The sequence below is a fragment of the Melozone crissalis genome, unplaced genomic scaffold, assembly GCF_028551555.1.
Source record: "Melozone crissalis strain CALT ecotype California unplaced genomic scaffold, PUWL_Pcris_2 ptg000056l_1, whole genome shotgun sequence".
NCBI lineage: Eukaryota > Metazoa > Chordata > Aves > Passeriformes > Passerellidae > Melozone > Melozone crissalis.
The window spans coordinates 5,983,953-6,056,041 of NW_026535834.1; positions in this window are offsets into that span (position 1 = coordinate 5,983,953).

The window sequence follows — 72,089 nt, forward strand, 5'->3', positions numbered from 1 at the left end:
TTAGTGTCTTCCAAAAATTGGCTGTGGGGAAATGAGCTGCATTGCAAAGGACCAACACATGCCAAAAGTAAGCTCTCAGACGTTGCAAAAGCAGGGGGAAATGTCAACGAGGAGTACACACCATAGGGAGATAGATATGAGGGACATGGCATGGGGACTTAAAAAAAAACAAAAAATTCCTTGCCAAACTGAAAAACATGGAAATGCAGGCAGGCCATATGCCATCAAGTGCAGGCACATGTAGCACAGCTTGCCCAAATTGGTCCCCACTGAAGGCCAAAAGAGAAAAGAAGGACTTACAAACACGCTGGAATGGAGATGGCATCAAAGGAATTGCAATTGGAGGAGAAAAATGCAAATTTGGGAAATTCCCCGATGACAAGAAAATGGACCGGGATTCTATCAGGTGCAGTGTAAAACACAAAAACATGCCAAAATTCAGCTCACAGATGTTGCAAAAGCAGAGGAAAACGTCAAGGAGGAAGACACAACTGGGAGGGGAAGATATGAGGGACATGGCGGTGTAACCTGAAAAAAGAAAAAAAAAACGAAAAAAATCGGTCCCTAAGTCAAAGCCATCAAAAGGCATGGAATGCCTACAAGGGCAGGGAGAAGCACCAACGATTCCTCTAGTGGTCCCCATTGAAATCGCAAGATTCCCTTTCCCTTCCCGAAAGGAAATTTCATTTCCTTTCAAGAAGGGATAGGGAATCTTGCGACCCTGAAAAGAAAGGCTTACAAACACTCTGGAAAGGAGATAGGATCAAATGAAATGCAACTGAAAAAAACCAGAAAATCGGCAATTTTAGTGTCTTCAAAAAATTGGCTGTGGGGAAATGAGCTGCATTGCAAAGGACCAACACATGCCAAAAGTAAGCTCTCAGACGTTGCAAAAGCAGGGGGAAATGTCAACGAGGAGTACACACCATAGGGAGAAAGATATGAGGGACATGGCATGGGGACTTAAATAAAAAACAAAAATTCCTTGCCAAACTGAAAAACATGGAAATGCAGGCAGGCCATATGCCATCAAGTGCAGGCACATGCAGCACAGCTTGCCCAAATTGGTCCCCACTGAAGGCCAAAAGAGAAAAGAAGGACTTACAAACACGCTGGAATGGAGATGGCATCAAAGGAATTGCAATTGGAGGAGAAAAAAATGCAAATTTGGGAAATTCCCCGATGACAAGAAAATGGACCAGGATTCTATCAGGTGCAGTGCAAAACACAAAAACATGCCAAAACTAAGCTCACAGATGTTGCAAAAGCAGAGGAAAACGTCAAGGAGGAAGACACAACTGGGAGGGGAAGATATGAGGGACATGGCGGTGATACCTGAAAAAAGAAAAAAAACAAGGAAAAAATCTGTCCCAAAGTCAAAGCCATCAAAAGGCATGGAATGCCTACAAGGGCAGGGACAAGCACCAAAGATTCCTCTAGTGGTCCCCATTGAAATCGCAAGATTCCCTTTCCCTTCCCGAAAGGAAATTTCATTTCCTTTCGGGAAGGGAAAGGGAATCTTGCGACCCTGAAAAGAAAGGCTTACAAACACTCTGGAAAGGAGATAGGATCAAATGAAATGCAACCGAAAAAACCAGAAAATCGGCAATTTTAGTGTCTTCCAAAAATTGGCTGTGGGGAAATGAGCTGCATTGCAAAGGACCAACACATGCCAAAAGTAAGCTCTCAGACGTTGCAAAAGCAGGGGGAAATGTCAACGAGGAGTACACACCATAGGGAGATAGATATGAGGGACATGGCATGGGGACTTAAAAAAAAACAAAAAATTCCTTGCCAAACTGAAAAACATGGAAATGCAGGCAGGCCATATGCCATCAAGTGCAGGCACATGTAGCACAGCTTGCCCAAATTGGTCCCCACTGAAGGCCAAAAGAGAAAAGAAGGACTTACAAACACGCTGGAATGGAGATGGCATCAAAGGAATTGCAATTGGAGGAGAAAAAATGCAAATTTGGGAAATTCCCCGATGACAAGAAAATGGACCGGGATTCTATCAGGTGCAGTGCAAAACACAAAAACATGCCAAAACTGAGCTCACAGATGTTGCAAAAGCAGAGGAAAACGTCAAGGAGGAAGACACAACTGGGAGGGGAAGATATGAGGGACATGGCGGTGATACCTGAAAAAAGAAAAAAAAAAAGAAAAAAATCTGTCCCTAAGTCAAAGCCATCAAAAGGCATGGAATGCCTACAAGGGCAGGGACAAGCACCAAAGATTCCTCTAGTGGTCCCCATTGAAATCGCAAGATTCCCTTTCCCTTCCCGAAAGGAAATGAAATTTCCTTTCAAGAAGGGATAGGGAATCTTGCGACCCTGAAAAGAAAGGCTTACAAACACTCTGGAAAGGAGATAGGATCAAATGAAATGCAACTGAAAAAAACCAGAAAATCGGCACTTTTAGTGTCTTCAAAAAATTGGCTGTGGGGAAATGAGCTGCATTGCAAAGGAGCAACACATGCCAAAAGTAAGCTCTCAGACGTTGCAAAAGCAGGGGGAAATGTCAACGAGGAGTACACGCCATAGGGAGAAAGATATGAGGGACATGGCATGGGGACTTAAAAAAAAAAGAAATTCCTTGCCAAACTGAAAAACATGGAAATGCAGGCAGGCCATATGCCATCAAGTGCAGGCACATGCAGCACAGCTTGCCCAAATTGGTCCCCACTGAAGGCCAAAAGAGAAAAGAAGGACTTACAAACACGCTGGAATGGAGATGGCATCAAAGGAATTGCAATTGGAGGAGAAAAATGCAAATTTGGGAAATTCCCCGATGACAAGAAAATGGACCGGGATTCTATCAGGTGCAGTGCAAAACACAAAAACATGCCAAAACTAAGCTCACAGATGTTGCAAAAGCAGAGGAAAACGTCAAGGAGGAAGACACAACTTGGAGGGGAAGGTATGAGGGACATGGCGGTGATACCTGAAAAAAGAAAAAAAAAAAGAAAAATATCTGTCCCTAAGTCAAAGCCATCAAAAGGCATGGAATGCCTACAAGGGCAGGGACAAGCACCAAAGATTCCTCTAGTGGTCCCCATTGAAATCGCAAGATTCCCTTTCCCTTCCCGAAAGGAAATGAAATTTCCTTTCGGGAAGGGAAAGGGAATCTTGCGACCCAGAAAAGAAAGGCTTACAAACACTCTGGAAAGGAGATAGGATCAAATGAAATGCAACTGAAAAAAACCAGAAAATCGGCAATTTTAGTGTCTTCAAAAAATTGGCTGTGGGGAAATGAGCTGCATTGCAAAGGACCAACACATGCCAAAAGTAAGCTCTCAGACGTTGCAAAAGCAGGGGGAAATGTCAACGAGGAGTACACACCATAGGGAGAAAGATATGAGGGACATGGCATGGGGACTTAAAAAAAACCAAAAAATTCCTTGCCAAACTGAAAAACATGGAAATGCAGGCAGGCCATATGCCATCAAGTGCAGGCACATGCAGCACAGCTTGCCCAAATTGGTCCCCACTGAAGGCCAAAAGAGAAAAGAAGGACTTACAAACACGCTGGAATGGAGATGGCATCAAAGGATTTGCAATTGGAGGAGAAAAAATGCAAATTTGGGAAATTCCCCGATGACAAGAAAATGGACCGGGATTCTATCAGGTGCAGTGCAAAACACAAAAACATGCCAAAACTAAGCTCACAGATGTTGCAAAAGCAGAGGAAAACGTCAAGGAGGAAGACACAACTGGGAGGGGAAGATATGAGGGACATGGCGGTGATACCTGAAAAAAGAAAAAAAACAAGGAAAAAATCTGTCCCAAAGTCAAAGCCATCAAAAGGCATGGAATGCCTACAAGGGCAGGGACAAGCACCAAAGATTCCTCAAGTGGTCCCCATTGAAATCGCAAGATTCCCTTTCCCTTCCCGAAAGGAAATGAAATTTCCTTTCAAGAAGGGATAGGGAATCTTGCGACTCTGAAAAGAAAGGCTTACAAACACTCTGGAAAGGAGATAGGATCAAATGAAATGCAACTGAAAAAAACCAGAAAATCGGCACTTTTAGTGTCTTCAAAAAATTGGCTGTGGGGAAATGAGCTGCATTGCAAAGGAGCAACACATGCCAAAAGTAAGCTCTCAGACGTTGCAAAAGCAGGGGGAAATGTCAACGAGGAGTACACACCATAGGGAGAAAGATATGAGGGACATGGCATGGGGACTTGAAAAAAAAAAAAAAATTCCTTGCCAAACTGAAAAACATGGAAATGCAGGCAGGCCATATGCCATCAAGTGCAGGCACATGCAGCACAGCTTGCCCAAATTGGTCCCGACTGAAGGCCAAAAGAGAAAAGAAGGACTTACAAACACGCTGGAATGGAGATGGCATCAAAGGAATTGCAATTGGAGGAGAAAAAATGCAAATTTGGGAAATTCCCCGATGACAAGAAAATGGACCGGGATTCTATCAGGTGCAGTGCAAAACACAAAAACATGCCAAAACTAAGCTCACAGATGTTGCAAAAGCAGAGGAAAACGTCAAGGAGGAAGACACAACTGGGAGGGGAAGATATGAGGGACATGGCGCTGATACCTGAAAAAAGAAAAAAAAATGAAAAAAATCTGACCCTAAGTCAAAGCCATCGAAAGGCATGGAATGCCTACAAGGGCAGGGACAAGCACCAAAGATTCCTCTAGTGGTCCCCATTGAAATCGCAAGATTCCCTTTCCCTTCCCGAAAGGAAATTTCATTTCCTTTCGGGAAGGGAAAGGGAATCTTGCGACCCTGAAAAGAAAGGCTTACAAACACTCTGGAAAGGAGATAGGATCAAATGAAATGCAACTGAAAAAAACCAGAAAATCGGCAATTTTAGTGTCTTCAAAAAATTGGCTGTGGGGAAATGAGCTGCATTGCAAAGGACCAACACATGCCAAAAGTAAGCTCTCAGACGTTGCAAAAGCAGGGGGAAATGTCAACGAGGAGTACACACCATAGGGAGAAAGATATGAGGGACATGGCATGGGTACTTAACAAAAAAACAAAAATTCCTTGCCAAACTGAAAAACATGGAAATGCAGGCAGGCCATATGCCATCAAGTGCAGGCACATGCAGCACAGCTTGCCCAAATTGGTCCCCACTGAAGGCCAAAAGAGAAAAGAAGGACTTACAAACACGCTGGAATGGAGATGGCGTCAAAGGAATTGCAATTGGAGGAGAAAAATGCAAATTTGGGAAATTCCCCGATGACAAGAAAATGGACCGGGATTCTATCAGGTGCAGTGCAAAACACAAAAACATGCCAAAACTGAGCTCACAGATGTTGCAAAAGCAGAGGAAAACGTCAAGGAGGAAGACACAACTGGGAGGGGAAGATATGAGGGACATGGCGGTGATACCTGAAAAAAGAAAAAAAAAAAGGAAAAAATCTGTCCCTAAGTCAAAGCCATCGAAAGGCATGGAATGCCTACAAGGGCAGGGACAAGCACCAAAGATTCCTCTAGTGGTCCCCATTGAAATCGCAAGAGTCCCTTTCCCTTCCCGAAAATAAATTTCATTTCCTTTCGGGAAGGGAAAGGGACTCTTGCGACCCTGAAAAGAAAGGCTTACAAACACTCTGGAAAGGAGATAGGATCAAATGAAATGCAACAGAAAAAAACCAGAAAATCGGAAATTTTAGTGTCTTCAAAAAATTGGCTGTGGGGAAATGAGCTGCATTGCAAAGGATCAACACATGCCAAAAGTAAGCTCTCAGACGTTGCAAAAGCAGGGGGAAATGTCAACGCGGAGTACACGCCATAGGGAGAAAGATATGAGCGACATGGCATGGGGACTTAAAAAAATAAGAAAATTCCTTGCCAAACTGAAAAACATGGAAATGCAGGCAGGCCATATGCCATCAAGTGCAGGCACATGCAGCACGGCTTGCCCAAATTGGTCCCCACTGAAGGCCAAAAGAGAAAAGAAGGACTTAAAAACACGCTGGAATGGAGATGGCATCAAAGGATTTGCAATTGGAGGAGAAAAATGCAAATTTGGGAAATTCCCCGATGACAAGAGAATGGACCGGGATTCTATCAGGTGCAGTGCAAAACACAAAAACATGCCAAAACTGAGCTCACAGATGTTGCAAAAGCAGAGGAAAACGTCAAGGAGGAAGACACAACTGGGAGGGGAAGATATGAGGGACATGGCGGTGATACCTGAAAAAAGAATATAAAAAAGGAAAAAATCTGTCCCAAAGTCAAAGCCATCAAAAGGCATGGAATGCCTACAAGGGCAGGGACAAGCACCAAAGATTCCTCTAGTGGCCCCCATTAAAATCGCAAGATTCCCTTTCCCTTCCCGAAAGGCAATGAAATTTCCTTTCGGGAAGGGAAAGGGAATCTTGCGACCCTGAAAAGAAAGGCTTAAAAACACTCTGGAAAGGAGATAGGATCAAATGAAATGCAACTGAAAAAAACCAGAAAATCGGCAATTTTAGTGTCTTCAAAAAATTGGCTGTGGGGAAATGAGCTGCATTGCAAAGGACCAACACATGGCAAAAGTAAGCTCTCAGACGTTGCAAAAGCAGGGGGAAATGTCAACGAGGAGTACACACCATAGGGAGAAAGATATGAGGGACATGGCATGGTGAATAAAAAAAAAAAAAAAAATTCCTTGCCAAACTGAAAAACATGGAAATGCAGGCAGGCCATATGCCATCAAGTGCAGGCACATGCAGCACAGCTTGCCCAAATTGGTCCCCACTGAAGGCCAAAAGAGAAAAGAAGGACTTACAAACACGCTGGAATGGAGATGGCATCAAAGGAATTGCAATTGGAGGAGAAATATGCAAATTTGGGAAACTCCCCGATGACAATCAAGTGGACCGGGATTCTATCAGGTGCAGTGCAAAACACAAAAACATGCCAAAACTAAGCTCACAGATGTTGCAAAAGCAGAGGAAAACGTCAAGGAGGAAGACACAACTGGGAGGGGAAGATATGAGGGACATGGCGGTGATACCTGAAAAAAGAAAAAAAAAAAGAAAAAAATCTGTCCCTAAGTCAAAGCCATCAAAAGGCATGGAATGCCTACAAGGGCAGGGACAAGCACCAAAGATTCCTCTAGTGGTCCCCATTGAAATAGCAAGAGTCCCTTTCCCTTCCCGAAAGTAAATTTCATTTCCTTTCGGGAAGGGAAAGGGAATCTTGCGACCCTGAAAAGAAAGGCTTACAAACACTCTGGAAAGGAGATAGGATCAAATGAAATGCAACAGAAAAAAACCAGAAAATCGGCAATTTTAGTGTCTTCAAAAAATTGGCTGTGGGGAAATGAGCTGCATTGCAAAGGACCAACACATGCCAAAAGTAAGCTCTCAGACGTTGCAAAAGCAGGGGGAAATGTCAACGAGGAGTACACACCATAGGGAGAAAGATATGAGGGACATGGCATGGGGACTTAAAAAAAAAAAAATTCCTTGCCAAACTGAAAAACATGGAAATGCAGGGAGGCCATATGCCATCAAGTGCAGGCACATGCAGCACAGCTTGCCCAAATTGGTCCCCACTGAAGGCCAAAAGAGAAAAGAAGGACTTACAAACACGCTGGAATGGAGATGGCATCAAAGGAATTGCAATTGGAGGAGAAATATGCAAATTTGGGAAACTCCCCGATGACAATCAAGTGGACCGGTTTTCTATCAGGTGCAGTGCAAAACACAAAAACATGCCAAAACTAAGCTCACAGATGTTGCAAAAGCAGAGGAAAACGTCAAGGAGGAAGACACAACTGGGAGGGGAAGATATGAGGGACATGGCGGAGATACCTGAAAAAAGAAAAAAAAAAAGAAAAAAATCTGTCCCTAAGTCAAAGCCATCAAAAGGCATGGAATGCCTACAAGGGCAGGGACAAGCACCAAAGATTCCTCTAGTGGTCCCCATTGAAATCGCAAGAGTCCCTTTCCCTTCCCGAAAGTAAATTTCATTTCCTTTCGGGAAGGGAAAGGGAATCTTGCGACCCTGAAAAGAAAGGCTTACAAACACTCTGGAAAGGAGATAGGATCAAATGAAATGCAACAGAAAAAAACCAGAAAATCGGCACTTTTAGTGTCTTCAAAAAATTGGCTGTGGGGAAATGAGCTGCATTGCAAAGGACCAACACATGCCAAAAGTAAGCTCTCAGACGTTGCAAAAGCAGGGGGAAATGTCAACGAGGAGTACACACCATAGGGAGAAAGATATGAGGGACATGGCATGGGGACTTAAAAAAAAAAAAAATTCCTTGCCAAACTGAAAAACATGGAAATGCAGGCAGGCCATATGCCATCAAGTGCAGGCACATGCAGCACAGCTTGCCCAAATTGGTCCCCACTGAAGGCCAAAAGAGAAAAGAAGGACTTACAAACATGCTGGAATGGAGATGGCATCAAAGGAATTACAATTGGAGGAGAAAAATGCAAATTTGGGAAATTCCCCGATGACAAGAAAATGGACCGGGATTCTATCAGGTGCAGTGCAAAACACAAAAACATGCCAAAACTGAGCTCACAGATGTTGCAAAAGCAGAGGAAAACGTCAAGGAGGAAGACACAACTGGGAGGGGAAGATATGAGGGACATGGCGGTGATACCTGAAAAAAGAAAAAAAAAATGAAAAATTCTGTCCCTAAGTCAAAGCCATCAAAAGGCTTGGAATGCCTACAAGGGCAGGGACAAGCACCAAAGATTCCTCTAGTGGTCCCCATTGAAATCGCAAGATTCCCTTTCCCTTCCCAAAAGGAATGAAATTTCCTTTCGGGAAGGGAAAGGGAATCTTGCGACCCTGAAAAGAAAGGCTTACAAACACTCTGGAAAGGAGATAGGATCAAATGAAATGCAACTGAAAAAAACCAGAAAATCGGCAATTTTAGTGTCTTCAAAAAATTGGCTGTGGGGAAATGAGCTGCATTGCAAAGGAGCAACACATGCCAAAAGTAAGCTCTCAGACGTTGCAAAAGCAGGGGGAAATGTCAACGAGGAGTACACACCATAGGGAGAAAGATATGAGGGACATGGCATGGGGACTAAAAAAATAAAAAAATTCCTTGCCAAACTGAAAAACATGGAAATGCAGGCAGGCCATATGCCATCAAGTGCAGGCACATGCAGCACAGCTTGCCCAAATTGGTCCCCACTGAAGGCCAAAAGAGAAAAGAAGGACTTACAAACACGCTGGAATGGAGATGGCATCAAAGGAATTGCAATTGGAGGAGAAAAATGCAAATTTGGGAAATTCCCCGATGACAATCAAATGGACCGGGATTCTATCAGGTGCAGTGCAAAACACAAAAACATGCCAGAACTAAGCTCACAGATGTTGCAAAAGCAGAGGAAAACGTCAAGGAGGAAGACACAACTGGGAGGGGAAGATATGAGGGACATGGCGGTGATACCTGAAAAAAGAAAAAAAAAAAGAAAAAAATCTGTCCCTAAGTCAAAGCCATCGAAAGGCATGGAATGCCTACAAGGGCAGGGACAAGCACCAAAGATTCCTCTAGTGGTCCCCATTGAAATCGCAAGATTCCCTTTCCCTTCCCGAAAGGAAATTTCATTTCTTTTCGGGAAGGGAAAGGGAATCTTGCGACCCTGAAAAGAAAGGCTTACAAACACTCTGGAAAGGAGATAGGATCAAATGAACTGCAACTGAAAAAAACCAGAAAATCGGCAATTTTAGTGTCTTCAAAAAATTGGCTGTGGGGAAATGAGCTGCATTGCAAAGGAGCAACACATGGCAAAAGTAAGCTCTCAGACGTTGCAAAAGCAGGGGGAAATGTCAACGAGGAGTACACACCATAGGGAGAAAGATATGAGGGATATGGCATGGTGAATATAAAAAAAAAAAAAATTCCTTGCCAAACTGAAAAACATGGAAATGCAGGCAGGCCATATGCCATCAAGTGCAGGCACATGCAGCACAGCTTGCCCAAATTGGTCCCCACTGAAGGCCAAAAGAGGAAAGAAGGACTTAAAAACACGCTGGAATGGAGATGGCATCAAAGGATTTGCAATTGGAGGAGAAAAATGCAAATTTGGGAAATTCCCCGATGACAAGAAAATGGACCGGGATTCTATCAGGTGCAGTGCAAAACACAAAAACATGCCAAAACTAAGCTCACAGATGTTGCAAAAGCAGAGGAAAACGTCAAGGAGGAAGACACAACTGGGAGGGGAAGATATGAGGGACATGGCGCTGATACCTTAAAAAAGAAAAAAAAAAGAAAAAAATCTGTCCCTAAGTCAATGCCATCAAAAGGCTTGGAATGCCTACAAGGGCAGGGACAAGCACCAAAGATTCCTCTAGTGGTCCCCATTGAAATCGCAAGATTCCCTTTCCCTTCCCGAAAGGAAATGAAATTTCCTTTCGGGAAGGGAAAGGGAATCTTGCGACCCTGAAAAGAAAGGCTTACAAACACTCTGGAAAGGAGATAGGATCAAATGAAATGCAACTGAAAAAAACCAGAAAATCGGCAATTTTAGTGTCTTCCAAAAATTGGCTGTGGGGAAATGAGCTGCATTGCAAAGGACCAACACATGGCAAAAGTAAGCTCTCAGACGTTGCAAAAGCAGGGGGAAATGTCAACGAGGAGTACACACCATAGGGAGAAAGATATGAGGGATATGGCATGGGGACTAAAAAAATAAAAAAATTCCTTGCCAAACTGAAAAACATGGAAATGCAGGCAGGCCATATGCCATCAAGCGCAGGCACATGCAGCACAGCTTGCCCAAATTGGTCCCCACTGAAGGCCAAAAGAGAAAAGAAGGACTTACAAACACGCTGGAATGGAGATGGCATCAAAGGAATTGCAATTGGAGGAGAAAAATGCAAATTTGGGAAATTCCCCGATGACAAGAAAATGGACCGGGATTCTATCAGGTGCAGTGCAAAAGACAAAAACATGCCAAAACTGAGCTCACAGATGTTGCAAAAGCAGAGGAAAACGTCAAGGAGGAAGACACAACTGGGAGGGGAAGATATGAGGGACATGGCGGTGATACTGAAGCCCTAAAGCAGATAGCCTTCCAGAAGTAATGGGTTAAAACATAGAATGAGAAGCATGAAAAGAAGGGCCTGGCACTAGAACACACGGAGAAAGCACAGCACCAGGAAAACAGAGCAATAAATTAGATAAAAAGTAGAGCATCATGACAGGGGAAGAGATAAGTATAGGAGAAACTAATAAGCTAAGCAAGTTTAGAGCCAACAATGTCAAAACGACCCTATGGGTTTTGCCAAGCCACGAGATCCAAGCCAAATACACCGGGAATTGACCAAATTAGGAAAAGAGTTCAAAAGTTTAAAGAGGAAGACTCATCAGAAGGACCCCGTCTATGATGAAGGCAACAGGAACGACCACCTGAAAATTCCCCAAAAGAGATGTCTCCATCTACGCTCCGCCCACGCTCCGCCTACACCACGCCCCATATGAATATGCATGATTATGTATCTTATCTGATGTAATCCTATACCCAAAATTGTATATAAGACTTGTTTTGCTATGAGAACTCAGAAATCCATTTTGTGATTTCTCCGACGCGTCGCTAATAAAAATACCTCCTGCTTAATTGACTTAAGCTGAGTCTGATTAGGCAGTCACCCTGCCTGTTTGGGGCAAAATTTGGCATCATTTTCTGGCGACCACGAAGGGACGTATGGCACCAGACAGGAGATCCAAGCCTTAAGGGTCCTCTCCCGGGCCCAGGTCTGGGGTCGGGGTCTTCTGGGCGCCTCTGACGGCTTTTCGTCGGGAGAAGCTCCTTCCCTGGACCGGTGCTCTCGGATGGACGCTGGCTGCATCTCCTGCTCAATTAAGAGGTATTTGAATTGCCTATTGGCTTTAAGAGGTATTTGAATTGTTTGTTGGTTTTGGGATAAAGCGCTTTGTTTGGAAAACGAGGGTCAGACGTGACCGCTCGCAGGGTAAGCCGGAGGGACGCCTCGGTAAAAATCCCTGATTTTACGGGTTAAAGTCCCGTAAATACGGGTTAAAGTCCCGTAAATAGACTACAAAAGGAAACGACTAGGTTATGGTAGAGAAGAGTTGAACTTGGTATCCTTGGTTTGTTTTGCTGTATGGGAGATTGCCTATTGTTCTTTGAGAGCGGGAGAAAGATGTGTTAATTGGTGGTTTTATGTGTTTGTCTTATGTGTCCGCTGTAAAATTTTATAGGGGATGCTTTTATTACTTTCTATGTAAACAGATTGGAAATGTATGTGCATGAACTTGGCAAACTGGTATCTCACGGTCTGCAGGCGACCTCTCGTGGCCCTACCTGGTAAACAGTCCGTTCTGATATAGACCATAAGGCAGGAACTGTTTCATAAAGATGTGTGGGTGAGAGTGAATGAGACGCAGCATCGCTGCGAAGCGAGAGGGAGTCCCGCTCCGCATTTCCTGTTCTTCGCGAGAAGCCAGGTCGGAAACGGACAAAGCGATTGGAAATTGTGTGTATGAAGAGTTAAAATCAATTGACATACAGTATTTGCAAAAAGAGACTGTTCCGGTTAAACAGAAAACGCAGACACAGGGAATAGCCATGGGAAGCCAACAGAGTAAAGATATAAATATGAAAACCCCTTTAGGATGTATCTTAAAACACTGGAAGGACCTGGGAGGGATTCCAGGGGGAAACATAAGTAAAAAAACACTTCTTAAGTATTGCACACAATGGTGGCCTCTGTACCGTCTTGATGACGGAGAAAAGTGGCCACCAGAGGGGACAACTAACTATAATACCATTTTACAACTTATGCTCTTCCTCCGACGGCTCAATAAATGGGATGAGGTAATATACGCAGACATGTTTTTCACCCTAAGGAATAAACCTGAGTGGCAAAAGGGATGTGGAATTAATGTAGCCCCTCAGGACCCCCTAGTATTGGCTTTGGAAAGAGATAAGAAAGGTCCGAAGTCAAAGGACCGTTGCTGTGATGCATGCAGTATTGGACAGCAGTGTCTCAAGTTAACAAGGAGGGATAGTGGAAAGGAGAGCGAAATAAGCTTGTGGGAATACCATCCATTCGCTCCAGGGCGGGAAGGACCCCTTCCCGGACCAAAAGAGGAACAAGGGGATCCTAGCCCATTAAAGGAATTGGAGCAGTGGTGGAAATCTAAGTTTGGATGCAGTCCTCAGAAACTAGACAACGGCTGGGAGGAGGGTAGCCCATCAAAATCGGGGATTAGCGAGGGAAAGGGCAGCCCTCAGGAACTAGGTAGCCCACAGGGGTCGGGGAGCTATGTTGACAGCCCACCCAGACTGGAGCTCGAAAGGGAAGAAGGCAGTCCATTGGGAGAAGAGAGCCGGGGGGAGACACGCAGCCCGCCCAAGCTTAGTCCATACGGGGATAGTAACACATCCAGAAATGGGGGTGACTGTAGAATGGAAACTAACACACCAAGGACTGGTGTTTGCAGAATGGAAACCAGCACACCAAAGGCTGGGGACAAGAGCGACTCATGGGGGGGCGACGTCCCTGAATTAAAATATAAGGGGAGTGGTAATGTGACATGCGAAAAGGAGACAGAGAACAACTCGCAGAGATTGAGTATAATAATACAGATAAAGGATAAAAGAGATGGGAAAGCAGCAGAGGATGAGAGGGGTAGTAGCCCGGGGCAGGATAAGGGTCGACAGATATTAGGGGGACGACAGACCCAGGACGGGAGTCGGACGGACTGTGTAATAGAGATAGGAGGTGAAAATGAGGAACTGGACATAGAGGCACAGGAAGAGAACCCCGGGGCAAGGACCAGTCACTCGCATTATACCAGATCTGTGGCACGGGGGGAAACAAAGCAAAGAGAGGAGGAGAACCATACGATAGCTCCTCTCCGACAAATTATGCCAATGGTAGGGGAAAAGACTAGAGTAAAGGTGCCGTTCTCGACAAGTGATTTGAACAATTGGAGGGATGAAGCAAAAAATTTTAGGAGAAATCCGGAGGGAGTAGCAAAGAGATTTGAATTAATGGCGAAGAATTTAGATATTGATTGGGAGGATATAGAAGTGATGCTGTCGGAGCTGACAGATACAGAAAGGGGGCTTGTGTTGGAAACAGGGAGACAACATGCTCAAGTGTTACCGGGGAGAATAGAAGATAATTTTCCCAGCAGTAAACCAGAATGGGACCCAGGTAACGCGGATCATTATCAACGGTTGGTGCAGTATAGGAAACTGATAGCGATGGGCTTGCGTAATGCAATCCCTAAGGCTATCAACTGGTCAGTGCTATATAACATCAGGCAGGGAAAGGATGAGACCCCATCGGAGTTCTTGGACAGACTCAGGGCGGCAATGAGACAATACACACCCCTAGACCCGGCAACAGAAGAAGGGAAACAGCACCTGCTAGGGTTAATGATGGGACAGAGTAACCCAGACATCAGGAAGAAGTTACAAAAGCTTGAGCACCCAGCAAACAAAAACCTAGAGACACTGCTAAATGAGGCATGGAAGGTATATAATAATAGAGAAGCAGAAGAGAAGAAAAAGGAAGACAGGAGGATAGCCCGAGTGGTGGCTGTAGCAGTGGCAGCTCAAAAGACAGGTTACCCGGAACCTGGAACTTGAGGAAGGGGTAGAGGCAACCCAATGGGAAGGGGAGGGAGACTCCAGCCCCACCCCACTAGGGTAGGGCCAAATCAATGTGCGCACTGCCTACAGATGGGGCACTGGAGGCGAGAATGTCCCCAACTGAGGGAAAGATTTATGGCCACTACCACCACCACACATCAAGATAGTGAATGACGGGGACCGGTGGGCCGTACCCTAGCAGACCCACTGGTTAAAATGGAGCTAGGGGAAGGTAAAAAAGAATTGCGATTTTTAATTGATACGGGAGCAACTTTTTCGGTTTTAAATCAGGAATTGGTACCTAAAAGTGATGAATTTGTACAAGTTGTGGGAGCAACAAGCCAACCAGAAAAAGCTTACTTTTTGAAACCCATTAAATACAAAATTGAGAAACAAATGGGAATACATCAGTTCCTGTATTTACCAAATTCGCCAAAGCCCTTATTGGGAAGAGACCTATTGGAAAACCTGGGAGCCATAATAAAGTTCAACAAGGACAAATTGGAATTTCAAGTAAACGATGAACAACTGATTACAGCCCTAAGCCTAACAATCAGTTGTGTGGAACCCAAACCTGAGAACCACAATTTCGAGCAAATCCTGAGCAAGACTTATCCATTGGTATGGGCTACAGATATACCTGGAAAATCAAAACGAGCGACACCGATTGTTGTCGAACTTAAGGTCGGGGCAAGACCGGTGGTAAAAAAACAATACCCTCTGAAGATAGAAGACAGAAAGGGAATTGAGCCCATAATCAAAAGGTTTTTAGAACTAGAGTTATTAGTAGAATGTGAATCGGACTTTAATACACCGATCTTGCCAGTAAAGAAACCTAATGGAACGTATAGGCTCGTTCAGGATCTGAGGGCAGTAAACGAAATAACCAAGACATTACACCCGGTGGTTGCTAATCCATATACGCTTTTAACTAGGCTAAAGGATAGCCTGGCCTGGTTCACCGTATTAGATTTGAAAGACGCATTCTTCTGCCTTCCCTTAGCCCCCGAGAGTCAAAAGATTTTTGCCTTTGAGTGGGAATCAGTAGATAGGGGGAGAAAGACCCAACTTACCTGGACACGGTTGCCCCAAGGCTGGTCTAACTCGCCCACGATCTTTGGGAATCAGTTAGCCAAAGAATTAGAACAATGGGAAGGGCCGCCGGGAGATGGCGCTCTCCTGCAGTACGTAGACGACCTCCTAATAGCGACAGTGACGGAGGAAGAATGCATTGAATAGACTATTTCCTTGTTGAATTTCCTGGGTTTAAGTGGATATCGAGTCTCTCAACAGAAAGCACAACTGGTGCAAAAGGAAGTGGTGTACTTGGGATACGAAATCTCCAGAGGACAGCGATCCCTGAGAGCAGCCAGGAAAGAGGCCATCTGCCAGATGCCCAAACCAGAGACGGTGAGAGACCTGCGCGCCTTTCTGGGGATGACAGGTTGGTGTCGGCTATGGATCTACCAGTATGGGATACTCGCTAAACCATTGTATGATTTGCTAAAAGAAACCAAGAATGTCCTAGTTTAGACTCCCGAGGCGGAAGGGGCCTTTAAGAGGCTGAAGCGGGAGCTGATGAGAGCACCAGCCTTAGGTCTCCCAGATGTGTCAAAACCATTCTGGCTATTTTCCCATGAGCGGCAAGGGATGGCCCTAGGAGTACTGGCACAGCAGTTGGGACCACACAAGAGAGCTGTGGCCTACTTCTCCAAGCGATTGGATGAAGTAAGTAAAAGATGGCCAGGCTGTCTGAGGGCAGTGGCCGCAGTAATAATTAACATAGAAGAGGCCAGGAAGTTTACGCTGGGCCAAAAGGTGACTGTGTTAGTATCCCACACTGTGTCAGCTGTGCTGGAACAGAAAGGCAACCATTGGTTGTCGCCTTCCAGATTTTTAAAGTACCAGGCCATCCTGGCTGAATCAGATGATGTAACCATTCAGGTAACTAATATTGTGAACCCAGCTTCATTCTTAGAAGGAAGAGCTCCAGCAGAACCCATCGAACATGACTGCCTGGAAACAATTGAAGCCGTCTACTCCAGTCGCCCAGATCTCAAAGAAGAGCCGTTCGAGGGCGCGGACAACTGGTTTTCGGATGGCAGCAGCTTCGTGAGGCAAGGAGTAAGAATGGCTGGCTATGCAGTCACCACTACAGAGAGGGTAATTGAGTCAAACCCCCTGCCTGCAAGGACTTCATCTCAAAAAGCAGAGCTGATAGCCCTGACCCGAGCCCTGGAATTAGCAGAGAACATGCAAATTAATATATGGACAGACTCTAAATATGCCTTTTCTGTCGTACATGCTCATGGAGCCATCTGGAAAGAAAGAGGACTGTTGACTACACAAGGAAAAACAGTCAAACATGCAGGAGAGGTTCTGCGACTGCTGGAGGCGGTCCAACTCCCAACACAGGTGGCCATAATGCATTGCAAGGGGCATTTGAAAGGCAATACTATTCCAGAAATAGGGAACAGGAAGGCAGATACAGAAGCTAAATTGGTGGCCATAAGAAATAAGGAAGCAGAAATAGCGGCCCTAATACCAGGGGAGCTGGATATCAATATCCAGCCAGATTACCAAGAATCAGATCATAAGTGGATTCAAAGGAATAAGGGCAAAATACTAGAAAATGGTTGGGGTCGATTAGAAACAGGACAGTTAGTGATACCAGGAAACGTGATGTGGCAGTTTGTGAAGGCAGAACATGAGAAGGCCCATTGGGGCCTAGATTCGCTTTACCAATATTTGCAGACCAGAATAGCAAGACCAAAATTATTTACTACTATAAAACACGTTACGTCCCAGTGTGAACGGTGTCTGAAGAACAACCCAAACACAGGAACCAAAGTACACCTAAGAGCTATAAACCGAGGTAAATTCCCAGGTGAGATATGGCAAATTGATTTTTCTGAACTCCCAAGAAAAGGGGGGTTTCGGTACCTGTTGGTATTAACTGACACATTTTCTGGGTGGCCTGAAGCATTCCCCTGTAGGACAAATAAGGAAAGAGAGGTAACTAGAGTACTATTGAATGAAATTATTCCACAGTTTGGGGTACCGAAGAGCATTTCTTCAGATAGAGGTACACATTTCTGTGCAAAAGTAGTGAAAGCAATAAGCAAAGCATTACAAATCAATTGGCAATTGCACACGCCCTACCGTCCACAGGCCAGTGGGCAAGTGGAAAAGATGAATCATCTTATCAAACAGCAAATTGCTAAAATATGCCAAGAGACTAATTTGCAGTGGTATCAAGCTTTGCCTATTGCTCTGCTGAGACTGAGAGTCAAGCCAAGATCGAAAGAAAAGTTAAGTCCTTTTGAAATTCTATATGGTAGACCTTATGCTATGCAAGCTGTAAATGGAGATGTCATAGACCAGATTGGTAATCAATACATTTACGATTATGTAATTGCGGTGGAGAAACAGTTTGATAAGAATGCTGCTGTGATGATAGAGCACCAACCTAAGCAACCGGATTACAAATTGCATCCGTTTAACCCCGGAGATTGGGTGTATGTTAAGAATCTTTCAGGAAAACCCCTACAAGAAAAGTGGGAGGGACCTTTCCAAGTGCTGCTGACTACCTTCACCGCGGTTCGGATCAAAGAACGACCTACGTGGATCCACTATTCACGGGTCAAGAGAGCTCCGGAAAACCAACAAGAGGAGATTAAACCTGCCCTAGATGTACAGACTTCTGAGTCAGCTGTCTCCGCAAGATCACGTGAGAATCCAACATAAACTAACATTGACTTTGCCAAAACCTTTATCTCTCATAGCAGAATTTAATGCCGAAGCTAGAGCTGCATTGCGTAGCACGCCAATACAGTGGATAGGGTGGGTCGAAACGTACAGTCAACAAGGACCTGACCCACAGGACCCTATTCACGATCGGCCGTGCTTTGGATGTGGGGAAAGAAATTGTGTGAGACTAATTGGATTTCTTTGTGGAGGTTGCGATAGAAAATTTTGGAACGTACAAAGTTGTTTACTAGACCTCCAATGTTATGAGTGTAGCTGCAAAGAAGCAAGGGAAAATGACGACTATTTGGCCTTAGAGAAATTCGCCAACAGACCCATTTTAGAGGCTAAGGAATTGTTTGAAGCTCCCGAACAAATTGTATTAGGGTGGTGCCATTGGAAAGTACACCGCTGGTTACAATATTGTTTGAAACTTAGTCGTTCTAAGGTTTTATCGACCCGTTGCTATTCTTCTGTCCCACGACATCCACTAACAAGTGACCAAATTGGACCCTTTAAAAAACAAAGAGATTTAGACACTGAACTAGAAAAGGCTATTTTACGAGTAGAACAAATTCACATCAAGCAACGAGAACGCCAAAAGAAACAAAATTGACAGCCAGACATTATGACCCCGACTCCACCCCAAACCTTTACAACTCTGATCATTGGACTCTCAATAAGTATAGCTCTTCCCCAAGACTCTTCCCCAATAGACCCATGGTCTCATGCACATCAGTGTATCCACCCGGAATTAGGAATGAGCGGACCCTACTTCGAAGTTTATGCCTTACGTAATAATCAGCCATATGCAAGTAAAGTATGGCATCAGCCCTCCATGATAGCATACAAGGGAGACCAAATCCAAATTGGGTGTCGAGAGCTTGACCCAACAGGAGAAAGAGGAGGAAAAACAAGGCAGCTGGTATTAACAATTCAACCCTCGATGCCAGCCTCTAAACAAAACCTAATTACCTTTAGTCTAGTGAAAATGGGCAAACCCATTGCCTGGACTCAACAAAAGGGCCCAATTTCATGTCAGTAGAGCGACTTCAGGGAAGATCCACCTAGATCACAACCCCGAAACTCGGTGATTTATAGAGCATCTAGTGGTCCTGAGGGAGGAGAAGCACTGTGTGAGATAGTATTTAGATTGGATCAGTCAATGACGTTCACATGTGAAAGGGAGTTAAAAACACTGGGACAGAGTTTTAGCTCCCTCGAGCGTGTTTTCGGGCGTGCTGCCGAATATAGGATACAATTACCAGAAGATGTGATCCCATTGTATCCAGATCTAGACTTGCCTCAAGAAACCACCCTACCAGTAGAGTGTAAAGCAGTACACAACCTAACCTTTATAGGGCCTCAGGTAATAAGAAAATCTAACGAACTAAAATTATTGTTGGACCCCACTTATTCCCTGAAAAAGGTGCAAATGAACATTCACACCGATATTACTTATTTGCAAAAAGATTGTCGACCATTTATACAGCAAAGCCTTAAGGGATGGAATGCATGGCTAGCGACAAGGTCTCATCACAGAAAAACAAAAAGAGATCTAAGTGGGTAGATTGGCACCGGATTTGGCATAGTAAACACAATAGATCAAGAAGTATTAGTAAACAAATTAAGTACCGTCACATCGAGCTTAGGAAAGCTTAAGGTGCCTCTCAGTACATCCATGCTTACATTAGCCGAAACACAATAGCTAGTGGTGAAATTACTAGCCATGGTAGCAAACCATACTGCAGAAGATTTTGTAAAGCTCACTGACTACACAGGGGAACTCAGCAGAGACGTTGCACTCGCTATCCAATGCTCTCAGATGCAACAATGGGTACAATCAGTAGCGGCAAGAATAATGAGAGAAAGAACGTCAGGTATATTACCTCAAGAAATAAGGGAAACAATATTAAAAGACAATCACACTACACAATTTGAGAAGGACCATCAGGCTTGGTGGCAACTAGTGAACTTCACCTATGAGCCTCAACAAGAACACATTGAAGCTTATGTCCTCACCATTAGTGCGGCAGAAGAAAGAGCTATCTTTCCCATCCTCACTCTAGAGACAACACACCAAAAAGTCGTTGTTAAGCCAATAAACCATAACGTCTGGGCCAGTTATGATTACACCAAAAATAGGTGGCAATCGGTTAGCACAGAAGCATGTATCCCTAGAGGACAATTAGGCTATGTTTGCGAAAATGCTGTAGTAGAAGCCGAAGATTTATGCTTAGATGCTGAAAACAGTGTATGTACCTTAGAAATGCTTCCGCATGATAAAACACAATCACAAGTTTACTATATAGGAAATGGGTGTGCTTGCGTAAAGACAGCTTGTGACAACGTCACTATAGATAATTGCCTAGAAGAGACTAACAATACTAACTTTTGTGTATGCAACTTTACCAAGATCATAGGTTGTGATTTTCATTATACTGTCCCAATAACTACCCAACAGCTAATTAACACAAATTTCAACCTATATCAAGAGATACCGAAATTACAAATAGGGATGGACGTCAAAATCCTCAAAGCAATGCTTGCACACCCTGAAGTAAAGAAATTGGTGCAAAAGGTGAATCAAACAACTAAACGAATGGTATGGCAGATAGAACACAATTCAGAAAAGATAAAGAATGTCCTGACCGAAGTAGAACAAGTAGGCCAGCATCACTGGTGGGACATCCTTACAAGATACTCCCCAACAGCTACACAAGTCTTCCATTACCTGGTGCACCCAATGCTAGTAGTAATTGTAGCTTTGTTATTACTAACTCTTACAAACATCTGTTTGTGGTAGAAATTAAGGGGCATAATGAAGAGGACCCAAATGATTTGGGCAATGGTACGAGCCTATCAGCGTCCTGTGGGACCAGAACTTGACGAAAGAATTCGTAAGTTACTAGAAAAAGGAGGGAAATGAAGCCCTAAAGCAGATAGCCTTCCAGAAGTAATGGGTTAAAACATAGAATGAGAAGCATGAAAAGAAGGGCCTGGCACTAGAACACACGGAGAAAGCACAGCACCAGGAAAACAGAGCAATAAATTAGATAAAAAGTAGAGCATCATGACAGGGGAAGAGATAAGTATAGGAGAAACTAATAAGCAAAGCAAGTTAAGAGCCAGCAATGTCAAAACGACCCTATGGGTTTTGCCAAGCCACGAGATCCAAGCCAAATACACCGGGAAATGACCAAATTAGGAAAAGAGTTCAAAAGTTTAAAGAGGAAGACTCATCAGAAAGACCCCGTCTATGATGAAGGCAACAGGAACGACCACCTGAAAATTCCCCAAAAGAGATGTCTCCACCTACGCTCCGCCCACGCTCCGCCTACACCACGCCCCATATGAATATGCATGATTATGTATCTGATCTGATGTAATCCTATACCCAAAATTGTATATAAGACTTGTTTTGCTATGAGAACTCAGAAATCCATTTTGTGATTTCTCCGACGCGTGGCTAATAAAAATACCTCCTGCTTAATTGACTTAAGCTGAGTCTGATTAGGCAGTCACCCTGCCTGTTTGGGGTAAAATTTGGCATCATTTTCCTGAAAAAAGAAAAAAAAAAGGAAACAATCTGTCCCTAAGCCAAAGCCATCAAAAGGCATGGAATGCCTACAAGGGCAGGGACAAGCACCAAAGATTCCTCTAGTGGTCCCCATTGAAATCGCAAGAGTCCCTTTCCCTTCCCGAAAGGAAATGAAATTTCCTTTCGGGAAGGGAAAGGGAATCTTGCGACCCTGAAAAGAAAGGCTTACAAACACTCTGGAAAGGAGATAGGATCAAATGAAATGCAACTGAAAAAAACCCGAAAATCGGCAATTTTAGTGTCTTCACAAAATTGGCTGTGGGGAAATGAGCTGCATTGCAAAGAACCAACACATGCCAAAAGTAAGCTCTCAGACGTTGCAAAAGCAGGGGGAAATGTCAACGAGGAGTACACGCCATAGGGAGAAAGATATGAGGGACATGGCATGGGGACTTAAAAAAAAAAAAAAATTCCTTGCCAAACTGAAAAACATGGAAATGCAGGGAGGCCATATGCCATCAAGTGCAGGCACATGCAGCACAGCTTGCCCAAATTGGTCCCCACTGAAGGCCAAAAGAGAAAAGAAGGACTTAAAAACACGCTGGAATGGAGATGGCATCAAAGGTATTGCAATTGGAGGAGAAAAATGCAAATTTGGGAAATTCCCCGATGACAAGAAAATGGACCGTGATTCTATCAGGTGCAGTGCAAAATACAAAAACATGCCAAAACTAAGCTCACAGATGTTGCAAAAGCAGAGGAAAACGTCAAGGAGGAAGACACAACTGGGAGGGGAAGATATGAGGGACATGGCGGTGATACCTGAAAAAAGAAAAAAAAAAGAAAAAAATCTGTCCCTAAGTCAAAGCCATCAAAAGGCATGGAATGCCTACAAGGGCAGGGACAAGCACCAAAGATTCCTCTAGTGGTCCCCATTGAAATCGCAAGATTCCCTTTCCCTTCCCGAAAGGAAATTTCATTTCCTTTCGGGAAGGGAAAGGGAATCTTGCGACCCTGAAAAGAAAGGCTTACAAACACTCTGGAAAGGAGATAGGATCAAATGAACTGCAACTGAAAAAAACCAGAAAATCGGCAATTTTAGTGTCTTCAAAAAATTGGCTGTGGGGAAATGAGCTGCATTGCAAAGAACCAACACATGCCAAAAGTAAGCTCTCAGACGTTGCAAAAGCAGGGGGAAATGTCAACGAGGAGTACACGCCATAGGGAGAAAGATATGAGGGACATGGCATGGGGACTTAAAAAAAAAAAAAAATTCCTTGCCAAACTGAAAAACATGGAAATGCAGGGAGGCCATATGCCATCAAGTGCAGGCACATGCAGCACAGCTTGCCCAAATTGGTCCCCACTGAAGGCCAAAAGAGAAAAGAAGGACTTAAAAACACGCTGGAATGGAGATGGCATCAAAGGTATTGCAATTGGAGGAGAAAAATGCAAATTTGGGAAATTCCCCGATGACAAGAAAATGGACCGTGATTCTATCAGGTGCAGTGCAAAATACAAAAACATGCCAAAACTAAGCTCACAGATGTTGCAAAAGCAGAGGAAAACGTCAAGGAGGAAGACACAACTGGGAGGGGAAGATATGACGGACATGGCAGTGATACCTGAAAAAAGAAAAAAAAAAGAAAAAAATCTGTCCCTAAGTCAAAGCCATCAAAAGGCATGGAATGCCTACAAGGGCAGGGACAAGCACCAAAGATTCCTCTAGTGGTCCCCATTGAAATCGCAAGATTCCCTTTCCCTTCCCGAAAGGAAATTTCATTTCCTTTCGGGAAGGGAAAGGGAATCTTGCGACCCTGAAAAGAAAGGCTTACAAACACTCTGGAAAGGAGATAGGATCAAATGAACTGCAACTGAAAAAAACCAGAAAATCGGCAATTTTAGTGTCTTCAAAAAATTGGCTGTGGGGAAATGAGCTGCATTGCAAAGGAGCAACACATGCCAAAAGTAAGCTCTCAGACGTTGCAAAAGCAGGGGGAAATGTCAACGAGGAGTACACACCATCGGGAGAAAGATATGAGGGACATGGCATGGGGACTTAAAAAAAAAAAAAATTCCTTGCCAAACTGAAAAACATGGAAATGCAGGCAGGCCATATGCCATCAAGTGCAGGCACATGCAGCACAGCTTGCCCAAATTGGTCCCCACTGAAGGCCAAAAGAGAAAAGAAGGACTTAAAAACACGCTGGAATGGAGATGGCATCAAAGGTATTGCAATTGGAGGAGAAAAATGCAAATTTGGGAAATTCCCCGATGACAAGAAAATGGACCGTGATTCTATCAGGTGCAGTGCAAAATACAAAAACATGCCAAAACTAAGCTCACAGATGTTGCAAAAGCAGAGGAAAACGTCAAGGAGGAAGACACAACTGGGAGGGGAAGATATGAGGGACATGGCAGTGATACCTGAAAAAAGAAAAAAAAAAGAAAAAAATCTGTCCCTAAGTCAAAGCCATCAAAAGGCATGGAATGCCTACAAGGGCAGGGACAAGCACCAAAGATTCCTCTAGTGGTCCCCATTGAAATCGCAAGATTCCCTTTCCCTTCCCGAAAGGAAATTTCATTTCCTTTCGGGAAGGGAAAGGGAATCTTGCGACCCTGAAAAGAAAGGCTTACAAACACTCTGGAAAGGAGATAGGATCAAATGAACTGCAACTGAAAAAAACCAGAAAATCGGCAATTTTAGTGTCTTCAAAAAATTGGCTGTGGGGAAATGAGCTGCATTGCAAAGGAGCAACACATGGCAAAAGTAAGCTCTCAGACGTTGCAAAAGCAGGGGGAAATGTCAACGAGGAGTACACACCATCGGGAGAAAGATATGAGGGACATGGCATGGGGACTTAAAAAAAAAAAAAATTCCTTGCCAAACTGAAAAACATGGAAATGCAGGCAGGCCATATGCCATCAAGTGCAGGCACATGCAGCACAGCTTGCCCAAATTGGTCCCCACTGAAGGCCAAAAGAGAAAAGAAGGACTTACAAACACGCTGGAATGGAGATGGCGTCAAAGGAATTGCAATTGGAGGAGAAAAAAATGCAAATTTGGGAAATTCCCCGATGACAAGAAAATGGGCCGGGATTCTATCAGGTGCAGTGCAAAACACAAAAACATGCCAAAACTGAGCTCACAGATGTTGCAAAAGCAGAGGAAAACGTCAAGGAGGAAGACACAACTGGGAGGGGAAGATATGAGGGACATGGCGGTGATACCTGAAAAAAGAAAAAAAAAAGAAAAAAATCTGTCCCTAAGTCAAAGCCATCAAAAGGCATGGAATGCCTACAAGGGCAGGGACAAGCACCAAAGATTCCTCTAGTGGTCCCCATTGAAATCGCAAGATTCCCTTTCCCTTCCCGAAAGGAAATTTCATTTCCTTTCGGGAAGGGAAAGGGAATCTTGCGACCCTGAAAAGAAAGGCTTACAAACACTCTGGAAAGGAGATAGGATCAAATGAAATGCAACTGAAAAAAACCAGAAAATCGGCAATTTTAGTGTCTTCCAAAAATTGGCTGTGGGGAAATGAGCTGCATTGCAAAGGACCAACACATGCAAAAACTAAGCTCTCAGACGTTGCAAAAGCAGGGGGAAATGTCAACGAGGAGTACACACCATAGGGAGAAAGATATGAGGGACATGGCATGGTGAATAAAAAAAAAAAAAAAAATTCCTTGCCAAACTGAAAAACATGGAAATGCAGGCAGGCCATATGCCATCAAGTGCAGGCACATGCAGCACAGCTTGCCCAAATTGGTCCCTACTGAAGGCCAAAAGAGAAAAGAAGGACTTACAAACACGCTGGAATGGAGATGGCATCAAAGGAATTGCAATTGGAGGAGAAAAAAATGCAAATTTGGGAAATTCCCCGATGACAAGAAAATGGACCGGGATTCTATCAGGTGCAGTGCAAAACACAAAAACATGCCAAAACTGAGCTCACAGATGTTGCAAAAGCAGAGGAAAACGTCAAGGAGGAAGACACAACTGGGAGGGGAAGATATGAGGGACATGGCGGTGATACCTTAAAAAAGAAAAAAAAAAAGAAAAAAATCTGTCCCTAAGTCAAAGCCATCAAAAGGCATGGAATGCCTACAAGGGCAGGGACAAGCACCAAAGATTCCTCTAGTGGTCCCCATTGAAATCGCAAGATTCCCTTTCCCTTCCCGAAAGGAAATGAAATTTCCTTTCGGGAAGGGAAAGGGAATCTTGCGACCCTGAAAAGAAAGGCTTACAAACACTCTGAAAAGGAGATAGGATCAAATGAACTGCAACTGAAAAAAACCAGAAAATCGGCAATTTTAGTGTCTTCAAAAAATTGGCTGTGGGGAACTGAGCTGCATTGCAAAGGACCAACACATGCCAAAAGTAAGCTCTCAGACGTTGCAAAAGCAGGGGGAAATGTCAACGAGGAGTACACGCCATAGGGAGAAAGATATGAAGGACATGGCATGGGGACTTAAAAAAAACAAAATTCCTTGCCAAACTGAAAAACATGGAAATGCAGGCAGGCCATATGCCATCAAGTGCAGGCACATGCAGCACAGCTTGCCCAAATTGGTCCCCACTGAAGGCCAAAAGAGAAAAGAAGGACTTAAAAACACGCTGGAATGGAGATGGCATCAAAGGAATTGCAATTGGAGGAGAAAAAATGCAAATTTGGGAAATTCCCCGATGACAAGAAAATGGACCGGGATTCTATCAGGTGCAGTGCAAAACACAAAAACATGCCAAAACTGAGCTCACAGATGTTGCAAAAGCAGAGGAAAACGTCAAGGAGGAAGACACAACTGGGAGGGGAAGATATGAGGGACATGGCGGTGATACCTGAAAAAAGAAAAAAAGGCATGGAATGCCTACAAGGGCAGGGACAAGCACCAAAGATTCCTCTAGTGGTCCCCATTGAAATCGCAAGATTCCCTTTCCCTTCCCAAAAGGAAATGAAATTTCCTTTCGGGAAGGGAAAGGGAATCTTGCGACCCTGAAAAGAAAGGCTTACAAACACTCTGGAAAGGAGATAGGATCAAATGAAATGCAACTGAAAAAAACCAGAAAATCGGCACTTTTAGTGTCTTCAAAAAATTGGCTGTGGGGAAATGAGCTGCATTGCAAAGGAGCAACACATGCCAAAAGTAAGCTCTCAGACGTTGCAAAAGCAGGGGGAAATGTCAACGAGGAGTACACACCATAGGGAGAAAGATATGAGGGACATGGCATGGGGACTTAAAAAAAAAAAAAATTCCTTGCCAAACTGAAAAACATGGAAATGCAGGGAGGCCATATGCCATCAAGTGCAGGCACATGCAGCACAGCTTGCCCAAATTGGTCCCCACTGAAGGCCAAAAGAGAAAAGAAGGACTTACAAACACGCTGGTATGGAGATGGCATCAAAGGAATTGAAATTGGAGGAGAAAAAAATGCAAATTTGGGAAATTCCCCGATGACAAGAAAATGGACCGGGATTCTATCAGGTGCAGTGCAAAAGACAAAAACATGCCAAAACTGAGCTCACAGATGTTGCAAAAGCAGAGGAAAACGTCAAGGAGGAAGACACAACTGGGGGGGGAAGATATGAGGGACATGGCGGTGATACCTGAAAAAAGAAAAAAAAAAAGAAAAAAATCTGTCCCAAAGTCAAAGCCATCGAAAGGCATGGAATGCCTACAAGGGCAGGGACAAGCACCAAAGATTCCTCTAGTGGTCCCCATTGAAATCGCAAGATTCCCTTTCCCTTCCCGAAAGGAAATATTTCCTTTCGGGAAGGGAAAGGGAATCTTGCGACCCTGAAAAGAAAGGCTTAGAAACACTCTGGAAAGGAGATAGGATCAAATGAAATGCAACTGAAAAAAACCAGAAAATCGGCAATTTTAGTGTCTTCAAAAAATTGGCTGTTGACAAATGAGCTGCATTGCAAAGGACCAACACATGGCAAAAGTAAGCTCTCAGACGTTGCAAAAGCAGGGGGAAATGTCAACGAGGAGTACACACCATAGGGAGAAAGATATGAGGGACATGGCATGGGGACTTAAAAAAAAAAAAAATTCCTTGCCAAACTGAAAAACATAAAAATGCAGGCAGGCCATATGCCATCAAGTGCAGGCACATGCAGCACAGCTTGCCCAAATTGGTCCCCACTGAAGGCCACAAGAGAAAAGAAGGACTTACAAACACGCTGGAATGGAGATGGCGTCAAAGGAATTGCAATTGGAGGAGAAAAAAATGCAAATTTGGGAAATTCCCCGATGACAAGAAAATGGGCCGGGATTCTATCAGGTGCAGTGCAAAACACAAAAACATGCCAAAACTGAGCTCACAGATGTTGCAAAAGCAGAGGAAAACGTCAAGGAGGAAGACACAACTGGGGGGGGAAGATATGAGGGACATGTCGGTGATACCTGAAAAAAGAAAAAAAAAAAGAAAAAAATCTGTCCCAAAGTCAAAGCCATCGAAAGGCATGGAATGCCTACAAGGGCAGGGACAAGCACCAAAGATTCCTCTAGTGGTCCCCATTGAAATCGCAAGATTCCCTTTCCCTTCCCGAAAGGAAATTTCATTTCCTTTCGGGAAGGGAAAGGGAATCTTGCGACCCTGAAAAGAAAGGCTTTGAAACACTCTGAAAAGGAGATAGGATCAAATGAAATGCAATTGAAAAAAACCAGAAAATCGGCAATTTTAGTGTCTTCAAAAAATTGGCTGTGGGGAAATGAGATGCATTGCAAAGGACCAACACATGGCAAAAGTAAGCTCTCAGACGTTGCAAAAGCAGGGGGAAATGTCAACGAGGAGTACACACCATAGGGAGAAAGATATGAGGGACATGGCATGGGGACTTAAAAAAAAAAAAAAATTCCTTGCCAAACTGAAAAACATGGAAATGCAGGCAGGCCATATGCCATCAAGCGCAGGCACATGCAGCACAGCTTGCCCAAATTGGTCCCTACTGAAGGCCAAAAGAGAAAAGAAGGACTTACAAACACGCTGGAATGGAGATGGCATCAAAGGAATTGCAATTGGAGGAGAAAAAAATGCAAATTTGGGAAATTCCCCGATGACAAGAAAATGGACCGGGATTCTATCAGGTGCAGTGCAAAACACAAAAACATGCCAAAACTGAGCTCACAGATGTTGCAAAAGCAGAGGAAAACGTCAAGGAGGAAGACACAACTGGGAGGGGAAGATATGAGGGACATGGCGGTGATACCTGAAAAAAGAAAAAAAAAAAGAAAAAAATCTGTCCCTAAGTCAAAGCCATCAAAAGGCATGGAATGCCTACAAGGGCAGGGACAAGCACCAAAGATTCCTCTAGTGGTCCCCATTGAAATCGCAAGAGTCCCTTTCCCTTCCCGAAAGGAAATGAAATTTCCTTTCGGGAAGGGAAAGGGAATCTTGCGACCCTGAAAAGAAAGGCTTACAAACACTCTGAAAAGGAGATAGGATCAAATGAAATGCAACTGAAAAAAACCAGAAAATCGGCAATTTTAGTGTCTTCCAAAAATTGGCTGTGGGGAAATGAGCTGCATTGCAAAGGACCAACACATGACAAAACTAAGCTCTCAGACGTTGCAAAAGCAGGGGGAAATGTCAACGAGGAGTACACACCATAGGGAGAAAGATATGAGGGACATGGCATGGGGACTTAAAAAATACCAAATTCCTTGCCAAACTGAAAAACATGGAAATGCAGGCAGGCCATATGCCATCAAGTGCAGGCACATGCAGCACAGCTTGCCCAAATTGGTCCCCACTGAAGGCCTAAAGAGAAAAGAAGGACTTAAAAACACGCTGGAATGGAGATGGCATCAAAGGAATTGCAATTGGAGGAGAAAAAATGCAAATTTGGGAAATTCCCCGATGACAAGAAAATGGACCAGGATTCTATCAGGTGCAGTGCAAAACACAAAACATGCCAAAACTGAGCTCACAGATGTTGCAAAAGCAGAGGAAAACGTCAAGGAGGAAGACACAACTGGGAGGGGAAGATATGAGGGACATGGCGGTGATACCTGAAAAAAGAAAAAAAAAAAGAAAAAATCTGTCCCTAAGTCAAAGCCATCAAAAGGCATGGAATGCCTACAAGGGCAGGGACAAGCACCAAAGATTCCTCTAGTGGTCCCCATTGAAATCGCAAGAGTCCCTTTCCCTTCCCGAAAGGAAATGAAATTTCCTTTCGGGAAGGGAAAGGGAATCTTGCGACCCTGAAAAGAAAGGCTTACAAACACTCTGGAAAGGAGATAGGATCAAATGAAATGCAACTGAAAAAAAACAGAAAATCGGCAATTTTAGTGTCTTCCAAAAATTGGCTGTGGGGAAATGAGCTGCATTGCAAGGGAGCAACACATGCCAAAAGTAAGCTCTCAGACGTTGCAAAAGCAGGGGGAAATGTCAACGAGGAGTACACACCATAGGGAGAAAGTTATGAGGGACATGGCATGGGGACTTAAAAAAAAGGAAATTCCTTGCCAAACTGAAAAACATGGAAATGCAGGCAGGCCATATGCCATCAAGTGCAGGCACATGCAGCACAGCTTGCCCAAATTGGTCCCCACTGAAGGCCAAAAGAGAAAAGAAGGACTTAAAAACACGCTGGAATGGAGATGGCATCAAAGGATTTGCAATTGGAGGAGAAAAATGCAAATTTGGGAAATTCCCCGATGACAAGAAAATGGACCGGGATTCTATCAGGTGCAGTGCAAAAGACAAAAACATGCCAAAACTGAGCTCACAGATGTTGCAAAAGCAGAGGAAAACGTCAAGGAGGAAGACACAACTGGGAGGGGAAGATATGAGGGACATGGCGGTGATACCTGAAAAAAGAAAAAAAAAAAGGAAAAAATCTGTCCCTAAGTCAAAGCCATCAAAAGGCATGGAATGCCTACAAGGGCAGGGACAAGCACCAAAGATTCCTCTAGTGGTCCCCATTGAAATCGCAAGATTCCCTTTCCCTTCCCAAAAGGAAATGAAATTTCCTTTCGGGAAGGGAAAGGGAAACTTGCGACCCTGAAAAGAAAGGCTTACAAACACTCTGGAAAGGAGATAGGATCAAATGAAATGCAACTGAAAAAAACCAGAAAATCGGCAATTTTAGTGTCTTCAAAAAATTGGCTGTGGGGAAATGAGCTGCATTGCAAAGGAGCAACACATGCCAAAAGTTAGCTCTCAGACGTTGCAAAAGCAGGGGGAAATGTCAACGAGGAGTACACACCATAGGGAGAAAGATATGAGGGACATGGCATGGGGACTTAAAAAAAAAAAAAAATTCCTTGCCAAACTGAAAAACATGGAAATGCAGGCAGGCCATATGCCATCAAGTGCAGGCACATGCAGCACAGCTTGCCCAAATTGGTCCCCACTGAAGGCCAAAAGAGAAAAGAAGGACTTACAAACACGCTGGTATGGAGATGGCATCAAAGGAATTGAAATTGGAGGAGAAAAATGCAAATATGGGAAATTCCCCGATGACAAGAAAATGGACCGGGATTCTATCAGGTGCAGTGCAAAACACAAAAACATGCCAAAACTGAGCTCACAGATGTTGCAAAAGCAGAGGAAAACGTCAAGGAGGAAGACACAACTGGGAGGGGAAGATATGAGGGACATGGCGGTGATACCTGAAAAAAGAAAAAAAAAAAGAAAAAAATCTGTCCCAAAGTCAAAGCCATCGAAAGGCATGGAATGCCTACAAGGGCAGGGACAAGCACCAAAGATTCCTCTAGTGGTCCCCATTGAAATCGCAAGATTCCCTTTCCCTTCCCGAAAGGAAATTTCATTTCCTTTCGTGAAGGGAAAGGGAATCTTGCGACCCTGAAAAGAAAGGCTTACAAACACTCTGGAAAGGAGATAGGATCAAATGAAATGCAACTGAAAAAAACCAGAAAATCGGCAATTTTAGTGTCTTCAAAAAATTGGCTGTGGGGAAATGAGCTGCATTGCAAAGGAGCAACACATGCCAAAAGTAAGCTCTCAGACGTTGCAAAAGCAGGGGGAAATGTCAACGAGGAGTACACACCATAGGGAGAAAGATATGAGGGACATGGCATGGGGACTTAAAAAAAAAAAAAAATTCCTTGCCAAACTGAAAAACATGGAAATGCAGGCAGGCCATATGCCATCAAGTGCAGGCACATGCGGCACAGCTTGCCCAAATTGGTCCCCACTGAAGGCCAAAAGAGAAAAGAAGGACTTAAAAACACGCTGGAATGGAGATGGCATCAAAGGAATTGTAGTTGGAGGAGAAAAATGCAAATTTTGGAAATTCCCCGATGACAAGAAAATGGACCGGGATTCTATCAGGTGCAGTGCAAAACACAAAACATGCCAAAACTGAGCTCACAGATGTTGCAAAAGCAGAGGAAAACGTCAAGGAGGAAGACACAACTGGGAGGGGAAGATATGAGGGACATGGCGGTGATACCTGAAAAAAGAAAAAAAAAAAGAAAAAAATCGGTCCCTAAGTCAAAGCCATCAAAAGGCATGGAATGCCTACAAGGGCAGGGACAAGCACCAAAGATTCCTCTAGTGGTCCCCATTGAAATCGCAAGATTCCCTTTCCCTTCCCGAAAGGAAATGAAATTTCATTTCTGGAAGGGAAAGGGAATCTTGCGACCCTGAAAAGAAAGGCTTACAAACACTCTGGAAAGGAGATAGGATCAAATGAAATGCAACTGAAAAAAACCAGAAAATCGGCAATTTTAGTGTCTTCAAAAAATTGGCTGTGGGGAAATGAGCTGCATTGCAAAGGACCAACACATGCCAAAAGTAAGCTCTCAGACGTTGCAAAAGCAGGGGGAAATGTCAACGAGGAGTACACACCCTAGGGAGCAAGATATGAGGGACATGGCATGGTGACTTAAAAAAAAAAAAAAATTCCTTGCCAAACTGAAAAACATGGAAATGCAGGCAGGCCATATGCCATCAAGTGCAGGCACATGCAGCACAGCTTGCCCAAATTGGTCCCCACTGAAGGCCAAAAGAGAAAAGAAGGACTTACAAACACGCTGGAATGGAGATGGCATCAAAGGAATTGCAATTGGAGGAGAAAAATGCAAATTTGGGAAATTCCCCGATGACAAGAAAATGGACCGGGATTCTATCAGGTGCAGTGCAAAAGACAAAAACATGCCAAAACTAAGCTCACAGATGTTGCAAAAGCAGAGGAAAACGTCAAGGAGGAAGACAAAACTTGGAGGGGAAGATATGAGGGACATGGCGGTGATACCTGAAAAAAGAAAAAAAAAAAGAAAAAAATCTGTCCCTAAGTCAAAGCCATCAAAAGGCATGGAATGCCTACAAGGGCAGGGACAAGCACCAAAGATTCCTCTAGTGGTCCCCATTGAAATCGCAAGATTCCCTTTCCCTTCCCGAAAGGAAATGAAATTTCCTTTCGGGAAGGGAAAGGGAATCTTGCGACCCTGAAAAGAAAGGCTTACAAACACTCTGGAAAGGAGATAGGATCAAATGAAATGCAACTGAAAAAAACAGGAAAATCGGCAATTTTAGTGTCTTCCAAAAATTGGCTGTGGGGAAATGAGCTGCATTGCAAAGGACCAACACATGCCAAAAGTAAGCTCTCAGACGTTGCAAAAGCAGGGGGAAATGTCAACGAGGAGTACACACCATAGGGAGATAGATATGAGGGACATGGCATGGGGACTTAAAAAAAAACAAATTCCTTGCCAAACTGAAAAACATGGAAATGCAGGCAGTCAAGTGCAGGCACATGCAGCACAGCTTGCCCAAATTGGTCCCCCACTGAAGGCCAAAAGAGAAAAGAAGGACTTAAAAACACGATGGAATGGAGGTGGCATCAAAGGAATTGCAATTGGAGGAGAAAAAATGCAAATTTGGGAAATTCCCCGATGACAAGAAAATGGACCGGGATTCTATCAGGTGCAGTGCAAAACACAAAAACATGCCAAAACTGAGCTCACAGATGTTGCAAAAGCAGAGGGAAAACGTCAAGGAGGAAGACACAACTGGGAGGGGAAGATATGAGGGACATGGCGGTGATACCTGAAAAAAAGAAAAAAAAAAAAGAAAAAAATCTGTCCCTAAGTCAAAGCCATCGAAAGGCAAGGAATGCCTACAAGGGCAGGGACAAGCACCAAAGATTCCTCTAGTGGTCCCCATTGAAATCGCAAGATTCCCTTTCCCTTCCCGAAAGGAAATGAAATTTCATTTCTGGAAGGGAAAGGGAATCTTGCGACCCTGAAAAGAAAGGCTTACAAACACTCTGGAAAGGAGATAGGATCAAATGAAATGCAACTGAAAAAAACCAGAAAATCGGCAATTTTAGTGTCTTCCAAAAATTGGCTGTGGGGAAATGAGCTGCATTGCAAAGGACCAACACATGCCAAAAGTAAGCTCTCAGACGTTGCAAAAGCAGGGGGAAATGTCAACGAGGAGTACACACCCTAGGGAGCAAGATATGAGGGACATGGCATGGTGACTTAAAAAAAAAAAAAAAAAATTCCTTGCCAAACTGAAAAACATGGAAATGCAGGCAGGCCATATGCCATCAAGTGCAGGCACATGCAGCACAGCTTGCCCAATTGGTCCCCACTGAAGGCCAAAAGAGAAAAGAAAGGACTTACAAACACGCTGGAATGGAGATGGCATCAAAGGAATTGCAATTGGAGGAGAAAAAATGAAAATTTGGGAAATTCCCCGATGACAAGAAAATGGACCAGGATTCTATCAGGTGCAGTGTAAAACACAAAAACATGCCAAAATTGAGCTCACAGATGTTGCAAAAGCAGAGGAAAACGTCAAGGAGGAAGACACAACTGGGAGGGGAAGATGTGAGGGACATGGCGGAGATACCTGAAAAAAGAAAAAAAAAAAGAAAAAAATCGGTCCCTAAGTCAAAGCCATCGAAAGGCATGGAATGCCTACAAGGGCAGGGACAAGCACCAAAGATTCCTCTAGTGGTCCCCATTGAAATCGCAAGATTCCCTTTCCCTTCCCGAAAGGAAATGAAATTTCCTTTCGGGAAGGGAAAGGGAATCTTGCGACCCTGAAAAGAAAGGCTTACAAACACTCTGGAAAGGAGATAGGATCAAATGAAATGAAACTGAAAAAAACCAGAAAATCGGCAATTTTAGTGTCTTCCAAAAATTGGCTGTGGGGAAATGAGCTGCATTGCAAAGGACCAACACATGCCAAAAGTAAGCTCTCAGACGTTGCAAAAGCAGGGGGGAAATGTAAACGAGGAGTACACACCCTAGGGAGCAAGATATGAGGGACATGGCATGGTGACTTAAAAAAAAAAAAAAAAATTCCTTGCCAAACTGAAAAACATGGAAATGCAGGCAGGCCATATGCCATCAAGTGCAGGCACATGCAGCACAGCTTGCCCAAATTGGTCCCCACTGAAGGCCAAAAGAGAAAAGAAGGACTTACAAACACGCTGGAATGGAGATGGCATCAAAGGAATTGCAATTGGAGGAGAAAAAATGCAAATTTGGGAAATTCCCCGATGACAAGAAAATGGACCGGGATTCTATCAGGTGCAGTGAAAAACACAAAAACATGCCAAAACTAAGCTCACAGATGTTGCAAAAGCGGAGGAAAACGTCAAGGAGGAAGACACAACTGGGAGGGGAAGATATGAGGGACATGGCGGTGATACCTGAAAAAAGAAAAAAAAAAAGAAAAAAATCTGTCCCTAACTCAAAGCCATCAAAAGGCATGGAATGCCTACAAGGGCAGGGACAAGCACCAAAGATTCCTCTAGTGGTCCCCATTGAAATCGCAAGATTCCCTTTCCCTTCCCGAAAGGAAATGAAATTTCCTTTCGGGAAGGGAAAGGGAATCTTGCGACCCTGAAAAGAAAGGCTTACAAACACTCTGGAAAGGAGATAGGATCAAATGAAATGCAACTGAAAAAAACCAGAAAATCGGCAATTTTAGTGTCTTCAAAAAATTGGCTGTGGGGAAATGAGCTGCATTGCAAAGGACCAACACATGCCAAAAGTAAGCTCTCAGACGTTGCAAAAGGCAGGGGGAAATGTCAACGAGGAGTACACACCCTAGGGAGCAAGATATGAGGGACATGGCATGGGGACTTAAAAAAAAAAAAAAAATTCCTTGCCAAACTGCAAAACATGGAAATGCAGGCAGGCCATATGCCATCAAGTGCAGGCACATGCAGCACGGCTTGCCCAAATTGGTCCCCACTGAAGGCCAAAAGAGAAAAGAAGGACTTACAAACACGCTGGAATGGAGATGGCATCAAAGGAATTGCAATTGGAGGAGAAAAAATGCAAATTTGGGAAATTCCCCGATGACAAGAAAATGGACCGGGATTCTATCAGGTGCAGTGAAAAACACAAAAACATGCCAAAACTAAGCTCACAGATGTTGCAAAAGCAGAGGAAAACGTCAAGGAGGAAGACACAACTGGGAGGGGAAGATATGAGGGACATGGCGGTGATACCTGAAAAAAGAAAAAAAAAAAAGAAAAAAATCTGTCCCTAAGTCAAAGCCATCAAAAGGCATGGAATGCCTACAAGGGCAGGGACAAGCACCAAAGATTCCTCTAGTGGTCCCCATTGAAATCGCAAGATTTCCCTTTCCCTTCCCGAAAGGAAATGAAATTTCCTTTCGGAAGGGAAAGGGAATCTTGCGACCCTGAAAAGAAAGGCTTACAAACACTCTGGAAAGGAGATAGGATCAAATGAAATGCAACTGAAAAAAACCAGAAAATCGGCAATTTTAGTGTCTTCAAAAAATTGGCTGTGGGGAAATGAGCTGCATTGCAAAGGACCAACACATGCCAAAAGTAAGCTCTCAGACGTTGCAAAAGCAGGGGGAAATGTCAACGAGGAGTACACACCATAGGGAGCAAGATATGAGGGACATGGCATGGGGACTTAAAAAAAAAAAAAAAATTCCTTGCCAAACTGCAAAACATGGAAATGCAGGCAGGCCATATGCCATCAAGTGCAGGCACATGCAGCACGGCTTGCCCAAATTGGTCCCCACTGAAGGCCAAAAGAGAAAAGAAGGACTTACAAACACGCTGGAATGGAGATGGCATCAAAGGAATTGCAATTGGAGGAGAAAAAATGCAAATTTGGGAAATTCCCCGATGACAAGAAAATGGACCGGGATTCTATCAGGAGCAGTGCAAAACACAAAAACATGCCAAAACTGAGCTCACAGATGTTGCAAAAGCAGAGGAAAACGTCAAGGAGGAAGACACAACTGGGAGGGGAAGATATGAGGGACATGGCGGTGATACCTGAAAAAAGAAAAAAAAAAGAAAAAAATCTGTCCCTAAGTCAAAGCCATCGAAAGGCAAGGAATGCCTACAAGGGCAGGGACAAGCACCAAAGATTCCTCTAGTGGTCCCCATTGAAATCGCAATATTCCCTTTCCCTTCCCGAAAGGAAATTTCATTTCCTTTCGGGAAGGGAAAGGGAATCTTGCGACCCTGAAAAGAAAGGCTTACAAACACTCTGGAAAGGAGATAGGATCAAATGAAATGCAACTGAAAAAAACCCGAAAATCGGCAATTTTAGTGTCTTCACAAAATTGGCTGTGGGGAAATGAGCTGCTTTGCAAAGGACCAACACATGGCAAAAGTAAGCTCTCAGACGTTGCAAAAGCAGGGGGAAATGTCAACGAGGAGTACACACCATAGGGAGAAAGATATGAGGGACATGGCATGGGGACTTAAAAAAAAAAAAAATTCCTTGCCAAACTGAAAAACATGGAAATGCAGGCAGGCCATATGCCATCAAGTGCAGGCACATGCAGCACAGCTTGCCCAAATTGGTCCCCACTGAAGGCCAAAAGAGAAAAGAAGGACTTACAAACACGCTGGAATGGAGATGGCATCAAAGGAATTGCAATTGGAGGAGAAAAAAATGCAAATTTGGGAAATTCCCCGATGACAAGAAAATGGACCGGGATTCTATCAGGTGCAGTGAAAAACACAAAAACATGCCAAAACTGAGCTCACAGATGTTGCAAAAGCAGAGGAAAACGTCAAGGAGGAAGACACAACTGGGAGGGGAAGATATGAGGGACATGGCGGTGATACCTGAAAAAAGAAAAAAAAAAGAAAAAAATCTGTCCCAAAGTCAAAGCCATCGAAAGGCATGGAATGCCTACAAGGGCAGGGACAAGCACCAAAGATTCCTCTAGTGGTCCCCATTGAAATCGCAAGAGTCCCTTTCCCTTGCCGAAAGGAAATTTTATTTCCTTTCGGGAAGGGAAAGGGAATCTTGCGACCCTGAAAAGAAAGGCTTACAAACACTCTGGAAAGGAGATAGGATCAAATGAAATGCAACTGAAAAAAACCAGAAAATCGGCACTTTTATTGTCTTCAAAAAATTGGCTGTGGGGAAATGAGCTGCATTGCAAAGGACCAACACATGACAAAAGTAAGCTCTCAGACGTTGCAAAAGCAGGGGGAAATGTCAACGAGGAGTACACGCCATAGGGAGAAAGATATGAGGGACATGGCATGGGGACTTAAAAAAACAAAAAAATTCCTTGCCAAACTGAAAAACATGGAAATGTAGGCAGGCCATATGCCAACAAGTGCAGGCACATGCAGCACAGCTTGCCCAAATTGGTCCCCACTGAAGGCCAAAAGAGAAAAGAAGGAATTACAAACACGCTGGAATGGAGATGGCATCAAAGGAATTGCAATTGGAGGAGAAAAATGCAAATTTGGGAAATTCCCCGATGACAAGAAAATGGACCGGGATTCTATCAGGTGCAGTGCAAAACACAAAAACATGCCAAAACTGAGCTCACAGATGTTGCAAAAGCAGAGGAAAACGTCAAGGAGGAAGACACAACTGGGAGGGGAAGATATGAGGGACATGGCGGTGATACCTGAAAAAAGAAAAAAAAAAAGAAAAAAATCTGTCCCAAAGTCAAAGCCATCGAAAGGCATGGAATGCCTACAAGGGCAGGGACAAGCACCAAAGATTCCTCTAGTGGTCCCCATTGAAATCGCAAGATTCCCTTTCCCTTCCCGAAAGGAAATATTTCCTTTCGGGAAGGGAAAGGGAATCTTGCGACCCTGAAAAGAAAGGCTTAGAAACACTCTGGAAAGGAGATAGGATCAAATGAAATGCAACTGAAAAAAACCAGAAAATCGGCAATTTTAGTGTCTTCAAAAAATTGGCTGTTGACAAATGAGCTGCATTGCAAAGGACCAACACATGGCAAAAGTAAGCTCTCAGACGTTGCAAAAGCAGGGGGAAATGTCAACGAGGAGTACACACCATAGGGAGAAAGATATGAGGGACATGGCATGGGGACTTAAAAAAAAAAAAAATTCCTTGCCAAACTGAAAAACATAAAAATGCAGGCAGGCCATATGCCATCAAGTGCAGGCACATGCAGCACAGCTTGCCTAAATTGGTCCCCACTGAAGGCCACAAGAGAAAAGAAGGACTTACAAACACGCTGGAATGGAGATGGCGTCAAAGGAATTGCAATTGGAGGAGAAAAAAATGCAAATTTGGGAAATTCCCCGATGACAAGAAAATGGGCCGGGATTCTATCAGGTGCAGTGCAAAACACAAAAACATGCCAAAACTGAGCTCACAGATGTTGCAAAAGCAGAGGAAAACGTCAAGGAGGAAGACACAACTGGGGGGGGAAGATATGAGGGACATGTCGGTGATACCTGAAAAAAGAAAAAAAAAAAGAAAAAAATCTGTCCCAAAGTCAAAGCCATCGAAAGGCATGGAATGCCTACAAGGGCAGGGACAAGCACCAAAGATTCCTCTAGTGGTCCCCATTGAAATCGCAAGATTCCCTTTCCCTTCCCGAAAGGAAATTTCATTTCCTTTCGGGAAGGGAAAGGGAATCTTGCGACCCTGAAAAGAAAGGCTTTGAAACACTCTGAAAAGGAGATAGGATCAAATGAAATGCAATTGAAAAAAACCAGAAAATCGGCAATTTTAGTGTCTTCAAAAAATTGGCTGTGGGGAAATGAGATGCATTGCAAAGGACCAACACATGGCAAAAGTAAGCTCTCAGACGTTGCAAAAGCAGGGGGAAATGTCAACGAGGAGTACACACCATAGGGAGAAAGATATGAGGGACATGGCATGGGGACTTAAAAAAAAAAAAAATTCCTTGCCAAACTGAAAAACATGGAAATGCAGGCAGGCCATATGCCATCAAGCGCAGGCACATGCAGCACAGCTTGCCCAAATTGGTCCCTACTGAAGGCCAAAAGAGAAAAGAAGGACTTACAAACACGCTGGAATGGAGATGGCATCAAAGGAATTGCAATTGGAGGAGAAAAAAATGCAAATTTGGGAAATTCCCCGATGACAAGAAAATGGACCGGGATTCTATCAGGTGCAGTGCAAAACACAAAAACATGCCAAAACTGAGCTCACAGATGTTGCAAAAGCAGAGGAAAACGTCAAGGAGGAAGACACAACTGGGAGGGGAAGATATGAGGGACATGGCGGTGATACCTGAAAAAAGAAAAAAAAAAAGAAAAAAATCTGTCCCTAAGTCAAAGCCATCAAAAGGCATGGAATGCCTACAAGGGCAGGGACAAGCACCAAAGATTCCTCTAGTGGTCCCCATTGAAATCGCAAGAGTCCCTTTCCCTTCCCGAAAGGAAATGAAATTTCCTTTCGGGAAGGGAAAGGGAATCTTGCGACCCTGAAAAGAAAGGCTTACAAACACTCTGAAAAGGAGATAGGATCAAATGAAATGCAACTGAAAAAAACCAGAAAATCGGCAATTTTAGTGTCTTCCAAAAATTGGCTGTGGGGAAATGAGCTGCATTGCAAAGGACCAACACATGACAAAACTAAGCTCTCAGACGTTGCAAAAGCAGGGGGAAATGTCAACGAGGAGTACACACCATAGGGAGAAAGATATGAGGGACATGGCATGGGGACTTAAAAAATACCAAATTCCTTGCCAAACTGAAAAACATGGAAATGCAGGCAGGCCATATGCCATCAAGTGCAGGCACATGCAGCACAGCTTGCCCAAATTGGTCCCCACTGAAGGCCTAAAGAGAAAAGAAGGACTTAAAAACACGCTGGAATGGAGATGGCATCAAAGGAATTGCAATTGGAGGAGAAAAAATGCAAATTTGGGAAATTCCCCGATGACAAGAAAATGGACCAGGATTCTATCAGGTGCAGTGCAAAACACAAAACATGCCAAAACTGAGCTCACAGATGTTGCAAAAGCAGAGGAAAACGTCAAGGAGGAAGACACAACTGGGAGGGGAAGATATGAGGGACATGGCGGTGATACCTGAAAAAAGAAAAAAAAAAGAAAAAATCTGTCCCTAAGTCAAAGCCATCAAAAGGCATGGAATGCCTACAAGGGCAGGGACAAGCACCAAAGATTCCTCTAGTGGTCCCCATTGAAATCGCAAGAGTCCCTTTCCCTTCCCGAAAGGAAATGAAATTTCCTTTCGGGAAGGGAAAGGGAATCTTGCGACCCTGAAAAGAAAGGCTTACAAACACTCTGGAAAGGAGATAGGATCAAATGAAATGCAACTGAAAAAAAACAGAAAATCGGCAATTTTAGTGTCTTCCAAAAATTGGCTGTGGGGAAATGAGCTGCATTGCAAGGGAGCAACACATGCCAAAAGTAAGCTCTCAGACGTTGCAAAAGCAGGGGGAAATGTCAACGAGGAGTACACACCATAGGGAGAAAGTTATGAGGGACATGGCATGGGGACTTAAAAAAAAGGAAATTCCTTGCCAAACTGAAAAACATGGAAATGCAGGCAGGCCATATGCCATCAAGTGCAGGCACATGCAGCACAGCTTGCCCAAATTGGTCCCCACTGAAGGCCAAAAGAGAAAAGAAGGACTTAAAAACACGCTGGAATGGAGATGGCATCAAAGGATTTGCAATTGGAGGAGAAAAATGCAAATTTGGGAAATTCCCCGATGACAAGAAAATGGACCGGGATTCTATCAGGTGCAGTGCAAAAGACAAAAACATGCCAAAACTGAGCTCACAGATGTTGCAAAAGCAGAGGAAAACGTCAAGGAGGAAGACACAACTGGGAGGGGAAGATATGAGGGACATGGCGGTGATACCTGAAAAAAGAAAAAAAAAAAGGAAAAAATCTGTCCCTAAGTCAAAGCCATCAAAAGGCATGGAATGCCTACAAGGGCAGGGACAAGCACCAAAGATTCCTCTAGTGGTCCCCATTGAAATCGCAAGATTCCCTTTCCCTTCCCAAAAGGAAATGAAATTTCCTTTCGGGAAGGGAAAGGGGAAACTTGCGACCCTGAAAGAAAGGCTTACAAACACTCTGGAAAGGAGATAGGATCAAATGAAATGCAACTGAAAAAAACCAGAAAATCGGCAATTTTAGTGTCTTCAAAAAATTGGCTGTGGGGAAATGAGCTGCATTGCAAAGGAGCAACACATGCCAAAAAGTAAGCTCTCAGACGTTGCAAAAGCAGGGGGGAAATGTCAACGAGGAGTACACACCATAGGGAGAAAGATATGAGGGACATGGCATGGGGACTTAAAAAAAAAAAAAAATTCCTTGCCAAACTGAAAAACATGGAAATGCAGGCAGGCCATATGCCATCAAGTGCAGGCACATGCAGCACAGCTTGCCCAAATTGGTCCCCACTGAAGGCCAAAAGAGAAAAGAAGGACTTACAAACACGCTGGTATGGAGATGGCATCAAAGGAATTGAAATTGGAGGAGAAAAAATGCAAATATGGGAAATTCCCCGATGACAAGAAAATGGACCGGGATTCTATCAGGTGCAGTGCAAAACACAAAAACATGCCAAAACTGAGCTCACAGATGTTGCAAAAGCAGAGGGAAAACGTCAAGGAGGAAGACACAACTGGGAGGGGAAGATATGAGGGACATGGCGGTGATACCTGAAAAAAGAAAAAAAAAAAGAAAAAAATCTGTCCCAAAGTCAAAGCCATCGAAAGGCATGGAATGCCTACAAGGGCAGGGACAAGCACCAAAGATTCCTCTAGTGGTCCCCATTGAAATCGCAAGATTCCCTTTCCCTTCCCGAAAGGAAATTTCATTTCCTTTCGGGAAGGGAAAGGGAATCTTGCGACCCTGAAAAGAAAGGCTTACAAACACTCTGGAAAGGAGATAGGATCAAATGAAATGCAACTGAAAAAAACCAGAAAATCGGCAATTTTAGTGTCTTCAAAAAATTGGCTGTGGGGGAAATGAGCTGCATTGCAAAGGAGCAACACATGCCAAAAGTAAGCTCTCAGACGTTGCAAAAGCAGGGGGAAATGTCAACGAGGAGTACACACCATAGGGAGAAAGATATGAGGGACATGGCATGGGGACTTAAAAAAAAAAAAAAATTCCTTGCCAAACTGAAAAACATGGAAATGCAGGCAGGCCATATGCCATCAAGTGCAGGCACATGCGGCACAGCTTGCCCAAATTGGTCCCCACTGAAGGCCAAAAGAGAAAAGAAGGACTTAAAAACACGCTGGAATGGAGATGGCATCAAAGGAATTGTAGTTGGAGGAGAAAAATGCAAATTTTGGAAATTCCCCGATGACAAGAAAATGGACCGGGATTCTATCAGGTGCAGTGCAAAACACAAAACATGCCAAAACTGAGCTCACAGATGTTGCAAAAGCAGAGGAAAACGTCAAGGAGGAAGACACAACTGGGAGGGGAAGATATGAGGGACATGGCGGTGATACCTGAAAAAAGAAAAAAAAAAAGAAAAAAATCGGTCCCTAAGTCAAAGCCATCAAAAGGCATGGAATGCCTACAAGGGCAGGGACAAGCACCAAAGATTCCTCTAGTGGTCCCCATTGAAATCGCAAGATTCCCTTTCCCTTCCCGAAAGGAAATGAAATTTCATTTCTGGAAGGGAAAGGGAATCTTGCGACCCTGAAAAGAAAGGCTTACAAACACTCTGGAAAGGAGATAGGATCAAATGAAATGCAACTGAAAAAAACCAGAAAATCGGCAATTTTAGTGTCTTCAAAAAATTGGCTGTGGGGAAATGAGCTGCATTGCAAAGGACCAACACATGCCAAAAGTAAGCTCTCAGACGTTGCAAAAGCAGGGGGAAATGTCAACGAGGAGTACACACCCTAGGGAGCAAGATATGAGGGACATGGCATGGTGACTTAAAAAAAAAAAAAATTCCTTGCCAAACTGAAAAACATGGAAATGCAGGCAGGCCATATGCCATCAAGTGCAGGCACATGCAGCACAGCTTGCCCAAATTGGTCCCCACTGAAGGCCAAAAGAGAAAAGAAGGACTTACAAACACGCTGGAATGGAGATGGCATCAAAGGAATTGCAATTGGAGGAGAAAAATGCAAATTTGGGAAATTCCCCGATGACAAGAAAATGGACCGGGATTCTATCAGGTGCAGTGCAAAAGACAAAAACATGCCAAAACTAAGCTCACAGATGTTGCAAAAGCAGAGGAAAACGTCAAGGAGGAAGACAAAACTTGGAGGGGAAGATATGAGGGACATGGCGGTGATACCTGAAAAAAGAAAAAAAAAAAGAAAAAAATCTGTCCCTAAGTCAAAGCCATCAAAAGGCATGGAATGCCTACAAGGGCAGGGACAAGCACCAAAGATTCCTCTAGTGGTCCCCATTGAAATCGCAAGATTCCCTTTCCCTTCCCGAAAGGAAATGAAATTTCCTTTCGGGAAGGGAAAGGGAATCTTGCGACCCTGAAAAGAAAGGCTTACAAACACTCTGGAAAGGAGATAGGATCAAATGAAATGCAACTGAAAAAAACAGGAAAATCGGCAATTTTAGTGTCTTCCAAAAATTGGCTGTGGGGAAATGAGCTGCATTGCAAAGGACCAACACATGCCAAAAGTAAGCTCTCAGACGTTGCAAAAGCAGGGGGAAATGTCAACGAGGAGTACACACCATAGGGAGATAGATATGAGGGACATGGCATGGGGACTTAAAAAAAAACAAATTCCTTGCCAAACTGAAAAACATGGAAATGCAGGCAGGCCATATGCCATCAAGTGCAGGCACATGCAGCACAGCTTGCCCAAATTGGTCCCCACTGAAGGCCAAAAGAGAAAAGAAGGACTTAAAAACACGATGGAATGGAGGTGGCATCAAAGGAATTGCAATTGGAGGAGAAAAAATGCAAATTTGGGAAATTCCCCGATGACAAGAAAATGGACCGGGATTCTATCAGGTGCAGTGCAAAACACAAAAACATGCCAAAACTGAGCTCACAGATGTTGCAAAAGCAGAGGAAAACGTCAAGGAGGAAGACACAACTGGGAGGGGAAGATATGAGGGACATGGCGGTGATACCTGAAAAAAGAAAAAAAAAAAGAAAAAAATCTGTCCCTAAGTCAAAGCCATCGAAAGGCAAGGAATGCCTACAAGGGCAGGGACAAGCACCAAAGATTCCTCTAGTGGTCCCCATTGAAATCGCAAGATTCCCTTTCCCTTCCCGAAAGGAAATGAAATTTCCTTTCGGGAAGGGAAAGGGAATCTTGCGACCCTGAAAAGAAAGGCTTACAAACACTCTGGAAAGGAGATAGGATCAAATGAAATGCAACTGAAAAAAACCAGAAAATCGGCAATTTTAGTGTCTTCCAAAAATTGGCTGTGGGGAAATGAGCTGCATTGCAAAGGACCAACACATGCCAAAAGTAAGCTCTCAGACGTTGCAAAAGCAGGGGGAAATGTCAACGAGGAGTACACACCCTAGGGAGCAAGATATGAGGGACATGGCATGGTGACTTAAAAAAAAAAAAAAATTCCTTGCCAAACTGAAAAACATGGAAATGCAGGCAGGCCATATGCCATCAAGTGCAGGCACATGCAGCACAGCTTGCCCAAATTGGTCCCCACTGAAGGCCAAAAGAGAAAAGAAGGACTTACAAACACGCTGGAATGGAGATGGCATCAAAGGAATTGCAATTGGAGGAGAAAAAATGCAAATTTGGGAAATTCCCCGATGACAAGAAAATGGACCGGGATTCTATCAGGTGCAGTGAAAAACACAAAAACATGCCAAAACTAAGCTCACAGATGTTGCAAAAGCGGAGGAAAACGTCAAGGAGGAAGACACAACTGGGAGGGGAAGATATGAGGGACATGGCGGTGATACCTGAAAAAAGAAAAAAAAAAAGAAAAAAATCTGTCCCTAAGTCAAAGCCATCAAAAGGCATGGAATGCCTACAAGGGCAGGGACAAGCACCAAAGATTCCTCTAGTGGTCCCCATTGAAATCGCAAGATTCCCTTTCCCTTCCCGAAAGGAAATGAAATTTCCTTTCGGGAAGGGAAAGGGAATCTTGCGACCCTGAAAAGAAAGGCTTACAAACACTCTGGAAAGGAGATAGGATCAAATGAAATGCAACTGAAAAAAACCAGAAAATCGGCAATTTTAGTGTCTTCAAAAAATTGGCTGTGGGGAAATGAGCTGCATTGCAAAGGACCAACACATGCCAAAAGTAAGCTCTCAGACGTTGCAAAAGCAGGGGGAAATGTCAACGAGGAGTACACACCATAGGGAGCAAGATATGAGGGACATGGCATGGGGACTTAAAAAAAAAAAAAAATTCCTTGCCAAACTGCAAAACATGGAAATGCAGGCAGGCCATATGCCATCAAGTGCAGGCACATGCAGCACGGCTTGCCCAAATTGGTCCCCACTGAAGGCCAAAAGAGAAAAGAAGGACTTACAAACACGCTGGAATGGAGATGGCATCAAAGGAATTGCAATTGGAGGAGAAAAAATGCAAATTTGGGAAATTCCCCGATGACAAGAAAATGGACCGGGATTCTATCAGGAGCAGTGCAAAACACAAAAACATGCCAAAACTGAGCTCACAGATGTTGCAAAAGCAGAGGAAAACGTCAAGGAGGAAGACACAACTGGGAGGGGAAGATATGAGGGACATGGCGGTGATACCTGAAAAAAGAAAAAAAAAAAGAAAAAAATCTGTCCCTAAGTCAAAGCCATCGAAAGGCAAGGAATGCCTACAAGGGCAGGGACAAGCACCAAAGATTCCTCTAGTGGTCCCCATTGAAATCGCAATATTCCCTTTCCCTTCCCGAAAGGAAATTTCATTTCCTTTCGGGAAGGGAAAGGGAATCTTGCGACCCTGAAAAGAAAGGCTTACAAACACTCTGGAAAGGAGATAGGATCAAATGAAATGCAACTGAAAAAAACCCGAAAATCGGCAATTTTAGTGTCTTCACAAAATTGGCTGTGGGGAAATGAGCTGCTTTGCAAAGGACCAACACATGGCAAAAGTAAGCTCTCAGACGTTGCAAAAGCAGGGGGAAATGTCAACGAGGAGTACACACCATAGGGAGAAAGATATGAGGGACATGGCATGGGGACTTAAAAAAAAAAAAAATTCCTTGCCAAACTGAAAAACATGGAAATGCAGGCAGGCCATATGCCATCAAGTGCAGGCACATGCAGCACAGCTTGCCCAAATTGGTCCCCACTGAAGGCCAAAAGAGAAAAGAAGGACTTACAAACACGCTGGAATGGAGATGGCATCAAAGGAATTGCAATTGGAGGAGAAAAAAATGCAAATTTGGGAAATTCCCCGATGACAAGAAAATGGACCGGGATTCTATCAGGTGCAGTGAAAAACACAAAAACATGCCAAAACTGAGCTCACAGATGTTGCAAAAGCAGAGGAAAACGTCAAGGAGGAAGACACAACTGGGAGGGGAAGATATGAGGGACATGGCGGTGATACCTGAAAAAAGAAAAAAAAAAGAAAAAAATCTGTCCCAAAGTCAAAGCCATCGAAAGGCATGGAATGCCTACAAGGGCAGGGACAAGCACCAAAGATTCCTCTAGTGGTCCCCATTGAAATCGCAAGAGTCCCTTTCCCTTGCCGAAAGGAAATTTTATTTCCTTTCGGGAAGGGAAAGGGAATCTTGCGACCCTGAAAAGAAAGGCTTACAAACACTCTGGAAAGGAGATAGGATCAAATGAAATGCAACTGAAAAAAACCAGAAAATCGGCACTTTTATTGTCTTCAAAAAATTGGCTGTGGGGAAATGAGCTGCATTGCAAAGGACCAACACATGACAAAAGTAAGCTCTCAGACGTTGCAAAAGCAGGGGGAAATGTCAACGAGGAGTACACGCCATAGGGAGAAAGATATGAGGGACATGGCATGGGGACTTAAAAAAACAAAAAAATTCCTTGCCAAACTGAAAAACATGGAAATGTAGGCAGGCCATATGCCATCAAGTGCAGGCACATGCAGCACAGCTTGCCCAAATTGGTCCCCACTGAAGGCCAAAAGAGAAAAGAAGGAATTACAAACACGCTGGAATGGAGATGGCATCAAAGGAATTGCAATTGGAGGAGAAAAATGCAAATTTGGGAAATTCCCCGATGACAAGAAAATGGACCGGGATTCTATCAGGTGCAGTGCAAAACACAAAAACATGCCAAAACTGAGCTCACAGATGTTGCAAAAGCAGAGGAAAACGTCAAGGAGGAAGACACAACTGGGAGGGGAAGATATGAGGGACATGGCGGAGATACCTGAAAAATTAAAAAAAAAAGAAAAAAATCTGTCCCTAACTCAACGCCATCGAAAGGCAAGGAATGCCTACAAGGGCAGGGACAAGCACCAAAGATTCCTCTAGTGGTCCCCATTGAAATCGCAAGATTCCCTTTCCCTTCCCGAAAGGAAATGAAATTTCCTTTCGGGAAGGGAAAGGGAATCTTGCGACCCTGAAAAGAAAGGCTTACAAACACTCTGGAAAGGAGATAGGATCAAATGAAATGCAACTGAAAAAAACCAGAAAATCGGCAATTTTAGTGTCTTCAAAAAATTGGCTGTGGGGAAATGAGCTGCATTGCAAAGGACCAACACATGCCAAAAGTAAGCTCTCAGACGTTGCAAAAGCAGGGGGAAATGTAAACGAGGAGTACACACCCTAGGGAGCAAGATATGAGGGACATGGCATGGGGACTTAAAAAAAAAAAACAAATTCCTTGCCAAACTGCAAAACATGGAAATGCAGGCAGGCCATATGCCATCAAGTGCAGGCACATGCAGCACAGCTTGCCCAAATTGGTCCCCACTGAAGGCCAAAAGAGAAAAGAAGGACTTACAAACACGCTGGAATGGAGATGGCATCAAAGGAATTGCAATTGGAGGAGAAAAAATGCAAATTTGGGAAATTCCCCGATGACAAGAAAATGGACCGGGATTCTATCAGGAGCAGTGCAAAACACAAAAACATGCCAAAACTGAGCTCACAGATGTTGCAAAAGCAGAGGAAAACGTCAAGGAGGAAGACACAACTGGGAGGGGAAGATATGAGGGACATGGCGGTGATACCTGAAAAAAGAAAAAAAAAAAGAAAAAAATCTGTCCCTAAGTCAAAGCCATCAAAAGGCATGGAATGCCTACAAGGGCAGGGACAAGCACCAAAGATTCCTCTAGTGGTCCCCATTGAAATCGCAAGATTCCCTTTCCCTTCCCGAAAGGAAATTTCATTTCCTTTCGGGAAGGGAAAGGGAATCTTGCGACCCTGAAAAGAAAGGCTTACAAACACTCTGGAAAGGAGATAGGATCAAATGAAATGCAACTGAAAAAAACCCGAAAATCGGCAATTTTAGTGTCATCAAAAATTGGCTGTGGGGAAATGAGCTGCTTTGCAAAGGACCAACACATGGCAAAAGTAAGCTCTCAGACGTTGCAAAAGCAGGGGGAAATGTCAACGAGGAGTACACACCATAGGGAGAAAGATATGAGGGACATGGCATGGGGACTTAAAAAAAAACAAATTCCTTGCCAAACTGAAAAACATGGAAATGCAGGCAGGCCATATGCCATCAAGTGCAGGCACATGCAGCACAGCTTGCCCAAATTGGTCCCCACTGAAGGCCAAAAGAGAAAAGAAGGACTTACAAACACGCTGGAATGGAGATGGCATCAAAGGAATTGCAATTGGAGGAGAAAAAAATGCAAATTTGGGAAATTCCCCGATGACAAGAAAATGGACCGGGATTCTATCAGGTGCAGTGAAAAACACAAAAACATGCCAAAACTGAGCTCACAGATGTTGCAAAAGCAGAGGAAAACGTCAAGGAGGAAGACACAACTGGGAGGGGAAGATATGAGGGACATGGCGGTGATACCTGAAAAAAGAAAAAAAAAAGAAAAAAATCTGTCCCAAAGTCAAAGCCATCGAAAGGCATGGAATGCCTACAAGGGCAGGGACAAGCACCAAAGATTCCTCTAGTGGTCCCCATTGAAATCGCAAGAGTCCCTTTCCCTTGCCGAAAGGAAATTTTATTTCCTTTCGGGAAGGGAAAGGGAATCTTGCGACCCTGAAAAGAAAGGCTTACAAACACTCTGGAAAGGAGATAGGATCAAATGAAATGCAACTGAAAAAAACCAGAAAATCGGCAATTTTAGTGTCTTCCAAAAATTGGCTGTGGGGAAATGAGCTGCATTGCAAAGGAGCAACACATGCCAAAAGTAAGCTCTCAGACGTTGCAAAAGCAGGGGGAAATGTCAACGAGGAGTACACGCCATAGGGAGAAAGATATGAAGGACATGGCATGGGGACTTAAAAAAAACAAAAATTCCTTGCCAAACTGAAAAACATGGAAATGCAGGCAGGCCATATGCCATCAAGTGCAGGCACATGCAGCACGGCTTGCCCAAATTGGTCCCCACTGAAGGCCAAAAGAGAAAAGAAGGACTTACAAACACGCTGGAATGGAGATGGCATCAAAGGAATTGCAATTGGAGGAGAAAAAATGCAAATTTGGGAAATTCCCCGATGACAAGAAAATGGACCGGGATTCTATCAGGTGCAGTGCAAAACACAAAAACATGCCAAAACTAAGCTCACAGATGTTGCAAAAGCAGAGGAAAACGTCAAGGAGGAAGACACAACTGGGAGGGGAAGATATGAGGGACATGGCGGTGATACCTGAAAAAAGAAAAAAAAAAAGAAAAAAATCTGTCCCTAAGTCAAAGCCATCAAAAGGCATGGAATGCCTACAAGGGCAGGGACAAGCACCAAAGATTCCTCTAGTGGTCCCCATTGAAATCGCAAGATTCCCTTTCCCTTCCCGAAAGGAAATGAAATTTCCTTTCGGGAAGGGAAAGGGAATCTTGCGACCCTGAAAAGAAAGGCTTACAAACACTCTGGAAAGGAGATAGGATCAAATGAAATGCAACTGAAAAAAACCAGAAAATCTGCAATTTTAGTGTCTTCCAAAAATTGGCTGTGGGGAAATGAGCTGCATTGCAAAGGAGCAACACATGCCAAAAGTAAGCTCTCAGACGTTGCAAAAGCAGGGGGAAATGTCAACGAGGAGTACACACCATAGGGAGAAAGATATGAAGGACATGGCATGGGGACTTAAAAAAACAAAAATTCCTTGCCAAACTGAAAAACATGGAAATGCAGGCAGGCCATATGCCATCAAGTGCAGGCACATGCAGCACAGCTTGCCCAAATTGGTCCCCAGTGAAGGCCAAAAGAGAAAAGAAGGACTTACAAACACGCTGGAATGGAGATGGCATCAAAGGAATTGCAATTGGAGGAGAAAAAATGCAAATTTGGGAAATTCCCCGATGACAAGAAAATGGACCGGGATTCTATCAGGTGCAGTGCAAAACACAAAAACATGCCAAAACTGAGCTCACAGATGTTGCAAAAGCAGAGGAAAACGTCAAGGAGGAAGACACAACTGGGAGGGGAAGATATGAGGGACATGGCGGTGATACCTGAAAAAAGAAAAAAAAAAAGAAAAAAATCTGTCCCAAAGTCAAAGCCATCGAAAGGCATGGAATGCCTACAAGGGCAGGGACAAGCACCAAAGATTCCTCTAGTGGTCCCCATTGAAATCGCAAGATTCCCTTTCCCTTCCCGAAAGGAAATTTCATTTCCTTTCGAGAAGGGAAAGGGAATCTTGCGACCCTGAAAAGAAAGGCTTACAAACACTCTGGAAAGGAGATAGGATCAAATGAAATGCAACTGAAAAAAACCAGAAAATCGGCAATTTTAGTGTCTTCAAAAGTTGGCTGTGGGGAAATGAGCTGCATTGCAAAGGACCAACACATGCCAAAAGTAAGCTCTCAGACGTTGCAAAAGCAGGGGGAAATGTCAACGAGGAGTACACGCCATAGGGAGAAAGATATGAGGGACATGGCATGGGGACTTAAAAAAACAAAAATTCCTTGCCAAACTGAAAAACATGGAAATGCAGGCAGGCCATATGCCATCAAGTGCAGGCACATGCAGCACAGCTTGCCCAAATTGGTCCCCACTGAAGGCCAAAAGAGAAAAGAAGGACTTACAAACACGCTGGAATGGAGATGGCATCAAAGGAATTGCAATTGGAGGAGAAAAATGCAAATTTGGGAAATTCCCCGATGACAAGAAAATGGACCGGGATTCTATCAGGTGCAGTGCAAAACACAAAAACATGCCAAAACTAAGCTCACAGATGTTGCAAAAGCAGAGGAAAACGTCAAGGAGGAAGACACAACTGGGAGGGGAAGATATGAGGGACATGGCGGTGATACCTGAAAAAAGAAAAAAAAAAAGAAAAAAATCTGTCCCTAAGTCAAAGCCATCAAAAGGCATGGAATGCCTACAAGGGCAGGGACAAGCACCAAAGATTCCTCTAGTGGTCCCCATTGAAATCGCAAGATTCCCTTTCCCTTCCCGAAAGGAAATTTCATTTCCTTTCGGGAAGGGAAAGGGAATCTTGCGACCCTGAAAAGAAAGGCTTACAAACACTCTGGAAAGGAGATAGGATCAAATGAAATGCAACTGAAAAAAACCAGAAAATCGGCAATTTTAGTGTCTTCAAAAAATTGGCTGTGGGGAAATGAGCTGCATTGCAAAGGACCAACACATGCCAAAAGTAAGCTCTCAGACGTTGCAAAAGCAGGGGGAAATGTCAACGAGGAGTACACACCATAGGGAGAAAGATATGAAGGACATGTCATGGGGACTTAAAAAAAAACAAATTCCTTGCCAAACTGAAAAACATGGAAATGCAGGCAGGCCATATGCCATCAAGTGCAGGCACATGCAGCACAGCTTGCCCAAATTGGTCCCCAGTGAAGGCCAAAAGAGAAAAGAAGGACTTAAAAACACGCTGGAATGGAGATGGCATCAAAGGAATTGCAATTGGAGGAGAAAAAATGCAAATTTGGGAAATTCCCCGATGACAAGAAAATGGACCGGGATTCTATCAGGTGCAGTGCAAAACACAAAAACATGCCAAAACTAAGCTCACAGATGTTGCAAAAGCAGAGGAAAACGTCAAGGAGGAAGACACAACTGGGAGGGGAAGATATGAGGGACATGGCGGTGATACCTGAAAAAAGAAAAAAAAAAGAAAAAAATCTGTCCCTAAGTCAAAGCCATCGAAAGGCAAGGAATGCCTACAAGGGCAGGGACAAGCACCAAAGATTCCTCTAGTGGTCCCCATTGAAATCGCAAGATTCCCTTTCCCTTCCCGAAAGGAAATGAAATTTCCTTTCGGGAAGGGAAAGGGAATCTTGCAACCCTGAAAAGAAAGGCTTACAAACACTCTGGAAAGGAGATAGGATAAAATGAAATGCAACTGAAAAAAACCAGAAAATCGGCACTTTTAGTGTCTTCCAAAAATTGGCTGTGGGGAAATGAGCTGCATTGCAAAGGACCAACACATGCCAAAAGTAAGCTCTCAGACGTTGCAAAAGCAGGGGGAAATGTCAACGAGGAGTACACACCATAGGGAGAAAGATATGAGGGACATGGCATGGGGACTTAAAAAAAAACAAATTCCTTGCCAAACTGAAAAACATGGAAATGCAGGCAGGCCATATGCCATCAAGTGCAGGCACATGCAGCACAGCTTGCCCAAATTGGTCCCCACTGAAGGCCAAAAGAGAAAAGAAGGACTTAAAAACACGCTGGAATGGAGATGGCATCAAAGGATTTGCAATTGGAGGAGAAAAATGCAAATTTGGGAAATTCCCCGATGACAAGAAAATGGACCGGGATTCTATCAGGTGCAGTGCAAAACACAAAAACATGCCAAAACTGAGCTCACAGATGTTGCAAAAGCAGAGGAAAACGTCAAGGAGGAAGACACAACTGGGAGGGGAAGATATGAGGGACATGGCGGTGATACCTGAAAAAAGAAAAAAAAAAAGAAAAAAATCTGTCCCTAAGTCAAAGCCATCGAAAGGCAAGGAATGCCTACAAGGGCAGGGACAAGCACCAAAGATTCCTCTAGTGGTCCCCATTGAAATCGCAAGATTCCCTTTCCCTTCCCGAAAGGAAATGAAATTTCCTTTCGGGAAGGGAAAGGGAATCTTGCGACCCTGAAAAGAAAGGCTTACAAACACTCTGGAAAGGAGATAGGATCAAATGAAATGCAACTGAAAAAAACCCGAAAATCGGCAATTTTAGTGTCTTCACAAAATTGGCTGTGGGGAAATGAGCTGCATTGCAAAGGACCAACACATGGCAAAAGTAAGCTCTCAGACGTTGCAAAAGCAGGGGGAAATGTCAACGAGGAGTACACGCCATAGGGAGAAAGATATGAAGGACTTGGCATGGGGACTTAAAAAAAAACAAATTCCTTGCCAAACTGAAAAACATGGAAATGCAGGCAGGCCATATGCCATCAAGTGCAGGCACATGCAGCACAGCTTGCCCAAATTGGTCCCCACTGAAGGCCAAAAGAGAAAAGAAGGACTTAAAAACACGCTGGAATGGAGATGGCATCAATAGATTTGCAATTGGAGGAGAAAAATGCAAATTTGGGAAATTCCCCGATGACAAGAAAATGGACCGGGATTCTATCAGGTGCAGTGCAAAACACAAAAACATGCCAAAACTGAGCTCACAGATGTTGCAAAAGCAGAGGAAAACGTCAAGGAGGAAGACACAACTGGGAGGGGAAGATATGAGGGACATGGCGGTGATACCTGAAAAAAGAAAAAAAAAAAGAAAAAAATCTGTCCCTAAGTCAAAGCCATCGAAAGGCAAGGAATGCCTACAAGGGCAGGGACAAGCACCAAAGATTCCTCTAGTGGTCCCCATTGAAATCGCAAGATTCCCTTTCCCTTCCCGAAAGGAAATGAAATTTCCTTTCGGGAAGGGAAAGGGAATCTTGCGACCCTGAAAAGAAAGGCTTACAAACACTCTGGAAAGGAGATAGGATCAAATGAAATGCAACTGAAAAAAACCCGAAAATCGGCAATTTTAGTGTCTTCACAAAATTGGCTGTGGGGAAATGAGCTGCATTGCAAAGGACCAACACATGGCAAAAGTAAGCTCTCAGACGTTGCAAAAGCAGGGGGAAATGTCAACGAGGAGTACACGCCATAGGGAGAAAGATATGAAGGACTTGGCATGGGGACTTAAAAAAAAACAAATTCCTTGCCAAACTGAAAAACATGGAAATGCAGGCAGGCCATATGCCATCAAGTGCAGGCACATGCAGCACAGCTTGCCCAAATTGGTCCCCACTGAAGGCCAAAAGAGAAAAGAAGGACTTAAAAACACGCTGGAATGGAGATGGCATCAAAGGATTTGCAATTGGAGGAGAAAAATGCAAATTTGGGAAATTCCCCGATGACAAGAAAATGGACCGGGATTCTATCAGGTGCAGTGCAAAACACAAAAACATGCCAAAAGTGAGCTCACAGATGTTGCAAAAGCAGAGGAAAACGTCAAGGAGGAAGACACAACTGGGAGGGGAAGATATGAGGGACATGGCGGTGATACCTGAAAAAAGAAAAAAAAAAAGAAAAAAATCTGTCCCTAAGTCAAAGCCATCGAAAGGCATGGAATGCCTACAAGGGCAGGGACAAGCACCAAAGATTCCTCTAGTGGTCCCCATTGAAATCGCAAGATTCCCTTTCCCTTCCCGAAAGGAAATTTCATTTCCTTTCGGGAAGGGAAAGGGAATCTTGCGACCCTGAAAAGAAAGGCTTACAAACACTCTGGAAAGGAGATAGGATCAAATGAAATGCAACTGAAAAAAACCAGAAAATCGGCAATTTTAGTGTCTTCCAAAAATTGGCTGTGGGGAAATGAGCTGCATTGCAAAGGACCAACACATGCCAAAAGTAGGCTCTCAGACGTTGCAAAAGCAGGGGGAAATGTCAACGAGGAGTACACACCATAGGGAGAAAGATATGAGGGACATGGCATGGGGACTTAAAAAAAAAAAAAATTCCTTGCCAAGCTGAATAACATGGAAATGCAGGCAGGCCATATGCCATCAAGTGCAGGCACATGCAGCACAGCTTGCCCAAATTGGTCCCCACTGAAGGCCAAAAGAGAAAAGAAGGACTTACAAACACGCTGGAATGGAGATGGCATCAAAGGAATTGCAATTGGAGGAGAAAAAATGCAAATTTGGGAAATTCCCCGATGACAAGAAAATGGACCGGGATTCTATCAGGTGCAGTGCAAAACACAAAAACATACCAAAACTAAGCTCACAGATGTTGCAAAAGCAGAGGAAAACGTCAAGGAGGAAGACACAACTGGGAGGGGAAGATATGAGGGACATGGCGGTAATACCTGAAAAAAGAAAAAAAAAAAGAAAAAAATCTGTCCCTAAGTCAAAGCCATCAAAAGGCATGGAATGCCTACAAGGGCAGGGACAAGCACCAAAGATTCCTCTAGTGGTCCCCATTGAAATCGCAAGATTCCCTTTCCCTTCCCGAAAGGAAATTTCATTTCCTTTCGGGAAGGGAAAGGGAATCTTGCAACCCTGAAAAGAAAGGCTTACAAACACTCTGGAAAGGAGATAGGATCAAATGAAATGCAACTGAAAAAAACCAGAAAATCGGCAATTTTAGTGTCTTCCAAAAATTGGCTGTGGGGAAATGAGCTGCATTGCAAAGGACCAACACATGGCAAAAGTAAGCTCTCAGACGTTGCAAAAGCAGGGGGAAATGTCAACGAGGAGTACACACCATAGGGAGAAAGATATGAAGGACATGGCATGGGGACTTAAAAAAAAACAAATTCCTTGCCAAACTGAAAAACATGGAAATGCAGGCAGGCCATATGCCATCAAGTGCAGGCACATGCAGCACAGCTTGCCCAAATTGGTCCCCAGTGAAGGCCAAAAGAGAAAAGAAGGACTTACAAACACGCTGGAATGGAGATGGCATCAAAGGAATTGCAATTGGAGGAGAAAAAATGCAAATTTGGGAAATTCCCCGATGACAAGAAAATGGACCGGGATTCTATCAGGTGCAGTGTAAAACACAAAAACATGCCAAAACTGAGCTCACAGATGTTGCAAAAGCAGAGGAAAACGTCAAGGAGGAAGACACAACTTGGAGGGGAAGATATGAGGGACATGGCGGTGATACCTGAAAAAAGAAATAAAAAAAGAAAAAAATCTGTCCCTAAGTCAAAGCCATCAAAAGGCATGGAATGCCTACAAGGGCAGGGACAAGCACCAAAGATTCCTCTAGTGGTCCCCATTGAAATCGCAAGATTCCCTTTCCCTTCCCGAAAGGAAATGAAATTTCCTTTCGGGAAGGGAAAGGGAATCTTGCGACCCTGAAAAGAAAGGCTTACAAACACTCTGGAAAGGAGATAGGATCAAATGAAATGCAACTGAAAAAAACCAGAAAATCGGCAATTTTAGTGTCTTCACAAAATTGGCTTTGGGGAAATGAGCTGCATTGCAAAGGACCAACACATGGCAAAAGTAAGCTCTCAGACGTTGCAAAAGCAGGGGGAAATGTCAACGAGGAGTACACGCCATAGGGAGAAAGATATGAGGGACATGGCATGGGGACTTAAAAAAAAAAAAAATTCCTTGCCAAACTGAAAAACATGGAAATGCAGGCAGGCCATATGCCATCAAGTGCAGGCACATGCAGCACAGCTTGCCCAAATTGGTCCCCACTGAAGGCCAAAAGAGAAAAGAAGGACTTACAAACACGCTGGAATGGAGATGGCATCAAAGGAATTGCAATTGGAGGAGAAAAATGCAAATTTGGGAAATTCCCCGATGACAAGAAAATGGACCGGGATTCTATCAGGTGCAGTGCAAAACACAAAAACATGCCAAAACTGAGCTCACAGATGTTGCAAAAGCAGAGGAAAACGTCAAGGAGGAAGACACAACTGGGAGGGGAAGATATGAGGGACATGGCGGTGATACCTGAAAAAAGAAAAAAAAAAAGAAAAAAATCTGTCCCTAAGTCAAAGCCATCGAAAGGCATGGAATGCCTACAAGGGCAGGGACAAGCACCAAAGATTCCTCTAGTGGTCCCCATTGAAATCGCAAGATTCCCTTTCCCTTCCCGAAAGGAAATGAAATTTCCTTTCGGGAAGGGAAAGGGAATCTTGCGACCCTGAAAAGAAAGGCTTACAAACACTCTGGGAAGGAGATAGGATCAAATGAAATGCAACTGAAAAAAAACAGAAAATCGGCAATTTTAGTGTCTTCCAAAAATTGGCTGTGGGGAAATGAGCTGCATTGCAAAGGAGCAACACATGACAAAAGTAAGCTCTCAGACGTTGCAAAAGCAGGGGGAAATGTCAACGAGGAGTACACACCATAGGGAGAAAGATATGAAGGACATGGCATGGTGACTTAAAAAAAAAAAAAAAATTCCTTGCCAAACTGAAAAACATGGAAATGCAGGCAGGCCATATGCCATCAAGTGCAGGCACATGCAGCACAGCTTGCCCAAATTGGTCCCCACTGAAGGCCAAAAGAGAAAAGAAGGACTTACAAACACGCTGGAATGGAGATGGCATCAAAGGAATTGCAATTGGAGGAGAAAAAATGCAAATTTGGGAAATTCCCCGATGACAAGAAAATGGACCGGGATTCTATCAGGTGCAGTGCAAAACACAAAAACATGCCAAAACTAAGCTCACAGATGTTGCAAAAGCAGAGGAAAACGTCAAGGAGGAAGACACAACTGGGAGGGGAAGATATGAGGGACATGGCGGTGATACCTGAAAAAAGAAAAAAAAAAGAAAAAAATCTGTCCCTAAGTCAAAGCCATCGAAAGGCAAGGAATGCCTACAAGGGCAGGGACAAGCACCAAAGATTCCTCTAGTGGTCCCCATTGAAATCGCAAGATTCCCTTTCCCTTCCCGAAAGGAAATGAAATTTCCTTTCGGGAAGGGAAAGGGAATCTTGCAACCCTGAAAAGAAAGGCTTACAAACACTCTGGAAAGGAGATAGGATAAAATGAAATGCAACTGAAAAAAACCAGAAAATCGGCACTTTTAGTGTCTTCCAAAAATTGGCTGTGGGGAAATGAGCTGCATTGCAAAGGACCAACACATGCCAAAAGTAAGCTCTCAGACGTTGCAAAAGCAGGGGGAAATGTCAACGAGGAGTACACACCATAGGGAGAAAGATATGAGGGACATGGCATGGGGACTTAAAAAAAAACAAATTCCTTGCCAAACTGAAAAACATGGAAATGCAGGCAGGCCATATGCCATCAAGTGCAGGCACATGCAGCACAGCTTGCCCAAATTGGTCCCCACTGAAGGCCAAAAGAGAAAAGAAGGACTTAAAAACACGCTGGAATGGAGATGGCATCAAAGGATTTGCAATTGGAGGAGAAAAATGCAAATTTGGGAAATTCCCCGATGACAAGAAAATGGACCGGGATTCTATCAGGTGCAGTGCAAAACACAAAAACATGCCAAAACTGAGCTCACAGATGTTGCAAAAGCAGAGGAAAACGTCAAGGAGGAAGACACAACTGGGAGGGGAAGATATGAGGGACATGGCGGTGATACCTGAAAAAAGAAAAAAAAAAAGAAAAAAATCTGTCCCTAAGTCAAAGCCATCGAAAGGCAAGGAATGCCTACAAGGGCAGGGACAAGCACCAAAGATTCCTCTAGTGGTCCCCATTGAAATCGCAAGATTCCCTTTCCCTTCCCGAAAGGAAATGAAATTTCCTTTCGGGAAGGGAAAGGGAATCTTGCGACCCTGAAAAGAAAGGCTTACAAACACTCTGGAAAGGAGATAGGATCAAATGAAATGCAACTGAAAAAAACCCGAAAATCGGCAATTTTAGTGTCTTCACAAAATTGGCTGTGGGGAAATGAGCTGCATTGCAAAGGACCAACACATGGCAAAAGTAAGCTCTCAGACGTTGCAAAAGCAGGGGGAAATGTCAACGAGGAGTACACGCCATAGGGAGAAAGATATGAAGGACTTGGCATGGGGACTTAAAAAAAAACAAATTCCTTGCCAAACTGAAAAACATGGAAATGCAGGCAGGCCATATGCCATCAAGTGCAGGCACATGCAGCACAGCTTGCCCAAATTGGTCCCCACTGAAGGCCAAAAGAGAAAAGAAGGACTTAAAAACACGCTGGAATGGAGATGGCATCAATAGATTTGCAATTGGAGGAGAAAAATGCAAATTTGGGAAATTCCCCGATGACAAGAAAATGGACCGGGATTCTATCAGGTGCAGTGCAAAACACAAAAACATGCCAAAACTGAGCTCACAGATGTTGCAAAAGCAGAGGAAAACGTCAAGGAGGAAGACACAACTGGGAGGGGAAGATATGAGGGACATGGCGGTGATACCTGAAAAAAGAAAAAAAAAAAGAAAAAAATCTGTCCCTAAGTCAAAGCCATCGAAAGGCAAGGAATGCCTACAAGGGCAGGGACAAGCACCAAAGATTCCTCTAGTGGTCCCCATTGAAATCGCAAGATTCCCTTTCCCTTCCCGAAAGGAAATGAAATTTCCTTTCGGGAAGGGAAAGGGAATCTTGCGACCCTGAAAAGAAAGGCTTACAAACACTCTGGAAAGGAGATAGGATCAAATGAAATGCAACTGAAAAAAACCCGAAAATCGGCAATTTTAGTGTCTTCACAAAATTGGCTGTGGGGAAATGAGCTGCATTGCAAAGGACCAACACATGGCAAAAGTAAGCTCTCAGACGTTGCAAAAGCAGGGGGAAATGTCAACGAGGAGTACACGCCATAGGGAGAAAGATATGAAGGACTTGGCATGGGGACTTAAAAAAAAACAAATTCCTTGCCAAACTGAAAAACATGGAAATGCAGGCAGGCCATATGCCATCAAGTGCAGGCACATGCAGCACAGCTTGCCCAAATTGGTCCCCACTGAAGGCCAAAAGAGAAAAGAAGGACTTAAAAACACGCTGGAATGGAGATGGCATCAAAGGATTTGCAATTGGAGGAGAAAAATGCAAATTTGGGAAATTCCCCGATGACAAGAAAATGGACCGGGATTCTATCAGGTGCAGTGCAAAACACAAAAACATGCCAAAAGTGAGCTCACAGATGTTGCAAAAGCAGAGGAAAACGTCAAGGAGGAAGACACAACTGGGAGGGGAAGATATGAGGGACATGGCGGTGATACCTGAAAAAAGAAAAAAAAAAAGAAAAAAATCTGTCCCTAAGTCAAAGCCATCGAAAGGCATGGAATGCCTACAAGGGCAGGGACAAGCACCAAAGATTCCTCTAGTGGTCCCCATTGAAATCGCAAGATTCCCTTTCCCTTCCCGAAAGGAAATTTCATTTCCTTTCGGGAAGGGAAAGGGAATCTTGCGACCCTGAAAAGAAAGGCTTACAAACACTCTGGAAAGGAGATAGGATCAAATGAAATGCAACTGAAAAAAACCAGAAAATCGGCAATTTTAGTGTCTTCCAAAAATTGGCTGTGGGGAAATGAGCTGCATTGCAAAGGACCAACACATGCCAAAAGTAGGCTCTCAGACGTTGCAAAAGCAGGGGGAAATGTCAACGAGGAGTACACACCATAGGGAGAAAGATATGAGGGACATGGCATGGGGACTTAAAAAAAAAAAAAATTCCTTGCCAAGCTGAATAACATGGAAATGCAGGCAGGCCATATGCCATCAAGTGCAGGCACATGCAGCACAGCTTGCCCAAATTGGTCCCCACTGAAGGCCAAAAGAGAAAAGAAGGACTTACAAACACGCTGGAATGGAGATGGCATCAAAGGAATTGCAATTGGAGGAGAAAAAATGCAAATTTGGGAAATTCCCCGATGACAAGAAAATGGACCGGGATTCTATCAGGTGCAGTGCAAAACACAAAAACATACCAAAACTAAGCTCACAGATGTTGCAAAAGCAGAGGAAAACGTCAAGGAGGAAGACACAACTGGGAGGGGAAGATATGAGGGACATGGCGGTAATACCTGAAAAAAGAAAAAAAAAAAGAAAAAAATCTGTCCCTAAGTCAAAGCCATCAAAAGGCATGGAATGCCTACAAGGGCAGGGACAAGCACCAAAGATTCCTCTAGTGGTCCCCATTGAAATCGCAAGATTCCCTTTCCCTTCCCGAAAGGAAATTTCATTTCCTTTCGGGAAGGGAAAGGGAATCTTGCAACCCTGAAAAGAAAGGCTTACAAACACTCTGGAAAGGAGATAGGATCAAATGAAATGCAACTGAAAAAAACCAGAAAATCGGCAATTTTAGTGTCTTCCAAAAATTGGCTGTGGGGAAATGAGCTGCATTGCAAAGGACCAACACATGGCAAAAGTAAGCTCTCAGACGTTGCAAAAGCAGGGGGAAATGTCAACGAGGAGTACACACCATAGGGAGAAAGATATGAAGGACATGGCATGGGGACTTAAAAAAAAACAAATTCCTTGCCAAACTGAAAAACATGGAAATGCAGGCAGGCCATATGCCATCAAGTGCAGGCACATGCAGCACAGCTTGCCCAAATTGGTCCCCAGTGAAGGCCAAAAGAGAAAAGAAGGACTTACAAACACGCTGGAATGGAGATGGCATCAAAGGAATTGCAATTGGAGGAGAAAAAATGCAAATTTGGGAAATTCCCCGATGACAAGAAAATGGACCGGGATTCTATCAGGTGCAGTGTAAAACACAAAAACATGCCAAAACTGAGCTCACAGATGTTGCAAAAGCAGAGGAAAACGTCAAGGAGGAAGACACAACTTGGAGGGGAAGATATGAGGGACATGGCGGTGATACCTGAAAAAAGAAATAAAAAAAGAAAAAAATCTGTCCCTAAGTCAAAGCCATCAAAAGGCATGGAATGCCTACAAGGGCAGGGACAAGCACCAAAGATTCCTCTAGTGGTCCCCATTGAAATCGCAAGATTCCCTTTCCCTTCCCGAAAGGAAATGAAATTTCCTTTCGGGAAGGGAAAGGGAATCTTGCGACCCTGAAAAGAAAGGCTTACAAACACTCTGGAAAGGAGATAGGATCAAATGAAATGCAACTGAAAAAAACCAGAAAATCGGCAATTTTAGTGTCTTCACAAAATTGGCTTTGGGGAAATGAGCTGCATTGCAAAGGACCAACACATGGCAAAAGTAAGCTCTCAGACGTTGCAAAAGCAGGGGGAAATGTCAACGAGGAGTACACGCCATAGGGAGAAAGATATGAGGGACATGGCATGGGGACTTAAAAAAAAAAAAATTCCTTGCCAAACTGAAAAACATGGAAATGCAGGCAGGCCATATGCCATCAAGTGCAGGCACATGCAGCACAGCTTGCCCAAATTGGTCCCCACTGAAGGCCAAAAGAGAAAAGAAGGACTTACAAACACGCTGGAATGGAGATGGCATCAAAGGAATTGCAATTGGAGGAGAAAAATGCAAATTTGGGAAATTCCCCGATGACAAGAAAATGGACCGGGATTCTATCAGGTGCAGTGCAAAACACAAAAACATGCCAAAACTGAGCTCACAGATGTTGCAAAAGCAGAGGAAAACGTCAAGGAGGAAGACACAACTGGGAGGGGAAGATATGAGGGACATGGCGGTGATACCTGAAAAAAGAAAAAAAAAAAGAAAAAAATCTGTCCCTAAGTCAAAGCCATCGAAAGGCATGGAATGCCTACAAGGGCAGGGACAAGCACCAAAGATTCCTCTAGTGGTCCCCATTGAAATCGCAAGATTCCCTTTCCCTTCCCGAAAGGAAATGAAATTTCCTTTCGGGAAGGGAAAGGGAATCTTGCGACCCTGAAAAGAAAGGCTTACAAACACTCTGGGAAGGAGATAGGATCAAATGAAATGCAACTGAAAAAAAACAGAAAATCGGCAATTTTAGTGTCTTCCAAAAATTGGCTGTGGGGAAATGAGCTGCATTGCAAAGGAGCAACACATGACAAAAGTAAGCTCTCAGACGTTGCAAAAGCAGGGGGAAATGTCAACGAGGAGTACACACCATAGGGAGAAAGATATGAAGGACATGGCATGGTGACTTAAAAAAAAAAAAAAAATTCCTTGCCAAACTGAAAAACATGGAAATGCAGGCAGGCCATATGCCATCAAGTGCAGGCACATGCAGCACAGCTTGCCCAAATTGGTCCCCACTGAAGGCCAAAAGAGAAAAGAAGGACTTACAAACACGCTGGAATGGAGATGGCATCAAAGGAATTGCAATTGGAGGAGAAAAAATGCAAATTTGGGAAATTCCCCGATGACAAGAAAATGGACCGGGATTCTATCAGGTGCAGTGTAAAACACAAAAACATGCCAAAACTAAGCTCACAGATGTTGCAAAAGCAGAGGAAAACGTCAAGGAGGAAGACACAACTTGGAGGGGAAGATATGAGGGACATGGCGGTGATACCTGAAAAAAGAAATAAAAAAAGAAAAAAATCTGTTCCTAACTCAAAGCCATCAAAAGGCATGGAATGCCTACAAGGGCAGGGACAAGCACCAAAGATTCCTCTAGTGGTCCCCATTGAAATCGCAAGATTCCCTTTCCCTTCCCGAAAGGAAATGAAATTTCCTTTCGGGAAGGGAAAGGGAATCTTGCGACCCTGAAAAGAAAGGCTTACAAACACTCTGGAAAGGAGATAGGATAAAATGAAATGCAACTGAAAAAAACCAGAAAATCGGCACTTTTAGTGTCTTCAAAAAATTGGCTGTGGGGAAATGAGCTGCATTGCAAAGGACCAACACATGCCAAAAGTAAGCTCTCAGACGTTGCAAAAGCAGGGGGAAATGTCAACGAGGAGTACACGCCATAGGGAGAAAGATATGAGGGACATGGCATGGGGACTTAAAAAAACAAAAAAATTCCTTGCCAAACTGAAAAACATGGAAATGCAGGCAGGCCATATGCCATCAAGTGCAGGCACATGCAGCACAGCTTGCCCAAATTGGTCCCCACTGAAGGCCAAAAGAGAAAAGAAGGACTTACAAACACGCTGGAATGGAGATGGCATCAAAGGAATTGCAATTGGAGGAGAAAAAATGCAAATTTGGGAAATTCCCCAATGACAAGAAAATGGACCGGGATTCTATCAGGTGCAGTGCAAAACACAAAAACATGCCAAAACTATGCTCACAGATGTTGCAAAAGCAGAGGAAAACGTCAAGGAGGAAGACACAACTGGGAGGGGAAGATATGAGGGACATGGCGGTGATACCTGAAAAAAGAAAAAAAAAAAGAAAAAAATCTGTCCCTAAGTCAAAGCCATCAAAAGGCATGGAATGCCTACAAGGGCAGGGACAAGCACCAAAGATTCCTCTAGTGGTCCCCATTGAAATCGCAAGATTCCCTTTCCCTTCCCGAAAGGAAATGAAATTTCCTTTCGGGAAGGGAAAGGGAATCTTGCGACCCTGAAAAGAAAGGCTTACAAACACTCTGGAAAGGAGATAGGATCAAATGAAATGCAACTGAAAAAAACCAGAAAATCTGCAATTTTAGTGTCTTCCAAAAATTGGCTGTGGGGAAATGAGCTGCATTGCAAAGGACCAACACATGCCAAAAGTAAGCTCTCAGACGTTGCAAAAGCAGGGGGAAATGTCAACGAGGAGTACACACCATAAGGAGAAAGATATGAAGGACATGGCATGGTGACTTAAAAAAAAAAAAAAAATTCCTTGCCAAACTGAAAAACATGGAAATGCAGGCAGGCCATATGCCATCAAGTGCAGGCACATGCAGCACAGCTTGCCCAAATTGGTCCCCACTGAAGGCCAAAAGAGAAAAGAAGGACTTACAAACACGCTGGAATGGAGATGGCATCAAAGGAATTGCAATTGGAGGAGAAAAAATGCAAATTTGGGAAATTCCCCGATGACAAGAAAATGGACCGGGATTCTATCAGGTGCAGTGTAAAACACAAAAACATGCCAAAACTGAGCTCACAGATGTTGCAAAAGCAGAGGAAAACGTCAAGGAGGAAGACACAACTTGGAGGGGAAGATATGAGGGACATGGCGGTGATACCTGAAAAAAGAAATAAAAAAAGAAAAAAATCTGTTCCTAACTCAAAGCCATCAAAAGGCATGGAATGCCTACAAGGGCAGGGACAAGCACCAAAGATTCCTCTAGTGGTCCCCATTGAAATCGCAAGATTCCCTTTCCCTTCCCGAAAGGAAATGAAATTTCCTTTCGGGAAGGGAAAGGGAATCTTGCGACCCTGAAAAGAAAGGCTTACAAACACTCTGGAAAGGAGATAGGATCAAATGAAATGCAACTGAAAAAAACCAGAAAATCGGCACTTTTAGTGTCTTCAAAAAATTGGCTGTGGGGAAATGAGCTGCATTGCAAAGGACCAACACATGCCAAAAGTAAGCTCTCAGACGTTGCAAAAGCAGGGGGAAATGTCAACGAGGAGTACACGCCATAGGGAGAAAGATATGAGGGACATGGCATGGGGACTTAAAAAAACAAAAAAATTCCTTGCCAAACTGAAAAACATGGAAATGCAGGCAGGCCATATGCCATCAAGTGCAGGCACATGCAGCACAGCTTGCCCAAATTGGTCCCCACTGAAGGCCAAAAGAGAAAAGAAGGACTTACAAACACGCTGGAATGGAGATGGCATCAAAGGAATTGCAATTGGAGGAGAAAAAATGCAAATTTGGGAAATTCCCCAATGACAAGAAAATGGACCGGGATTCTATCAGGTGCAGTGCAAAAGACAAAAACATGCCAAAACTATGCTCACAGATGTTGCAAAAGCAGAGGAAAACGTCAAGGAGGAAGACACAACTGGGAGGGGAAGATATGAGGGACATGGCGGTGATACCTGAAAAAAGAAAAAAAAAAAGAAAAAAATCTGTCCCTAAGTCAAAGCCATCGAAAGGCATGGAATGCCTACAAGGGCAGGGACAAGCACCAAAGATTCCTCTAGTGGTCCCCATTGAAATCGCAAGATTCCCTTTCCCTTCCCGAAAGGAAATGAAATTTCCTTTCGGGAAGGGAAAGGGAATCTTGCGACCCTGAAAAGAAAGGCTTACAAACACTCTGGAAAGGAGATAGGATCAAATGAAATGCAACTGAAAAAAACCAGAAAATCGGCAATTTTAGTGTCTTCCAAAAATTGGCTGTGGGGAAATGAGCTGCATTGCAAAGGACCAACACATGCCAAAAGTAGGCTCTCAGACGTTGCAAAAGCAGGGGGAAATGTCAACGAGGAGTACACACCCTAGGGAGCAAGATATGAGGGACATGGCATGGGGACTTAAAAAAAAAAAAAAATTCCTTGCCAAACTGAAAAACATGGAAATGCAGGCAGGCCATATGCCATCAAGTGCAGGCACATGCAGCACGGCTTGCCCAAATTGGTCCCCACTGAAGGCCAAAAGAGAAAAGAAGGACTTACAAACACGCTGGAATGGAGATGGCATCAAAGGAATTGCAATTGGAGGAGAAAAAATGCAAATTTGGGAAATTCCCCGATGACAAGAAAATGGACCGGGATTCTATCAGGTGCAGTGCAAAACACAAAAACATGCCAAAACTGAGCTCACAGATGTTGCAAAAGCAGAGGAAAACGTCAAGGAGGAAGACACAACTGGGAGGGGAAGATATGAGGGACATGGCGGTGATACCTGAAAAAAAAAAAAAAAAAGGAATAAATCGGTCCCTAAGTCAAAGCCATCAAAAGGCATGGAATGCCTACAAGGGCAGGGACAAGCACCAAAGGTTCCTCTAGTGGTCCCCATTGAAATCGCAAGATTCCCTTTCCCTTCCCGAAAGGAAATGAAATTTCCTTTCGGGAAGGGAAAGGGAATCTTGCGACCCTGAAAAGAAAGGCTTACAAACACTCTGGAAAGGAGATAGGATCAAATGAAATGCAACTGAAAAAAACCAGAAAATCGGCAATTTTAGTGTCTTCACAAAATTGGCTGTGGGGAAATGAGCTGCATTGCAAAGGACCAACACATGGCAAAAGTAAGCTCTCAGACGTTGCAAAAGCAGGGGGAAATGTCAACGAGGAGTACACGCCATAGGGAGAAAGATATGAGGGACATGGCATGGGGACTTAAAAAAAAACAAATTCCTTGCCAAACTGAAAAACATGGAAATGCAGGCAGGCCATATGCCATCAAGTGCAGGCACATGCAGCACAGCTTGCCCAAATTGGTCCCCACTGAAGGCCAAAAGAGAAAAGAAGGACTTAAAAACACGCTGGAATGGAGATGGCATCAAAGGAATTGCAATTGGAGGAGAAAAATGCAAATTTGGGAAATTCCCCGATGACAAGAAAATGGACCGGGATTCTATCAGGTGCAGTGCAAAACACAAAAACATGCCAAAACTGAGCTCACAGATGTTGCAAAAGCAGAGGAAAACGTCAAGGAGGAAGACACAACTGGGAGGGGAAGATATGAGGGACATGGCGGTAATACCTGAAAAAAGAAAAAAAAAAAGAAAAAAATCTGTCCCTAAGTCAAAGCCATCAAAAGGCATGGAATGCCTACAAGGGCAGGGACAAGCACCAAAGATTCCTCTAGTGGTCCCCATTGAAATCGCAAGATTCCCTTTCCCTTCCCGAAAGGAAATTTCATTTCCTTTCGGGAAGGGAAAGGGAATCTTGCAACCCTGAAAAGAAAGGCTTACAAACACTCTGGAAAGGAGATAGGATAAAATGAAATGCAACTGAAAAAAACCAGAAAATCGGCAATTTTAGTGTCTTCCAAAAATTGGCTGTGGGGAAATGAGCTGCATTGCAAAGGACCAACACATGGCAAAAGTAAGCTCTCAGACGTTGCAAAAGCAGGGGGAAATGTCAACGAGGAGTACACACCATAGGGAGAAAGATATGAAGGACATGGCATGGGGACTTAAAAAAAAACAAATTCCTTGCCAAACTGAAAAACATGGAAATGCAGGCAGGCCATATGCCATCAAGTGCAGGCACATGCAGCACAGCTTGCCCAAATTGGTCCCCAGTGAAGGCCAAAAGAGAAAAGAAGGACTTACAAACACGCTGGAATGGAGATGGCATCAAAGGAATTGCAATTGGAGGAGAAAAAATGCAAATTTGGGAAATTCCCCGATGACAAGAAAATGGACCGGGATTCTATCAGGTGCAGTGTAAAACACAAAAACATGCCAAAACTGAGCTCACAGATGTTGCAAAAGCAGAGGAAAACGTCAAGGAGGAAGACACAACTTGGAGGGGAAGATATGAGGGACATGGCGGTGATACCTGAAAAAAGAAATAAAAAAAGAAAAAAATCTGTCCCTAAGTCAAAGCCATCAAAAGGCATGGAATGCCTACAAGGGCAGGGACAAGCACCAAAGATTCCTCTAGTGGTCCCCATTGAAATCGCAAGATTCCCTTTCCCTTCCCGAAAGGAAATGAAATTTCCTTTCGGGAAGGGAAAGGGAATCTTGCGACCCTGAAAAGAAAGGCTTACAAACACTCTGGAAAGGAGATAGGATCAAATGAAATGCAACTGAAAAAAACCAGAAAATCGGCAATTTTAGTGTCTTCACAAAATTGGCTGTGGGGAAATGAGCTGCATTGCAAAGGACCAACACATGGCAAAAGTAAGCTCTCAGACGTTGCAAAAGCAGGGGGAAATGTCAACGAGGAGTACACGCCATAGGGAGAAAGATATGAGGGACATGGCATGGGGACTTAAAAAAACAAAAAAATTCCTTGCCAAACTGAAAAACATGGAAATGCAGGCAGGCCATATGCCATCAAGTGCAGGCACATGCAGCACAGCTTGCCCAAATTGGTCCCCACTGAAGGCCAAAAGAGAAAAGAAGGACTTACAAACACGCTGGAATGGAGATGGCATCAAAGGAATTGCAATTGGAGGAGAAAAAATGCAAATTTGGGAAATTCCCCAATGACAAGAAAATGGACCGGGATTCTATCAGGTGCAGTGCAAAACACAAAAACATGCCAAAACTATGCTCACAGATGTTGCAAAAGCAGAGGAAAACGTCAAGGAGGAAGACACAACTGGGAGGGGAAGATATGAGGGACATGGCGGTGATACCTGAAAAAAGAAAAAAAAAAAGAAAAAAATCTGTCCCTAAGTCAAAGCCATCAAAAGGCATGGAATGCCTACAAGGGCAGGGACAAGCACCAAAGATTCCTCTAGTGGTCCCCATTGAAATCGCAAGATTCCCTTTCCCTTCCCGAAAGGAAATGAAATTTCCTTTCGGGAAGGGAAAGGGAATCTTGCGACCCTGAAAAGAAAGGCTTACAAACACTCTGGAAAGGAGATAGGATCAAATGAAATGCAACTGAAAAAAACCAGAAAATCTGCAATTTTAGTGTCTTCCAAAAATTGGCTGTGGGGAAATGAGCTGCATTGCAAAGGACCAACACATGCCAAAAGTAAGCTCTCAGACGTTGCAAAAGCAGGGGGAAATGTCAACGAGGAGTACACACCATAAGGAGAAAGATATGAAGGACATGGCATGGTGACTTAAAAAAAAAAAAAAAATTCCTTGCCAAACTGAAAAACATGGAAATGCAGGCAGGCCATATGCCATCAAGTGCAGGCACATGCAGCACAGCTTGCCCAAATTGGTCCCCACTGAAGGCCAAAAGAGAAAAGAAGGACTTACAAACACGCTGGAATGGAGATGGCATCAAAGGAATTGCAATTGGAGGAGAAAAAATGCAAATTTGGGAAATTCCCCGATGACAAGAAAATGGACCGGGATTCTATCAGGTGCAGTGTAAAACACAAAAACATGCCAAAACTGAGCTCACAGATGTTGCAAAAGCAGAGGAAAACGTCAAGGAGGAAGACACAACTTGGAGGGGAAGATATGAGGGACATGGCGGTGATACCTGAAAAAAGAAATAAAAAAAGAAAAAAATCTGTTCCTAACTCAAAGCCATCAAAAGGCATGGAATGCCTACAAGGGCAGGGACAAGCACCAAAGATTCCTCTAGTGGTCCCCATTGAAATCGCAAGATTCCCTTTCCCTTCCCGAAAGGAAATGAAATTTCCTTTCGGGAAGGGAAAGGGAATCTTGCGACCCTGAAAAGAAAGGCTTACAAACACTCTGGAAAGGAGATAGGATAAAATGAAATGCAACTGAAAAAAACCAGAAAATCGGCACTTTTAGTGTCTTCAAAAAATTGGCTGTGGGGAAATGAGCTGCATTGCAAAGGACCAACACATGCCAAAAGTAAGCTCTCAGACGTTGCAAAAGCAGGGGGAAATGTCAACGAGGAGTACACGCCATAGGGAGAAAGATATGAGGGACATGGCATGGGGACTTAAAAAAACAAAAAAATTCCTTGCCAAACTGAAAAACATGGAAATGCAGGCAGGCCATATGCCATCAAGTGCAGGCACATGCAGCACAGCTTGCCCAAATTGGTCCCCACTGAAGGCCAAAAGAGAAAAGAAGGACTTACAAACACGCTGGAATGGAGATGGCATCAAAGGAATTGCAATTGGAGGAGAAAAAATGCAAATTTGGGAAATTCCCCAATGACAAGAAAATGGACCGGGATTCTATCAGGTGCAGTGCAAAAGACAAAAACATGCCAAAACTATGCTCACAGATGTTGCAAAAGCAGAGGAAAACGTCAAGGAGGAAGACACAACTGGGAGGGGAAGATATGAGGGACATGGCGGTGATACCTGAAAAAAGAAAAAAAAAAAGAAAAAAATCTGTCCCTAAGTCAAAGCCATCGAAAGGCATGGAATGCCTACAAGGGCAGGGACAAGCACCAAAGATTCCTCTAGTGGTCCCCATTGAAATCGCAAGATTCCCTTTCCCTTCCCGAAAGGAAATGAAATTTCCTTTCGGGAAGGGAAAGGGAATCTTGCGACCCTGAAAAGAAAGGCTTACAAACACTCTGGAAAGGAGATAGGATCAAATGAAATGCAACTGAAAAAAACCAGAAAATCGGCAATTTTAGTGTCTTCCAAAAATTGGCTGTGGGGAAATGAGCTGCATTGCAAAGGACCAACACATGCCAAAAGTAGGCTCTCAGACGTTGCAAAAGCAGGGGGAAATGTCAACGAGGAGTACACACCCTAGGGAGCAAGATATGAGGGACATGGCATGGGGACTTAA